Raw genomic sequence first — 72,089 nt, forward strand, 5'->3', positions numbered from 1 at the left:
GACTTTGGTGCTTGTATGAATTTTCATAATATTGCTTGTGCCCTGCTCTTACCCAAACATGAGCATCTCATTTGTTTCTTCCTTTGGTCCAGACTTGTGACTTGATTCAGTGTAGGGGTTTTCCACTGCAGAAATTGCCTCTACTAATGCAGAATGGCTACTCATCTATAACTCTTAGAATTAGAGAATTGTCCGAGGGACTGCGACATTATGTGACTTGCCTGTGGTTGGTTAATATATATCAGAGGGAAGACTTCCAAACCCTTGGTGAAGTTGTCATCAGTATGCCATGATACCTTTCTGTTATGTGGTAGTAGTGATGATGGCAGTAGTTGGAGGTAGCAGTAGCAGCAGCAGCAGCAGCAGCAGTAGTAGTGGTGGTGGTAGCAGTAGTTGTAGTAGAAGTAGCAGTACTAGTAGTAATTTAAGATTACTTTAAGATTCTCATCATAATTCTGGGAGGTAGATACTATTATTATCCCCATTTTAGAGATGAAGAAACTGAAGTAGATGGAGGTTAGGAGACTTGCCCAAGGTTACATAGCTAGTGTCTAAGGCAGGATTTAAACTCAGGTCTTCCTGATTCCAGGTCCTCTGTTCGGTCTACTGCACTACATGGCTGTCATTGCTTTGATCAAATATTCTCACTTTTGTTTGCTAGATGAATTAATAAATAGATGAATATTAGAATGGCCAACAGTGGCTCATAAAAATCCAGAACTTAACAGTCTGCACTGATTCTGTAGTTAAAAGATTTGGACTCAAATATTGCCTTGTGTGCTTAGTAACTGTGACTTTGTCCTGCGGTATGTTCATCTTTTTGTGGCACAGCAGATATGTGACTCCTTTAATACTTATATTAGCTGTATGACCTTGGATATATCACAGAACCTACCTGAGCCTTAGTTTCCTCATCTATAAAACAAAGGAATTGGGTGAGATAGCCTTAAAAGTTCTTTCTAGTGCTAGATCTTTTTCTCTTATGTCCTTGTTAGGCCTTTTTGGTGGTGCAGTCAGTGCACAGAGTGCTTGGGCTTGGAGTCGGGAAGACTTGAGTTCAAATCTGATCTTAGACGTTTACTAGCTTTGTACTTTGGGCAAATCACTTAATTTCCATTTGCCTCAGTTCCCTCACCTGCAAAATGGGGATAATAATACCACCTATCTCTCACAGTTGTTGTTAGGGTCACATGAGACAGTTGTAAAGCACTTAGCACAGTGCTGGATACATAGTAAGTCAACGTAAATGTAAATTAACTCTGAGAGGCAGGCATTATAGGTATTATTATCACAAATTTATAAAACTAAAAAAGAAAGTTATATGACATCTTTATTACATATTTAAAAGGAACAGCAAGTTGTATATAATAGATTTGCAATTTCATATATAATCATCTTTTTTTCTATTCTATTATGTTATGGAAATGCTTGTTTTAAGTTCAGAAAAGGAAGAGAATGGCAAGTAAAGAATAAAGCAGTTGCATGATGTTCCTTATAAAACCAGAGAGCCAAACAGACTCAAAATAAAATATTAGAACTTTAAAAAAATAAAAATGAGAAAACTAACACCCAGAGAGGTCAAGGGATTTGTTCATGGTTCCAAAGCTAAGAAGTGGTAGAGCTGGTAGCTCTGAATGTTTCTTGTTTTTTTTAAATCAAGATTCTAGAATGATAGATTTCCCTCTGGAAGAAGCCTCATTGAGTTTAACTCTCTCACTTTTTAGGTGAGGAAACTGAGGCACAGAGAGCTTACTTGACTTGCCTCTAGTCACAAGGCAGGAGTCGATTGAAGGTCTTGCTGACTCCATAACCAAAGCCTTATCCACTGCACCATACTGCCTCTCTCACTCCCTCCTGAGTCATTTCTCAGACATTCTAGGCATCCTGAGGGAAATATTTAACTCTTAGAGCCACTGAGGATGAGGCATTCCAACCTGGTTTGAGAAAGCTTTATTATTCTGTACTAACTGATTACTCCTGTATGGGTCACTGCTGGTAACTCAGGTGTGACTTCTACAAAGCTCTGTATTAGCGAAGCTTCTACTGGAACCTGTCATTCCAGTAATGACTTCTGCCCTCAAAAAAAAACACATGCCAAGGCATCATTAGGGGCAGGTCTACATAGTAATGCATGGATATTTGAGAAGGGTGGAAGGCTAGTAATGAGAATCTGTGTATTGGAACTAAGGTGAAAAGGTGAATGACTTTGAAAAGGCTTTTAAGGCAAAACCCTTAGTTGCAGGTAGAATTCCTGTAAGGATGGAGGATGTATGGGTGGGGGTGGGGATAACCTATCACAGGAAGAAATTAATACTTTCTTTTTGTCTTTGTAAACCCAAATCCAATTACTTCTGTTAACTGGAGAGACAAGTGGAGAAACAAAGGTAGTAATTATAGTGGTTGGACAAGCAGGGTAAGTCTGGCTGCCCAGAAATTTGGTTGGGCAAAAGATGGATTTCAGTTCCTTATTTCCTTCTTTGAATTTCCCATTTCTAGAGTTTTCTTATCTTGAATACCTCATAGTGCCTAGCAAGGATCTAGGCACATAGTTGGGGCTCAGCCACTTCCCACTGTGGTATCTTCTATCCACTTAAATGGATTACTTCCAAGAAACTCGGCCAAAACTGGAGTTTCACTGTTTATCTTCTCAGCTTTCTTCTCTCAAAATTTTCATTTAGTTATTGGGTCCCTCACTTCAACACAGGGGACAGCTAAGTGGTACAATGAATAGAGTGCTGGGCTTGGAGTCAGGAAGACTCATCCTCCTGAACTAAAATCCAGCCTCAGACACTTATTAGCTATATGAACCTGGGCAAGTCACTTAACCCTGTTTGCCTTATTTCCCTCATGTGTAAAATGAGCTGGAGAAGAAAATGACCAACCATTCCAGTAACTTTGCTAAGAAAAACCCAAAAGGGTCATGAAACGTTGGGACACCTTTGAAATGACACAACAACAACGTCAACCAAAGATGTATTTTTTTTCCTAGATTAAAGGAAGTGATGAAAAATTCTTGGTTGGGAAAGTTGCTTTCTCTTATAGTATTTTAATATCCCAAAGTTCCTGTTGATATATTTACTATGATATGAACCTAGATAAATTTTGGCCAGTAATGTCTTTTCCAAATGACATGATGTGTGCAGAGTTCTTATGTACACCTTAAAGAGCTGTGGAGATATCAGCTATTGTTGTTACTTTGGCTGTTATTACTGCTATTATTCTAGGTTCATGAGTTATATCTCTCTGGTGACCTGCCTCACTGACAAGCAATACTTCAAAAGTCAATTCTATATGCTGTGGGGGAGGTAGTGTGGGCTAAGGGGAAAGGGCAATGGAGTGGGGAGAGTTCTGGGCTTCAAATCTCTCCTCTGATACTTATTAATTGTGTGACTTGTGACTCTTTCCTCTCCTGACCCTGGGTCTGGACTTCAAAACCATGTTTCACCCATCCCCCCAGATTCTCAGTTTCCTTTTCTGTATTGTGCACCCCCATTAGAATATAAGCTCCCTGAAGACAGGGATTGTATTTCTTGTTTGTAACTCCAGTACTTAATAAATCTTTCCTTCCTTCCTTCCTTCCTTCCTTCCTTCCTTCCTTCCTTCCTTCCTTCCTTCCTACCTTCCTTCCTTCCTTCCTTCCTTCCTTCCTTCCTTCTTTCCTTCCTTCCTTCCTTCCTTCTTTCCTTCCTTCCTTCCTTCCTTCCTTCCTTCCTTCCTTCCTTCCTTCCTTCCTTCCTTCCTTGCTTCCTTCCTTCTTTCCTTCCTTACTTTCTTCCTTCCTTCCTTCCTTCCTTCCTTCCTTCCTTCCTTCCTTCCTTCCTTCCTTCCTTCCTTCCTTCCTTCCTTCTTTCTTCCATTTTGCAGGTGACAAAATTGAGACTCAGGAAAGGAACTGCGTTACCCAAGATAACACAGATAATAAATGCCTTAGGTGGGATTCAGACCTGGTTCTTCTTTGGTTCAAGTCCAACACTTTATTCATTTCTAATTTTTCTTCCAATTAAAAAGTGTGAGTGTGTTAGTCTACATGCATATGTGATTACCTGTATGATTAATCTTTGTATGTGCTGTAGAATTGATAGAAATTGCTTAGTTTTATGGTTATTAGCATATGGTGAATAAAAAGAGATTTCATTTTTAATGAGTATTACTTACCTATTACCCAAATGGGTTCCTGAACCAGAGTGAATTGTGTCATTGACACTTGTAAAAGGAATAGAAACTTCCTCAGGATGGTTAGGTCATCAAAGAATTAAGAAGATCAGAAATGCTGTCTTCTCCCATGTACATGACCTCCCTGAGTGTCTCTCTGGACTTCTTCATTCTACTTGAGCAAGACCATAAAAATGTCTCAATGAAGTACGTGATGAGTCAGACACAAAGGAATGAACCCAAGTATGTCATCCCAGGGAAGCAGAGAAACCAGTTTTGCTATGACCAACAACTAGCAAACAAAAATACTTCAGAAGACGTATAAACCCCCGAGACATATAAGTTGGGATCATAGATTTAGGGGTCATCTATTCCAGCTTTACAGACAAGAGACTTCAAGAGACTAAAGCCAAGGGAAAAAACAAGCTGAAGGGACTTGTTTAAGGTCATATAGATAGCAATGGAAAGAGGTAGGATTTGAACCCAGGTCCTCTAACTCCAAATCAAGAGTTTTCCCCTCTGTAACACACTATGTTTCATCTTTATGCAGTTAATGAGATTTTGGAGGGGAGGCAATCATGGTTAAGTGACTTGCTCAGGGTCATACAGTTAAGTGTCTGGGGCTAGATTTGAAGTGGCTTGCTATTTCCTTTTGAACTCATTTTACAGATGGGGAAACTGAGGTAAAAGGGTTAAATGATTTGTCCAGGATCACATAGCTTGTAAATGTTTGAGGCTGGATTTGAACTCAGGGGCTAGGAGTCAGGAAGACTCCAGGGCCAGTGCTCTATCTCCTATGCCACTTAGCTGTGCAGTTAATGAGAGCAAGAGACACATGTAGCTTACATAGAACATTAGGCTTGTGTTTAGGAATACTTGAGTCTGAGTCCTGCCACTGAAATTCATTGGCTATGTGACCATATGCAAGTCAGCTAGGCAATGTTTTAGAGTCATAGATGGATATAAATCATAACTATGGAAATCATATATGGATCCCACACATTATACAGCCACAAGAATTTGATTTATTTACATGAAATCACTGAACTACAGAATTGTAGAGTTTGAAGGTTCCTTATCCACCATCTAGCCTAAACTATGCCTGAGAAAGTATTCCTGCAGAAATTATGTTATTATTATTTCCATATGTCAAGTGATCACTCAACCTCTAATTGGTGATCTCCAATAAGAGAGTACCCATTGTCTCTTGAAAAAGCCTATTTCACTTATCGATACTTTCCATTATTAGGAAGTTTTTATTTGTATTATGTCTAGGTTTGTCTCTTTATGACTTCCATCTGCGGCTCCTGGTTCTGCCTTATGGGGCCAAAGAGAATATTTTAAATCCCTCTTCCACATAAAAGTCCTTTTGTATATCCTTGAAGATAAGTATTGTGGGCATCTAGGTGGGACAGTGAGTGGATAGGGTGCTGAGCATGAAACCAGGAAGCTCTGAGTTCAGATCTGACCCTCAGACACTTAAACTGTGTGATCCTGGTTCACTCACTTAACCCTGTTGATCTCAATCTCCTCATCTGTTAAACTAGCTGGAAAAGGAAATGACAAACCATTCCAGTATCTCTGCCAAGAAAACGCCAAATGTGGTCAAGAAGAGCCATCCAAGACTGAAAAATGATTGAGTAATGACAGCTACAGTTATCATGATTCTCTTTACCCAGACTCCCACCCAATTTTCTCTTATCCCGGCTAAAAATCTCCAATTCTCCTAAGCCAGGGATGGGAAACCTGGTCACATGTGGAAGTCTTTGAATCCAAACTTCACAGAACAAACCCTAAAAAAAAAAACATTAAAAATAAAAAAGTTTGTTGTCTAGGTCTTGAGGAGGGCCGTATGTGGCCTTGAGACCACAGGTTCCCCATCCCTGCCCTAAGTCATCCCCACATGGAATGAACTCCAGACTTTCTTCTACAAACTCTGAAATTCCTCTGTGTCCTTCCTAAACTGTCTCTTAACCTTATTAATCTCTATATTCTCTAAACTGTGGTAGCCAAAACTAAGTCTAACACTCAAATATAGTCTGACTGAAGCATATTACACAGTGATTATCACCTCCTTATTCCTAGATCTGGACATAGCAACTCTTTTAGTGTAACCTTGGTTACATAGAACATTTTGACTAGATAATCTAAGTCTTGGGACAGCTAGAGCAGGCCTGGATTATTTTAGTTTTTATTTTTTAGGTTTGCCTTTTTAAACCTGACAGCTTTCAAATCACTTAACCATTCAAAGAACTTAACACAAAACCCAGAAATGAAGAGCTATCCTTTATGTGGAGACAAATGACCCAGGAGATTCCCAATGGGGTTGACCCATTTCTTTAGGATGTATAATAGTACCCATCTAACCCTGAAATATAACCATCTTTGGTGAAACTGGAGCCATAGGTGAATGCATGCACAAACATTTAAGGAAAGCTAAGTCAACTCCTTTGGAATGAGGAACTTAAAAGACCTCTTGGTCAAAGGGGACTGTAATCTAAAGAGAAATATGAGTGACTGACTTTGGCAACCAACCATGCTTTCTGGAGAAGGGGAAAATACATTTCCAGCTGTGTGTAGGGGTGCACTGAAACTGACTGGCTCTGCCCATGCACTTTAGCAGGCAGAAGGGGGAATGTGCAGAAATGTCTGTCTGTCTGCCTCACACATTTACACTTAAAGAACAGTCCTGTCATCCACCTGGGCTGCCTCAAGGGAGCACAGTCATTGAAACAAAACTAGTTAAAGACCTTTCTTGGAATTCCATAATGTTTCCTCTCAAGTTGCTGGGACAAGATTTGTGTCCAGTTCCATTTTATTCAATAGCAGGAAGATAGAAATCTAAATGAAAAACATAATGAGATAATAATGGGCTAGCTTTAAGACACTGGCTGCTTGTGTTAATTGGAAGTGGCAGCATATAATAATCATTCACATTTCTATTACATTTTAAGGTTTGCAAAGACCTTTCCTTTCAACATTCCCATAACATAGTTCTAGTCTGTTAATCCTTCAGGCAGGGATGTTGCTACAGGGACTTTGTGGAGGGGAAATGTCACTATGAAGGCATCACCCAGAGTTGCCTAATTTTCTGAGAGCATTTGATCTCTGAAAGAACTTTCTTCCAAGAAGAAGCCACACAGTCAAGGCAGAGAAATCTTGGAGGCAAGACAGAAGAGAAGGAAAACTCTGAGCTGTGCTTCTCTTGCAAAAGGCCAGGAAACAGTGGGAATGGGTGCTAAAACTAAGACTTTGTGGTGTGGTAAAGGATGCATAAAAGCAAGGAGAGACCTGTGGGTGGGCTAGCACCAGTATATTGGAGCAAACAGCAGCAAGTCATTCATGAGAACTTCAAATGTAGTCTACAGTCCCTGCCTTTACCCAGATTTTCTAGAACTCTTCTAAGGAAAGGTCATATCTCCTCTTTATCAATCTGACCAATGTACATTGTATTTCTTTTCTTACCAGCTGGGAGAAAGATATTGGGAAAAGAAAACGACCAACTCCCAATCTACAGCCAAATATCCTACAAGTAGAAGTCTATTCCTTTTAAGTGTTTATTTACATTTTTGTGTGATCGTATTTTATTTTTTGGGGGTGTTATTTTACATCATCATTAAAATGGATGGCCATTTTGAATGATTTTAGCCTAGCTAGTAAGTGTACAGATTGCAAGTAGGGAAGACTATCCAAGAAGGATAGTCTTGTATAACCTTTCCTTGACTCGGACTGAGATGAAGGACAAGTCAGTTACAAAGAGGATTTCTTCAAGATTGGTCATTTCTGAGGTATCTCAAAGATATTTTTATATCAGGAGTGAGACTTAAAAGGAAATGAGCCAGTAGCAGTGAAAAGTAGAGGCTTGTGTATTTGTTCAGATAATCATACATCTTGCACATGACATAGTCAACCCCAGTCTTGATCAGTATTTTTGCCATTATACATATGAGGAAACTGAGGCTCAGAGATGTTAAGTGACTTCTCCAGGGCTAGTAAGTGATAGAGGTGGGATTATGAATTCAGGTTTCCACATGTCAAACCTAACATTCTTTGTATTATGCTGAACTACCTTTGTAGTATTTTTGTTTGTTTTGGGTCCAGACTTTTGACTTCATTAGTGTAGGGGAACTCCCGGTATGGGAACTCCCTTCACTGATGCTCTATGACACCCTACACAAACCTTTGAGATATTGTACCCAGGGTCACACTGGTAATGTGTCAAAGCAGTACTTGGAACTCATGTGTCTCTGACTACAAGAGTGAATTTCTACCATATCATGCTGCCTATCTTTCCATTACTTATATTCAGAAAATGATACCATTATTATTTGCTTTCTAATATGTTCATACTTTGTACACATAGCCATAGGGCTAACATTAGCAAATATAATAGCAGACTTGCTTTTTTCCTTCACAAATGTACAGAAAGAATACATACTAATTTATGTCTTTGCTTGAAAGGAAAGCACATTCTATACAAGTTAATATTAAGACAATTTTAATCTCTGCTTCTACAATGTTTGCTAAGTAACCTCTTTAAGCCCTGCAATTATCTTCATGTACTTAAATGTTTACTAAGAGAATAAGTCAGAAATCAGTGGTGAAGTCTCCACCCAGGGCTTAGCTTTTATTGTTTTTTTGGGGGGATGTTACAGCTTCTGTCTTTAACCAAGTCATAAAATGATGGCTATTATTCTTGACCTGTTTTCAGTACTTCAAATGTGACATTCCAAGGAGTGAGCCAAGATGGCAGAGTAGAAAAATACACATATGCTAGCTCCAAACCCACAATCCATAAAATATCTGTAAAGAAGAACTCCCAACAAATTCTGGAGCAGCAGAAGCCACAGAACAACAAAGTGGAGGAGATTTTTGTTCCAGAGAGTGCTGAAAACAGACACCAGAGGTCCGTCGCACACCAGACCCAGAGCAGAGACCAGCCCTGCCTTGGCCATGTGGCACCAAGAGGAGCACATCCGAGCAGGCTTCAGGGACAGAATCTTCAGCAGGCTGCGCAGGTCCCTCCACCCAGAGGCGCCAGGGGTGAGAGAGTCTTTTTGGCTCTCCGGAAGGGGAGCGGGGTGTCTCCATCTCTTGGGCACCCTCGGGAAGCAGCAGCAGAGGCAGCAGTGGACAGGGGCTCCCCAAGGAGGCAGGAGCCCAGATTCATTGTTGAAGGTCTCCACATAAACCCCCTGAGGGAACTGAGCCCTGTGTGGTGGCCTTGCCCTCACCTGAGCACCTGAACTTAATCTCCCACTGAATAGCAGCCCCACACCCGCCAAAAGTCCTGAGGCTGGAAAGCAGCATTGGAATTTCAGACCCCAAGTGTTGGCTGGGTGAATCTGGAGGTGAGGAGGGTGTGGAGAGGACATTCAGAAGTCAAGTCACTGGCTGGGAAAATGCCCAGAAAAGGGAAAAAAAATAAGACCACAGAAGGTTACTTTCTTGGTGAACAGATATCTCCTTCCATTCTTTCGGTTGAGGAAGAACAAGGCTTACCATCAGGGAAAGACAAAGAAGTCAAGGCTTCTGTATCCCAGACATCCAGAATAAATATTCAATGGGCTCAGGCCGTGGAAGAGCTCCAAAAAGATTTTGAAAATCAAGTTAGAGAGGTGGAGGAAAAACTGGGAAGAGAAATAAGAGAGATGCAAAAAAAGCATGAAAAGCAGGTCAACACTTGCTAAAGGAGATCCAAAAAATGCTGAAGAAAACAGCACCTTGAAAAATCGGCTAACTGAATTGGCAAAAGAGGGTCAAAAGCCAATGAGGAGAAGAATGCTTTCAAAAGCAGAATTAGCCAAATGGAAAAGGAGGTTCAAAAGGTCACTGAAGAAAACAGCTCTTTAAAAATTAGAATGGAACAGATGGAGGCTAATGACTTCATGAGAAACCAAGAAATCACAAAACAAAACCAAAAGAATGAAAAAATGGAAGATAATGTGAAATATCTCATTGGAAAAGCAACTGACCTGGAAAATAGACCCAGGAGAGATAATTTAAAAATTATGGGACTACCTGAAAGCCATGATTAAAAACCGAGCCTAGACATCATCTTTCAGGAAATTATCAAGGAAAACTGCCCTGACATTCTAGAACCAGAGGGCAAAATAAGTATTCAAGGAATCCACTGATCACCGCCTGAAAGAGATCCAAGAGAAACTCCTAGGAACATTGTGGCCATATTCCAGAGTTCCCTAGTCAAGGAGAAAATTTTGCAAGCAGATACAAAGAAACAATTCAAGTATTATGGAAATACAATCAGGATAACACAAGATCTAGCAGCTTCTACATTAAGGGATTAAAGGGCGTGGAATATGATATTCCAGAAATAAAAGGAACTGGGAGTAAAACCAAGAATCACCTACTCAGCAAAATTGAGTATAATACTTCAGGGGAAAAAATGGTCTTTCAATGAAACAGAGGACTTTCAAGCATTCTTGATGAAAAGACCAGAGCTGAAAAGAAAATTTGACTTTCAAACACAAGAAAGAAGAGAAGCATGGAAAGGTAAAGAGCAAAGAGAAGTCACAAGGGACTTACTAAAGTTGAACTGTTTACATTCCTACATGGAAAGACAATATTTGTAACTCTTCAAACTTTTCAGTATCTGGATAGTTGGTGGGATTACTCACACACACACACACACACACACACACACAGACAGACAAAGAGCACAGAGTGAATGGAATAGGATGGGATCATATCTTTAAAAAATGAAATTAAGTGGTGAGGGAGTAATATATTGGGAGAAGAAAGGGAGAAATGGAATGGGGCAAATTATCTCATAAAAGAGGCAAGTAAGAGACTTTTCAGTGGAGGGAAAATGGGGGGAGGTGAGAGAGAAAACATGAAGCTTACTCTCATCACATTCAACCAAAGGAAGGAATAAAATGCACACTCATTTTGCTATGAAAACCTATCTTACAATATAGGAAAGTGGGGGAGAAAGGGATAAGCAGGGTGGGGGTGATGGTGGAAGGGAGAGCAATGGGAGCAGGGAGCAATTTGAAGTCAGCACTCTTGGGGAGGGGCAAGATCAAAAGAGAGAATGGAATCAATGGGGGGCAGGATAGGATGGAGGGGTATATAGTTAGTCTTACACAGCATGACTCTTATGGAATTCATTTGCAAAACTACACAGATATGGCCTGTATTGAATTGCTTGCCTTCCCAGGGGGAACGGTAGGGGAGGAAGGGAAGAAGAGAAGTTGGAACTCAAAGTTTTAGGAACCACTGTTGAGTCCTGTTCTTGCTCCTGGGAAATATGAAATACAGGCAATGGGGTATAGAAAGTTATCTGGCCCTATGGTACAGAAGAGAAGATGGGGACAAGGGAAGGGACGGATGATGGAGCAGAGGGTAGATTGGTGATAGGGGCAGTTAGAATGCTTGGTGTTTTGGGGTTGGGGGAGGGGACAAATGGGGAGAAAATTTGGAACCCAAAATTTTGTGAAAATGAATGTTAAAAGTTAAATAAATAAATAATTTAAAATAAAAAAAATGTGCCATTCCACTTTTATTTCTGACATGTGACTTTTCCAGTTTTTGAGTGTCTTTCTCTACTAAACATTTTTCATTATTTGAATTGAAAACTTTTAAATCCCCCATTTTCTTGATATTTCATTTTTATATTTATTTTTTTTAAAGAGGGGTTTTAATTTTTTATGTGTCATGGCAATCTGCCAAAGTCTATGAACTCTTCTTAGAATAGTTTTTTATACATAAAAAATAGATTAGTGTTCTTCCTTCATTTCCAATGGAGACCACTGACATCCCTGAGTGATACCTTGACTTGCCTATGAATTGGATTTAAATGAGGCAGAGTTGTACAAAGTCCTCAGACTCATCCTCTCTTCTACAGTCTTTGGAGTCCAGTGGCAGGACAAAAGTCCAGATGACTAGTCATGGCCTGGGATGCAGTGGATGACCTTGGTGTCTTCTGTATATGACCAAGCTCTCAGTACTCCACAGCACCTCCTTCACCTGCTTTCAGGGATGTTGGAACAAATTGTTGTCCTGTGTCCATTCCACCAGGCAAAGTCTTCCTATGTTTGAGGTAGACATTCCCCGAACTCATTGATATGTTTGAAGCTTGATGGTTGCCCTCAATGTAGTTTACCCCATTTGCTGAGATGATTTTACTGGGATATAGCCTCTGCACAAAGGTGAGAGTAACAACATTCTTAAATGCATAAAATAAAATACACGGGATAATAAAAGAAAGCAATTACCTGGAATGAAATTACAAGTCATTAAAAAACAAACAAGTTTATAGACCCCAGATTATGAACCCCTTTTACAAATGTCCTTTTTATATTATATTTAATATATTATGTATGTATATGTTATTACATTTTACTAGGAGTCAACAAACCTAGATTCAAAACCTGGCTATGTTATTTACTGCCTGTATGACTGTGGACAAATCCTTTCAGCAATCTGGGCTTCAGTGGCCTCATCTGTAAAGTACAATTGAATTAAATGAACTTAATTGAGGTCTCTTCTAGCCCTAGCATTCAATTATTCTAAATTAGTTGACTGTTGTCAAGCAAGTATCATTCAGATATTCCAAGGAATTTGTCACCTCACTGGGTACTACCTCCAGTGACACAGAGCAGGTTACAGCTTCTTCTTTGCTTGACCATCCTATACGACTCTTGTCAGTGTCCTCCTATAAGTTTGCCACTGTGGGGAAAGGAGGACTCTACCCATCATGGAGCACTTTCCTTCTCTTCTCTTCATATCACAAAGGGTTGGCCTGTCCCATCAGTTATAGCTCACTCTCACAATATGACCAAGTCCATCTTCTTTTTTCACACATATACTTCTTTGGTATCATTCTTCACACCACTTTACAATCCTTTATTGCAGTGCCCATGCACAAGTCTCCATTGCCCTTTAGGACACACCCATTTCAAAGTTCTCCAGACTGCAGTGCTCTATAGCTCATATCCCTACACTATAAATGAGTATGTCAATATAATCTGTCCACTCAGGTGTATGGTCCATACACCATCAGTTTGTTTTAATTAGACCATTAAAATGTTGATAACCGTTCATCACCTAGCAGAAAGGGAGAGAGTCTAGATGTAAACTTGGAAAACTTGACCTCAACTTGACCTCTCCAGTTTGGTCATCTACTATAATCATTTATAGGGGAAGGATCCTATACCTAGCATATAATCTATATATTCAGTGTTCCAAACAACACTGGTCATCTAGATAACTCATCATTTTATAGATGAAGAAAATGAGATCCTGAGATTGACCTCCCTTGTGACTTAGCCTATCACACAGGTCATCAATGGCAGAGTGGTGTTCAGTTCCTCTCTCCAAATCTAGCACTTCTCTTCCTTCTTATATTTTTGTCAAGAATTTTGCATTGTGTTACACCTCTTTGTTGTCCTAAGTTTACCCCCTGTAAATTGTGAACTCCCTGAAGGCAGTAATTTGGTGCTTTCCCAGGAGAAGTACCTTGCACATTCCTCAGTGTGGTTACTTGTTGTGCCATTGCAATTGCTACTCCCCTTATTGAATTCAGAGGACCAAATGCTGCTTAATGCTCATGGGACTTGGCATGGTCACATGAGTAAGTATCAGAGGTGGAGTTTGAATTCAGATCTTCTGGACTTCATATTTAGTACTCTATCAATTCTCATGCATATACATATTAGAAGATTCTTAAAAAATATTGAATTGAATTTTATTGAATGCCATAGCACTGAGGAGGAAGAATCACTATGGTCACAGGGAACATATAAAAAGAAAAAAAACTTTCCTTCACTTGCTGTTTAAATACCTTTTTTCAACTCACCCTGTTACTCCTTTCTCTGCTCTTCCATCTTCTCCCTTTTCCCCTCCTCTCTTCCTCCTACCCCCTGCCATAGTTTTCTATGCTCCACACTCTCTATGATTGTGACATTGGCCTCTTTGCTGTTTCTTGATTAATTCAATCCATGACCCTACTCTGGCATTTTCATGAACTGTCCCTCATACACCAGGATGGAGAATGCTCTCCCTCCTCATCTAAAATTCTACCTTTTACAGGACCTCTATGATCATTTACAAATTATTTTGTATAAATTTCCAATATGTCCTCTGTATTTCCAAACAATCCTGTCACTTGTTTGTATATAGTTATTTGTGAGTTGTCTTTCCCATTAGAATGTGAGCTCCTCAAGAACAAGGACTCTTTTACCTTTCTTTGTATCCCTGGCACTTAGCACAGTGCCTGGAACATACTCAGTACTGTGTGGGACGGCTCAGATCCCTACATAAATCAATTATTCAGAGGCCTCTCAAAGTGATGACAGAAAAGAGATTTATTCGATTCTCGAGAAGTGGGGCTAACCTGTAGCAGTAGGAAAGCCGAAGAGAAAGAAAAGGGCAGTGATTTATATAGACCCTAACGCAAGTCCCTCCTCCCCCCACTCACCATTATCCTCATTAGAATCAAAATATGATCTTACGTTCTAGATACAAAATCTAACCAATCTTTTTTGAAATGAAGACATTGAGGAATTATGTGAGTTTTGTCCAATCACTGAGACCCTAATACACTACACAGTTTTATATCCTTATATGGAACTATTCTATTCTAAAAATATTGTAACCTTGAGCCTTTACGCCTTACCTCACCCCTGAGAGAAGAATTACAATCTGAGAAGTCTTCACTAAACCTATCCCACTCAGTGCTTAGTAAATGCTTATTGATTACAATGATCCAAGTCAGATCTGAAGAATTTATAACACTATCCACCTCCACAGAGAGAACTAAGGAACTCTCAGTGCAGATTGAAGAATATTTTTTTTCACTTTATTTTCCTTCCTTTTTTTTTTTTAGCATGGTTAATATGGAAATATGTTTTGCATGGTTTCAAATGCATAATTGATATCACATTTTTTTCCTTCTCCATGGGTAGGGGAGGATTGAGAAGAGGGAGAGGATTTGGAACTCAAAATTTAAAAAAATGTTAAAGATAAATAAATGATAAATAAAAAACAATAAATGTTTATTGATCGACTGATTGACCTTAGCTGTTTAAACCTATAGAGATTCTTTTAAAGGAAAATTCCCATTGATTCCTTCCTTAACAAGGTAGGGAGACTAACAATCTGACTGTAAGAACCCTGAAATCAAGTACACCTCTGAGTTTACAATTAGGTAAGGAATCGTCCAGCCTGCATTTTAAAGACATCTCAAACAAATATTTCCTTACAATCAATGCTGTGTACACCTGCAGATTAGCCAATTACTATCTAAATGGGTGTTCTGTCTATTTCAGTCACTTTAACCAATAGCTTTCTATAATGGAAACAGTAAGACTTATCAGAAGTGTGGAGCACATTTCTTAGGAGACAGGTGCCAACCTTCAGAGCCCTGTGCATGTTGTAAACACTCAAAGTGGAAACCACACCTAAATACACACTAACTGACTTTCTATGGGACTTTTAAGGTGTTTTGAATTTGGAGGTGAAATACACCCCAGGACTTTCACAGACTTCCCACCTTTGACAGATTTGTTAATTTCTCTTTACAGGCTTCTTACTTCCTCCAGTCAATTCCCAGTTCTGCTTGCTCTGGGAGTGACCTTACTTTACTTTCTCCTCCTCTCCTAACCTTTTTACCAAATCTAAATCTAATCGATCAACAATCAATTAGTGTTTCTGTGAAGTTCTCACAGAGAGCGTTCTCTGGTCATTGACTCCACTTTTAAAGCCTAAAGTTTTCTCCAACATGGAAAAATTTCGGTTTAGTCTCAGAACTCTCCAAAGAGAAGTAGGGCCATAGAGATCCATTATTGAAAAGCTTCCTGGAAGATGAGCCATGAGGTGAATTTTGTTATTGTAGTAGTAACTCAGGAAAACTTTCTAATAAAGAGGGATGAAAATATGCATAAGCAGAGGAAGTGTCTACTGGGCATGAAATCAGTTGGTCAGCGGTTTTTATTAAGTGCACTGTGCCAAACAAATAAACAAACCAAAAAGTCCCTATCTGTTAATAACTAGGGGAAATTATCTGTTAATAACAAGGAACATAGAAGAAATATACAGAATAAATTGGAGACAGTCAGCAAAGGGAAGGGTATCCAGAAGGAGCTTGAAGGAAGCCAGAGATGATTGGAGGCAGAAGAGTATCAGATGTAGGTAGCAAATGTGGGTAACAGTTTATAGAAATAATGAATGTCTTTTAGATTCTTGGGTGAAAAATTATGTACGTTGTTCCCCAGGTCATCTCAAACATGTCCTTTCCTGAGACTCCTCCTTCTACCTAGTTGCTAGCGCCTCTCCCACCAGGCATAACACACTTTTCTTGAGGGTCCAGACAGTTTCTTTTTTATCATTGTATCCTCAGCACTTAGCAAAATGTCCACAGTGTAGAGAAGGCACTTAGTAAATGGTTGTTGACTGGCTGATTCCCTATTACAAAAATCAGACATTCTTTCTGTTGTGGTAGAGTGGAACATGAGTTACCCTCTTGTTAGACACAAAGGGGAAGGTACCCCTGGGGTCAGCTAATCCAGCCCCTGTCATTTTGCAGATGAGGAAGCTGAGATGTAGGATGGTTAAGGGACTTGACCAAAGGCATACACATACATATAGTAAACTGAGTTCCTCTGACTCTAGAGCCAAGGTCCATTTTGACTGTACAACTCTGTCCCCTGTTACTGTTTTTAAGTCTCCTAATCCTGAACCAGATTATCCAAAAGACTTTAACAGCAAGAGAATTGCTAAACTGCAGCATGGAAGTACAATATCTGATGCCATTTAGTTATGAAGGACCAAGGCTCCACTGTCTTGCCTCTGAAATCTTTGCCCTACCTCTCCCTATTTCTCCTTTGGTTATGGTGCAGTGGGTAGGGTACCCAGTTATCTTCATCAGTTCAGAAAGTTAGGTTGGCACAATGGGTGGAGTGCTGGCATTGGAGTCAGGAAACCTGAGTTCAAATCAAACCTCAGACACTTAGTAGCTGTGTGACCTCTGGCAAATCATTACCCTCTATCCCCCTCAGGTTCCTTATCTGTAAAATGAGGATAAGAAGAGGACTTACCTCTCAAAGTGGTTGTGAGGCCCAAATGAAATAATGATTGTAAAAGTGCTTAGCTTTTACTAAGTGCTTCATATATAAAAAATATCATATAAATGTTAGCTCTTATTATTTCTATTAAATAATTCTTGATTAGTGCAGATATTAGCAAATTTTTAAAAAATGAATGATTTTAGTCCTCCACCTGTGAGTCAAACTTCCAGAAAGTAATCTCATAGGCACTTGGGAAATATAGTTCCTTGTTGCAGGAGGCAATTTAATGGGATTTGGGATTGGATTTAGATCTTGCTGCTGCATGGCTTTATTTGGTGGAAGTACTTGGCTCAACCTGAAAACACTTCACAATGACATATAATGTTACACTATACTGAGATTTCAGTGATATCTCTCCAAAGTCAAACATTTAACACCTCTGAGTTTTAGCTTCTGCATCTATGTAATGATGGGCTGCAGAGTTTTAAATCCTGTGGTCCTATTCCTTCTTCATTGTTAAGGGCTCAGATATCTGTACAAGGAGGACATAGGCTAGATAAACTTCCTGAATATAAGGAATGTGAGAGTGTAGGATGAACCAGAGTGAAACTGTGACATTGCCCCTGAAGATTTTAAAAAATAGGACAGTGGCCAGGATGTCTTGGATATATAAGTTGGTTTGGCTATCACCATGTCAAGAGGTCAGAAGATGGGTCAAACTCTTTTGATTTCAAGTGGATTTCACTGGACCACATACCTCAAGTGTGGCACAATTTCCTACAGTTCCTATTCTGTCTAGTCTTTCTGAACCTAAGGTTACCTTTACACCCAGAAAAAGTATTGAAGAAAAATCTTAGTGGAGAGAAGAGGCAGTTAGAATGCATTTAGAAATAACTGTGTTATGGGACATGCCTGGAGGTTGGCAACAAAGTCTCTCCCTTTTCTAACCCCTTTTACAAAGGGCAGGGGAGAGATGCAGGAGGGCTCATGCAGGCATGGTACTGGGAGGAAAAGATGCCATTTCCTAAAATGGTGTAGACCAAAGGTAAATGGTAGAAAGCTACCAAGCAGAGAAAGAAAAAAGAACACAACACTTACTTTTCCAAAAGAGTGTGTCAGAGACCCATGACAGAAAGCACCAAGCACGAAGTGCTGGGAAAAGAGTCAAGAAGGGAAGAAAAATAAGGGGGAGGAGAGCTGTGTGAATTCTTTGGGGAGGGCTATGATGACCTCTAAGGTCATTTCCAGCTCTACTTTCTATAACTCTTATGAAGGACCTTTTTCAACCACCAGTTCATGAAGTACATTCTGAAAACCCCTGAATTAGATGATCTTTTAAGGTTCTCTCTTACTTTATTATTAAAAAAAAAATCACAAATCATTAAATTTAATTAATAAAAAATATATACATCACAATTGACACAGAGCTTTATTGGAAACTAAGATCCAAAATGAAAAGAATCTGGAGGTGATAATAAGAGGGAAACTATTTAAATTTTTATTAGTTTGGCAAGGAGAATTAGAAAGTAGTCATGTTATGGAGAAAAACATGAGTTCTGATGTATGATACACTAATAACTCTGAATGTGACATGTACAACACTTTCATAAGTGGTTTAGGCCTGCCAGCATTTTCATGAGAAAAATATTTACAACTGGCAAGACTTTTTACATGCTTTATTCAGGTCTGAATCTCATTGACTTTCGAATCGATGACTCTTCCATTCACAGTTTCCTGCATTATGGCCTTGATCTTTGGAGCTGCAGAGACAGAAAGTAAAACAATCAGATAATACACGATGAGCGTGTTCCTTCCTCAGTGTTTCCACACCAAGAATGACTTTCTCTGAAGCTTGCATGCTTTGTAACTTCTGAGATAAGAGGGAGCAAAAATACTTAGTAAAGCTGGGTCCATGTAAACTTGTTGGTGGAGACAACCCCCAATCAAGACTTCTCTTCTCTTTCTTAGTTTCTAGGGTTCAAGTGTATTTTATTGTTTCTTATCATTGCTATCGTTTTATTTAGTTTTAGTTTTTAGCATTCATTTCTTAAAGATTTTGAGTTCTAAATTATCTCCACCTAAAACCACGTTCAATCTGATATAAGCTATACATTATACTTTAATATTAACTATATTTGCACACTAGTCATGTTGTAAAGAAGAATTATAATCAATGAGATGAACCATGAAAAAGAAGAAACAAACAAACCAAAAAAAGAGAGAAAACAGTATGTTCCAGTCTACATTCTGGGTAATTTTTCTGGATGTAGACAGCATTTTTCATCATGAGTCTTTTGGAGTTGTCTTAGATCCTCAGCAAATGTATTTTAAGAGAGAGAGGCACTGTGTGGATGACACCTTAGTTCTTGTGCTGTGAACTCACATTTGATTGTAATGGGGATGGGGAACAGCTACAATTAACTGGATACAGTCAAATCGAGATGCACACTTAGATTTAAGAAAAATTCTGCTAGAGCATCCTCAAATTTCAATTTGTAAGATTAATTCAAGTTAGCTTTTGGATTGGCACCAAACCCCCATCACTGGTTATGAGCAAACATCCCAAAGAACCTTTTCCTGTATGTGTTTGGGAAGGAATGGGATGGTTTTTCATAGCATGTATTCTCTGTGCTTATGGAGTCCCATGTTAAGCTCTGGGCACCATATTTTAAGGGAAAACTGAAACTCCTGGATGTATTCCTAGGATGGCAAAGATGAGGAGGCATCTAGAAACAATGCCATTTTAGGAACTTAAAAAGTCTTCAGAAAAAAGATTTAAGTATGGTAAGACAGAACATGAAAGCTGCTCCTCAATTCTGAAACATCAAATGAAGTGTCCATATTTTACAATTCTTTTCATTACGCATTTATTCAATATAAGCAATGGTCCGGATTTCTTAAAGTGTGATCTGCAGACCTCTCAGGGTCCTCAGATCCTTTCATAAGTGTGGATATATTATTACTTTTAAATGAATTAATACTTCAAAATATATTTTAGTTTCTAATACTGTAAGTATCAAAAGATATAACCCACATAAATAAGTCCCTTATCCTGAATAGACCTTGGCCTAAAAGGGCCAAAGTCTCCCAGTGCATCCTGGGTCATCTCCAGTCATCCTGATGAATATTTGGTCACTGGATTCAGATGACTCTGGAGGAGAAGTGAGGCTGGTGACCTGCGTAGCACTCCCTCAGTCAAAACAAAGGCAAGTGCAAGTCATGTCATCATTTCTCGGATGGCATGGTCTCCTTTGGCAACAAAGGACAAACACAACAACATTCAATATATTAGAAGATACTATCTTAGATGTTAGAGGATACACAAATAAAGATGATGTATACTTTGCTCTTAGGCAAAACACATGGAAACAAATAAATGTAATAGAAGAGAACATATTAAATGGCAGTAAAGAGGGATCTTGACAAAGTATTGGTAGATATTCAGTAAGTGAATGAATGAAGAGTCTGGACAAGGTAAAATTATTCTTTGTTATTTGGGATATAGACTCCATAGGCAGAAGGACTTTCTAGTGGAGCTGATGTAGGATGGAGTGGGTTACTTTTCAAAAGAGTGGGATACCCTGAAAATGCTCAACAGAGATTGAATGACTATTCATGAAGGGATGTCACAGAAGTGAGAGGGGATTAGTTCTTTGGGTGGGAGGTCGGACTATATGATCTCAAAGGTTCCTTCTAACTCTGAGTCAATGCTTCTGTGATCTCTGAGAATAGAATTACTGTTAGCAGATGATATGAGTAATTTTCTTTTCATTTATTAGGATTCTGAAAAGCAGAGTCCTAGTGTATGACAAGGATATTGGCAAAGGGATCCTAACTCATGAAATAAGGATATAGAAGGCAATCTGTTCCTTCTCCTCAGTTCCTTGACATCTTGCTATTAGTCAATAAAGCTAGGGCAGACTCTTGGTCATTCTTTATCAGACCTAGGAGCACATCCAAAGACATGAACTTATGACATGTGCACAATAGGACAGTTACTTAGAGAAATAGTTTGAAACAATAAAATTCTTTACCTTTCAACTCTGATTTGTAATCTTCTGTTTTTCTGTAAAAGATAAAAGGACTTAGAGGAAAACTACCCCATCATGAATAATAAAATTGACATCATTTCAGTTGAATTGGGAGAATAGTAGTATTTGCTATTGCATGTGTTATTATACTCATTTTATGGGTGGAGAAACTGAGACTCCAAAAATTCAAGAGACTTGCCCAAAGGCCAATAGTTAGAAAGTATCAGGGTATGCAGGTCTCTCTGATTCCAGAGTCACTGCCTTCACCACTAAGCGATGCTACCTCTCATGAGCTTCCATGCTTGGATATAGACTGCTGCCATTGGAGAGTCAGCATGATGCCTAGGATGTAGAGGCTCTACATTTTGTGCGTTCAAATCACAGCTATCAGAAGGTGCAAGGGTTTGGTTCAGTGAGATTTTCCCTGACCCCCTTCTTTATCCTGAAAGTAGACTGAGGAGTCATGGAATGTTGACTGTGGACATTTCTGATCAGGGTCTGGTGAGGTCAGAAATACAGTTTTGAAAAGAGAAAATGTTTAAAAATAATCAAAGTCTGAATTTGAAATGAAAAACCTGGAGTCATCAGGAAGCTAGGTTCTAAATCTTACTATGACCTTTTCCAGTTGTAAGGTCTTGGGCAAACAACTTTACATCATCAGATCTCAGTTTACTCATCTGTAAAATGGAGGTAATAATTCTTATACTACCTGCCTTACACAGAAGTTGTTAGGAATGCATTTTCTAAAACTTTCAAGTGCGACGTAAGCGTGAATTAATACTATAATCATCAGTAATCATAATTTCTGGGATCCTATCCCTGTGGAGTTCCAGGCGAGACTCCCTAAGGAATGAGTCACTGCTGTCTGGGTGGAAGTGCTCCATGGTTGGACTGTCCCCCTATGCCCCCACTTCTACTTCATCCTCCCAGCCACTGCCTCTCCCTGCTTCTGCCCAGGTGAATGATTTGCCTCTGAGATGTCTTCCAACCATACAGCTATGATGCTGACTCTAATTCCCTAATTAAGCCTCCACAGACAAAGGCTCAAATGAAATGCTTAACCACATACTGTTTTCACATGATTTAGATCCATAGTTTTAAAGCTGAAAGGGATTTCATTGACCATTTAGCTCATTTTAAAGAAGAAGAAACTGAGTCCCAGGGAATGTAAGTAATTCGCCCAAGGGATCAGGTAGAAGACAGCAAAGGCAGGATTTGAACACAGCTCTTCTAACTCCAGAGTCAGCGTTCTCTCCATTATACCATGTGGGTTCTTTGTCAATGCCTTTGACTTACCCTTTGTCCCCGCCCTCCATGAGGTGGCGGTAGGTGGCAATCTCGCTCTCCAGGTGGTTTTTGATGCCCAGCAGGATCTTGTATTCATTGCTCTGGCGCTCCAGGTCGTGGCGAAGTTGCATCAGCTCCTCCTCATAATGGGAGATGATCTGCTGCATGTCCTGAAGCTGGCAGGAGTAGCGGGACCTGGTGTCTGCCAACAAGCCCTCCAGCGCACATTTCTGAAATGGAAATGAATGCGCCAGGTGGTCACAGCTGTGCTTACATTACACAGAATCTTGGTCCTGGCATTCAGTGCTTCCTGTTTGTGGTACTCATTGGCCAGCGACCATGTACCATCTGCCCTCTGGGTTGATGGGTCACTTTTTCATGCATATATGGATGTGTGTGCCTTGTTCAGGGTCACAGTAAAGTATCTGTGTGCTCTAGGAGACATCAGACGAGAGTGACATGCTGGAGCCAACTCACACTGGCTAGCAAATGGCAATTGTTCAATTTTCATCCCTTGGAGATTAGTAAAGGCTATAAAGGTGGACTTTATATAGTATTTTACTGGCTATCTAGACTTTAGAAAATGATGGAGAAAATGTTAATGCATATTCAACTTAAACGTGCATGTTTTGGAGGCAACCGTTAAAACATTTACCTGCAGGCTCCCTCCTGCTCATACAGGGAGGCAACATTCCTCGCTGTCACTTATGCAGACTGGGTATCACTAACTTCCCAGTGACACAGCAAAGAGGACGAGCTGGGATTAACATTCTGTGTCTTTATAAAAGGGGACATGCCCTGTTGCGTTCTCTTTCATATTTTGCGTGATATGGCTGGCTCTCTACCTTGCCCACCCTTGGTCTCTCAGATCTGGGATCTCCAGCTTTGCCTCCAAGGTAAACTTGAGGGCAAAGACCATGACTTTATGTCTGTTAAAATTCTTTCTTTTCTTTATCCTCCATCTTTAATGTCATCTCTTCCAGGAAGTCTCTTCGGATCACCTCTTTAGATGGAAATCTCCCTCCTCAAATTTATTTCTTTTTTACTCATTTAAATATTGATGTCATTTGTTTTTTCTTCCACCAAAGTCATTTCCTTATATGTACCTCTCTCCTTTCAGCTGAACCCTTTTCCTAATGAGTCTTCTCAAATTTCTCATTACACTTTGCTTATCTCATTCTTCCTTGTATCACAGTTATTTGGTTTCCTATCTTTTCCCCTCTGGAGGTACAAATTTATGTTATTCAGTCTCAACAGGAACCACAGTAATCAAGGCAATTCTTTAACTCCTCTCTAATTGATTCTCTATCCTACTTAGTGCAACGGTTTTTTGGCAGTCTTTCTTTTCTCTACTCAAAACTCCCGCTATAACTCTTTCCCTTTCTCTCCCAAATCCATCCTCTCCATTGAAAGGCTTTGCTTCATGTTTTACTGACAAAATCAGAGTCATTTACCTCAATCTCTCTCATCTCATTTGCTCCTCCTCTCACATCTCCTTGATATCATCCCTCACCATTTCCTTCTTTTCCCAGTCTAAGACTGGAGCATTTTAGTTACTTAATAAATACTTAGTCATTTCTTGATAGATAGCTTGCAAACTCTTTGAGAGTAAGACACTGTTTAAATTCCCATCATCCATAGTAAGACCTTGCGCATCGTAGGTGCTTAATAGTGGTTGAACTATATTCCTTTTTACCATCACCCTTTATGTTCCCAGATATAGTGCTCTGTGAATAGAAGGAACTTAATAAATTTTTTATTGTTTTTATCATGAACAATAGACATCGATCAACTCCATGTTCAATATCCTAATGGAAGAGAGTTAACTTGGAAACAGTTATGTCCAAACACTTCCTTGTGCTGAAACATCATTCGCAATTCCCACTATTCTTTTGTGTGAGTGTATATGTTTGTATGAGTGTGTATATATCCCTACTAAGTTACTAGCACAGTGCATCAATTATTTAATTTTAGCTGAAGTATGCTTCACAAACAGTAATTATCACTCCCATGAGCCTGAGGCTAGTTCAGACCTGAAGTGTAGCACCCAGCTTTTATTGTTATCTAGTTGCATCCAACTCTTCTTGACATTCTATAAAGTTTTCTTGGCAAAAATACTGGAGTAGTTTCCCATTTCCTTCTCCAACTCATTTGATAGATGAGGAAACTAAGACAAACAGGGTTAAGTGAGTTATCCAGGGTCACACATCCAGCAAGTGTCTGAGACCATGTTTGAATTCAGGAAGATGTCTTCCTGATTCTAGGCTCAGTGGTTTATCCACTATGCCACCTAACTGTCCCAGCTTCTAGCTTAGGTGTTAGAATGCTGTTCATTCCTGTCCTCTGGACAATTCTAGAAGAATAAAAGTGCCTTGCAGGCAAGGACTGCTTTGTGTTTGCCTCTCTGTCCCCAGTGCCTTATAAGTGGTAGGAATTTACTAAATGTTGAGTCGAATGGAACTGGATTGCATTGGTTGTTTCAGTTCACAACACACCCATATCTTCCATATTGTTAACCTGGAGAAGCTGGTGCTCAACTATGCTGAAGGATAATCAGAAGCCATAGGGGAGAGCTGAGAGAGGGCTTTCCATAGGAAATAGCCTCATTGTTTTCCTGAGCAGAGACTCACTTTATTCTTCTCGGTTTGAAGGTCAATGTCTAGGGCCTGAAAGGTACGTCTCAGTTCATGGATATTGTCCTTGCTGCTCTGCACAAAGGAGGTTCTTTTTTCCAGCTCTTGGGACACTGATTCTGACTGTAGGGGCAAAAGAAAAGGACAGAGTATATTAGCATCAGCAAATGACCCAGGGAAACAGCTTCCCCTCAGCATCTTGGACTTTTTTTTTTTTACCTGCTCTTTGTACCATGTGTCCAAGTCTCGATGTTTCTTCTTAATTATCAGTTCATATTCTTGCCTCATGTCCTCTAGGATCTTAATCAGATCTTCTCCTGGGGTTGAGTTTACCCTCACATTAACCTTGATGTCATCTGTCATGTGCTGTTTGCTTATTTCCTGTGTATTTTGGAAGTGGAGAGAAGGATGCATAATTACAATCAGGTTCCTGGGCCTTTTCACTTCTCTTTTGTAATAGAACCATAACTAGGGTGGAGTAACTGAGGCTTTTCCAGGGTGTGACATTTAGAAAGTAGAAAAATTTAACAGAGTACTCTTTCAACCACTTAGATCCCATGATAGTAAGTAATCAAATGAGATAAAGCATATTAGGTGGTTTGTAAACTTTGTAGTCTATATAAAAACTAGGTAGAAATACTAATACCTCCTCTAATTTAACTGTGAATGTCTTCATTATTTCTTGTATACATTTTTCATTGGGAATTAAAAAAGTTATTTCAAAGGCAGGCTTTGTAATGTTTGTCCACCCAGGTCATCTAGCCCAACTCAAGTGTTTTACAAATAAGGAAACCGTGGCCCAAGGTGGTTAAACATTTGTGCTACTTGCCCAGAGGTGTCAACATTGCGAGTTACTGCTCTCCTTAAGTGCTTTGCTTTAAGGTGGAGCAAGCCATGGTGGTCTTTAGGGGTTATTCTCAGTCTGACCGGGATTAGACTCTCAGATATTACTTGCCTATCATGTGCAAAAATAAACAAAAAACCTCAAAATAAATAAACCCTTCGTGCCTTCTTCCTTATTATTTTATATAACAAATGACATTAGGCTGTCAGTCAAAAGACCTGTGTGGCAACCACTTTAATTCTAATTGCAAAGTGCTCCAGGAAGAATTCTACTCCTCAAGTTCTTCTTTATAACCGGGAGTCTCATTTATACCTAACAAATTGCATTTACTTGTGCAGTGATTATGAAACTGAGAAACTGAACGTTTTTAGGTTACCAGCTAAGGGATTTGGGAATTGGTTCAATAACCTAGAGCAGAAAGGTGTGACAGCTTTTAAAATCCTCACTGTAAATGCTGATTGATAGAAGGTAACCAACACCCACTAGCTCCTCCTGCAGCCAAAGGAAGGGTTTATTTAACAGCCATTGTCTCTGAACAGATTTGTCAGAGTCAGTATGCTCCAGGTTTGTTGAATTCCATTGAGAGAAAACTTCTTTGTCATGTCCTTGGGCACCATGAATTAATTCAGGTGAATAAGGATACTTTTCTTTGGATAATTTTTCCCCCTTAAGTCTATTTGGTGCTATTGGGAATGAACATTCATGGCCCATCCAATAACTTAATAGATTATGAGCAGTGGTGGATTAATTTAAAAATATTATCCACTAGTATATTTACATAATGGTTTAATTAGGGAAGTTCAGCATTCATTAGATGTTTGTTCTCACAATAGTATATTTCTAAGACAAACTGTCTCCTAATCTTCACCAGTCAGAAATTCCTATTGTTAATGCTGTATTTTCATCAGTGGTCTGGAAACTTGTAGGTATGGGAATTCTCTCGATCAACATAGATCGTAACCCATCCATAACTTACACAATAATGATCGTAATTATGATAGATAGAGTAGTGGCTATTGGTAGAGAGAGAGAGCCAGCCTTAGACTCAGGGAGACCTGGGTTCAGATCCTGCTTCTAATACATCCTGACTATATGACTGACCCTGGGTTAATCAATTTTATAGCAGGCAACTCCATAAGATTTTAAATAGCAGAGTAGGTACCTATCTGGATTAGTTGGAATTTCCTTAACAAGAAATCAAAATATATACATATCTCTCTATCTATCTGTCTATCTATCTATCTATCATCTATCTATCTATCTATCTATCTATCTATCTATCTATCTATCTATCTATCTATATGGTTTTAAGGTTTGCAAAGCACTTTAAATATATTGTCTCATTTGATCCTTACAATTAACCTATGAGGCAGGTGCTATTCTCCATCCCACTTTACAGATGAGAAAACTGAGGTTCAGTTTTGCGTCTTATAGAGATGCCATTTATACATCTTATAGAGAACCCAGGTCTTCCTGGCTCTGAGCCCAGCTCTCCATCCAACTGGCCACATTACCTAGGATAAAGATGCTTTATGGGGTTCTTAAAGTGAAGAGTTTTGGACAAACATATTTCCTCCTACAATCCAGGAAAGATTTTTTCACATCCTTTAGTTTAATGTATTATTAAGAGGCTTGATTGGCATTCTGTTATTGGCACTTCCTTCTTCTTAGCCATGAATTTGACCCAAGACTCGAGGGTTTTTAAAGAATTTCTGGATGAAGAGAGCTTGAGACCACTGGTTTCCTCCACCTACCTCTTCATGGTGTTTCTTCATGAGAATCAACTCCTTCCTCATGCCTTCCACTTCTAGCTCCAGGTCCGTGATGAAAATTGTCATGTCATCCAAGATCTTCCGAAGTGCCTCCACTTCCGTTTCCAGGTCTTTCTTGAAGGACAGTTCATTTTCATACCTTTGGGTTAAAATGAAGGGGAATAGACCTTTATTGATTCAAGGCTAGAGAATCTGTCAAAACTCATCCTGGGACATATATGACTTTTTTTCTTTTAAATGAATCATTTTTGAATAGGGAAGTCAGTAGAACAGGCCTGTACAGCATCATGGGCTGCTTATAATCGCCTACCCCTGTCTTTCCCCCTTCTCCCCTCCTTCCCATCCTTGTGGCCAGCCAAAGGATTTTGGGAGGCCAGGAAAAATGCAAATCCCTCAGCAAACCTGACTATGTGAAGTTCCCTTGGGGCAGGCCTGCACAACAGAGGGCCATTTAACTCACCAAAGGCTTTCAGGCTGCCCCCCAAAAATGTACAGAATGTAAAACAAGCTTGCACAACATCTGACCTGTGGGTCACAAGTGGCTCACAAGTTGTTCAGCCCGGCAGCAGAACCAGGAAAACAATATACACTAAAGTGATATCAATGGGAAGAAATAGAATAAAACCAGATTGGACTCTGAAAGTATAATGAATCAGTTTGGCCCTAGAGAAGGGTTTAGAAAATATATTGCCTCTATATTGGCAGACATGGTTGTTAGGTTTTGTTGAAACATTTGTTTCTTTCCTTTTTAATCTTAGTTATAAGGGATAGTTAATTGAGTAAGGAAGGAAAGAGATAAATCCAGAAATAAAGGTGATATAAAAACAAGGGAAAGACAAAGAAAAGAACCTAAGCATTTATATAGTGCTTACAATGTGCCAAGCACTGTATTAAATATATTTTGCAAATATTATCTCATTTGATCTTCATAAAAAGCCTGCAAGGTAGGAGCTATTATTATTCCCATTTTACCATTGAAGAAACTTAGGCAAACAGAAGATGAGATTCATTGATTCAATCACTGTAAATCTGACCAAGGAAACCATTTCAGTAGATTTGCCATGGACTAGAATCATAGCTGATAGGAACCAAATTCAGAGGCCATCAACCTAATTTCTTTATGGCCAGAGAGAGTACAAGATCATAGATTCAATAGACTGTAGAGATTACTTAGTCCAATGGCCCTCATTTTATGGGAACCTAGTAGTGCAGTGGGTAGAGCTCCAGGCCTGGAGTCAGGAAGATCTCAGTTCAAATCTGGCCTCTGATGCTTACTTGCTCTGTGACTCTGAGTAAGTTACTTGATGGTTTGTCTCTGTTTCCTCATCTGTGAAATGAGGATAATAATACTATCTGCCTCCTAGAGTTGTTGTGGTGATCCAAGGAGATAAGAAATGTAAATTGCATGGTACATAGTAGGCACTATGCAAATTTTATTTACTATTATTTATACATAGGTCTATTGAAGTAATATAGGTAGCACTGAGCACTCCCAAGACTCAAACCTAAGTCCAACACTATTTTCACAACCCCAAGCTGTTTTCTTAGGCTAACATGGACTAGATGATATTTTCCTGGAATTATCCTTTGAAAAAATGGAAAATGGTGACAAGAAGGAACTTACTTGAGGCTGAAGTCATCCATTGCCATCCTGGCATTGTCAATATGGAGGAGAATCTTAGCATTTGCCAGTTTTCCCTCCATAATCTGTAAAACACACGGGAGTCAGTCCAATTGATTGTCAGTTGTCCAAGGGCCCTATCAGTAGGGAGAGGAACTTCCTCAGCTGAGGGGCTCTGTTGTTTTCTCTCTGAGTGGATCTTTCTTTTGGGGCAATTGAGTAAGACATCACGGAGCGTAAACTTAGAGCTGAAAGAGACCTCAGAGATCAACTATTCCACCCACCTCATGTTGCAATAAGAGACATCAAGAAAATTATCCAATATAGTAAGTATCACTATAGTAAGTAAGAATTGGAATCCAGGTCACAGGATCATCAATATAAATCTAGAAAAGATCTCAGAGTCCAATTCATCCAACCTACTTATTTTTAGAGATAAAGAAATTGAAGTACAGGGATTTTAAGTGACTGGTCTAAGATCATACAGTTGACCTTACAAGCATTAGTGGTGGGCTTTGCAACCAGGTCCTCTAACTCCAGAGTCTATACTCATTCTACTGTCTCATGTTAATCAACAAATTGAAGGCCTACTATGTGCAAGGCATAAGAGGCACAAGAATAACTTGATAATAACATGAAGTTCAGGGACTGAAGAATGGTCAGTTTTGCATCTGTGTGTGTGTGTGTGTGTGTGTGTTCAGCAGACAAGGTCCATAGGGATGCAGCAAGAAAGTTTTGTTTTATCTCTTACCAAATGACATGGCGCCCTGGTGTAGACAGGGAATTGACCTTATTATAGTAAGAAGACCTGAATTCAAAGCCCATCACTAATGCTTATAAGGTCACCTGAATGACCTGAGATCAGTCACTTAAGATCCCTGGACCTCAGTTTCCTTATCTCTAAAATAAGTAGGTTGGATTAGATAGCCTCTGAGGTTATCTGTAGCCTCTAACAGAATAAGGCTCCAAGGTCTGGTCTTTATGGGCCCTTTCAGTTTCTATTAATCAATCTTACTATGGGAGAGTTATTAAACCTGGTGGTTATTGCATTTTAAGCAAAAGTAACCACTTACTAATAAATAATAATAGCTAGCATTTATATAGCCCCTACTATGTGTCAGGTGCTATGCTAACTAAGCACTTTACAAATATTATCTCATTTGATCCTCACAACAATCCTATAAGGTGGATGCTATTATTATCTCTATTTTATAGTTGAGGAAACTGAGGCAAACAGGATGAAGTGACTTGCTCTGGGTCATACAACTAGTGAGTGTCTGGGGCCAGATTTGAACTCAGGTTTTTCTGATTCCAGGGCAAGCTCATTATTCCCTGCACCACCTTGCTGCCTCTGATTAATTTTATATTTATGTATACTAATTATATATGTACGTGTGTATATATGTACATACATATATGTCATATATGTATGTACATATTTATATAAACATATTATATATCATAATGCAATATATTATACTATATTATATATTATAATTTTATATATATATGTATATATATATATAAAAGCAGCCAACACATGATAATTTTTTTTATTCTCTAGTGGTTGCAGTTGCTCACACATAAACACACACACACACAATGCACACATACATTCAGTAGCATTGCTTGGGCATTCACCTCCAGTTAGATGCTTCTTTCTGAATCTATAGAAGTAATCAGTGATGATGAGAATGATAAATCACTGCTAATGCTTTACCAAGGACAGCTAGGAAGTGCAGCTGATACAGCACCAGGCCTGGAGTCAGAAGACTCATCTTCCTGAGTTCAAATCTGACCTCAGACATCTACTAGCTGGGTGACCCTGGGCAAGTCACTTAAGCCTATTTGCCTCAGTTTCCTCATTTATAAAATAATCTGGAGAAGTATCCAGTATCTCTGCCAAGAAAACTCCAAGTGGGGTCTCAAAGAAATGGCCTCTGATGCTTTCTAGCTGTATGACCCTAAGCAAATCTCTTAATCCTGTTTGCTTCAGTTTCCTCATCTATAAGAAAATAGCAAAGCACTCTAGATTCTCTGCCAAGAAAACCCAAAAGAGGGTCATGGAGAATCTGAAATGACTGAACAATAGCAATTGCTTTACTTCCTATATGACCTTAGACCAGTCACGTTAGTTCTCTGGGTCTCAATTTCCTTCGTTAATTTCCATATCCTTTAAGGTTTGCAAAGACTTTTACAGACAATAGCTCATTCTCATTTCACAACCACACTGGTGTGGGCAGTGCATCAACAACAGGGCCACTGTTGACCCTGAATCAAGCTGCACACCCAGGGCAAGCATGTGGGAATATGTGGATAGACCTCAGGGTGAGGTCTTGAACATCTGAAATAAAGTTCCATGTAGTGTCTCTCAGGGGAGACCAAAGGGAACTAATTTTCCCCTGGCAGGAGAAAGGCTACAAAGGAGAGACACTGTGAAGCTCTGATATATTTGGGGAGGTAGTGAGAAACAGACTTCAAATTGTTATTGTTTCTACCTTCTGAGGCAGCAAAAACATTTTCTACACCCTCCATATTTTAGTTTCCTAGGGCAAAACCCTGATCATGCTAGCTAGGGTTCTAGGGGCTGGTAATTCCTGGTATCCTCCTTTTACAGAGGAGGAAACTGAAGCTTTGAGGGGAAAGCATAAGGTAGCACAGCACAGTGAAAAGACAAATCACCTTGCAGTCAGTGGACTAGGATTTGAATCCTGGCTCTGGGAGTACTACCTATATGATCTAGGTCAAATCACTGAATCTCTCCATGAGTCTTGGTTTCCTTTACCTGTAAAATCAGGGTGTTGGACTAGATCAGGGGTGGTGAATCTGCGGAGTCAAGGCCACTTGTGACTCTCTAGGTCCTCAAGTGTGGCCCTTTGATGAGTCCAAGTTTTACAGAACAAATCCTTTTATTAAGGAGATTTGTTCTGTGAAGTTTGAATTCAGTCAAAGGGCTACACTTGAGGACTTAGAGGGTCACATGGGATCTCCAGGCTGTGGATTGCCCCCACCCCTGGACTAGATGAACCCTAAGGTCCCTTCCAACCCCAAAATGATGATTCTATCCCCTGTTGTTGGTCTCACAACTAGTACATGTCACTGGGTTTGACATCAAGGATCAAATACAGAACACTTTTTCATTCTAAGTCCGTCATGACCTAGCCCTTTGCTACATTTCCAGCCTTCCCACACCTTATGCTCCCTGAGACACATTCTTCTAGCCAATGACGCTGGCCTCCTGGCTGTTCCAGGAACAAGACACTCCAGTCTCTTGGGCATTTTCTCCAGCTGTCTTGCATGCCTGGAACATTCGCCCTCCTTCCCTCCATCTACTGACCTCTGGCTTCCTTTAAGTACAAACTAAAACCCCACCATCTAAAGGAAGCCTTCCCCATCCCTCCGTAATTCTAGTGCCTCCTCTCTGTTATTTCCTATTTATCCTGCATATAGCTCGCTTTGCATGTATTTTTTTGTATGTAATCTCTCCCATTAGACTGTGATCTCCTTTAGGGAAGACACTACCTTTTGTCTTTTTTTGTATCCCCAGATAGCACAATGCCTGGCACATAGTAGGCAATTAAAAATGTTTGTTTTGGCAGCTAGGTGATACAGTGGATAGATCACCAGCCCTGGAGTTAAGAGGACCTGAGCTCAACTCAGGTCTTAGGCACTTGCTAGTGAACTGGGCAAGTCACTTAATCCCATCGTCTAAGTAAATAAACAAAATATTAATCGATTGGTTGATTGAAATACATTGCTTTATTTGCTGAGCCAAGTGTAATTTTCCACATCCATATATGTAACCTAATATCAACGCAAACCTTTTCCTCCCAACTGTTTTGTTCTTCCTTCATTTTGGAAGAGGACCATGACATCCCACAACTAATTAATCAATCAATCAACAAGTACTTATTAAATGATGAGGAGATATAAATAAGACGATCTGTGAGAACAGCTTTAAATATTTACTTTTATGGCATTTTGAAGCAGCTTAGATTGGTAAATAGTTTATAACAGCTAGGTGGTAAAGTGGATAGAGTGCTGGGCCTGGGGTCAGGAAGACTCATCTTCCTGAGTTCAAATCTGGCTTCAGATACTTATTAGTTGTGTGATCCTCGGCAAGTCACTTAACCCTGTTGGCCTCAATATCCTTATCTTTAAAATGAGTTCTAGAGTTACAAGACTCATCATCCTGAGTTCAAATCTGGCCTCAGATGCTTACTAGCTATGTGACCCTGGCAAGTCACTTAATCTTGCTTGCCTCAGTTTCCTCTTTTGTAAAATGAACTGGAGAAGGAAATGGCAAATCACTCAAGTATCTTTGCCATGACCCCAAGTGGGGTCATGAAGTGTCAGAAATGACAGAAAATGACTGAAGAACAACAATTCCCTGCATGCCATTGTGACTGTTGACCTGGGTCAGTATACATCTGGCTGAAGACACCTGAACTACAGTAATAGCATACTAATTTATTTCCCTGTCTCCTATTTCTCCTCTTCTTGATACATTTTCTACATAGCTGCCAAATTGATATTCCTGGAACACAGGTCTGGCCACGAGGCAGTTAGATGGCACAGTGGATAGAGCACTAGGCTAGAAGCAGGAACATCAGAGTTCAAATCCAGCTTTTGACATTTACTAGTTGTGTGGTCAGGGGCAAGTCATGTGGAGACTGTTTTTTCATCTGTGGAATGGTGATAATAATAGCGCCAACCTCTCAGGATTGTTGTGAGGAAAAAATGACCCACTATTTGCAATGTGCTTCGCAGACCTTTGTTGTTGAGTCCTTTCAGTTGTGTCCAGTTCTGTGTAACCCTATTTCTGAGTTTTCTTTGGCAAAGATGCTGGAGTGATTTGTCATTTCCAGCTCATTTTACTAATGAGGAACAAGTGGGGTGACTTGCCCAGGGCCACGCAACTGGCTGAGGCTGGATTTGAATTCAGACCTTCCTGACTCCAGGGTCAGAGCTCTATCCACTGAACCACCTAGCTGCCCAAGGTTACAGAGCTGGTAAACGTCAGAAGGAGGATTTATCCCAGGAAGAGGTAATTTAATATAATCCCTCCATTTCAAGATGAGGAAACTGAGGCCTAGAGAAGTTAAAGTAACTTTTTCTGGTAAAACGTAGATTAGCTGTCTAGCATTTTCCATCAAAACCCAACATCTCTAACTAATAATGTCTTTTCCCCCTCATGCTGAACACTGCATTTCATCTTGTACAACTATGTCTTATTATTTATCTGAGATAATTTTTAGGATTTAACATAGGTATTTTTTACTTCTTATTATAAAAGTAGAAAATAAACATTTATTGAACATCTATTATGTACCAATACTATGCTAAGTATATTACAAATATCTTCTTATTTGATCCTAATAACAACTCTGGCAGGTAAGTGCCTTATTTATCTCCATTTTATAGGTGAAGAAACTGAGGCAGGCAGAAGTTAAAGGGCTTGCCCTGAGGCATATAGCTAATAAATGTGTAAGGCTAGATTTGAACTCAGATCTTCCTGACTCTAGGCCTGGCACTCTTCCATTTTACCACCTGGTCGCCCCTACATACATACTGTATGTCCTTATAAATACTTGCTGATTGATTGACTGAGAATGAAATCACTGTGATCCTGACAGAACTTTCTAACTATATGATGAAAGGAAAGGAAAACACATTTATTAAGTACTTACTATTTGCCAGATGCTGCACTAGGAACTTTTCATATATAATCTCATTTAATCCACTATAGTAATAGGGTAGTGGGTGCTATAATAACCCCCATTTACAGATGGAGAAACTGAGGCTGAGATAGGCTAAGTGAAAATTTGTCCAGGATCACACAGCTAATAAATAGGTAGGATTTGAATTCAGGGCTTCTTTGGAATTTTGTAAGCCACTGTCCATTTTCTTCATCGTTCTATTGGCCCAGTTCCATTTTCAACGAGCCCTCTCAGTCTTTTTTTGTTTGTCTGCATTCCTGCAACCTCTGCCAGTAATAGATAAATAAGACCTCTTTATAATAGTACCATATATTAAAGTGCCTTCCCTCCTTTCATCTCATTGGCTCCTCACAACATCTCTGTGAGACTGTCAGTGCTCAACGGTGCTACTCATTTCACATGGGGGACAACTCAGGCCGAAGAAGTGTTTTGCTCATGATCACAGGTTTAGTAAGTGAGAGAAGGAAGCCCTGGATCTACTGTAATGCTTTTCTTCTACCACTTGCAATTGAGATCTCCCAATTATATTGATTTGATAATGATCCGATTAGCATCAATTTCCGATTTCTTTCCTCAAAAGCCATGTCCTTAATGCATGGAATCATAACCATAGTTCTAGAAGGGACCTTAGAAGTCAAAAACCTTCCCATTTTACAGATTAGGAAACTAAGGTCTAGAGAGGTGAAGTGAGTTGCCCGAGGTCAAGCAGGTTGCAAGCATTTAGATCAGAGTTTGGAATTGCCAATATCCCACTTTCTCCAAGTTTCCCTCTTCTCAAACCAAAACACCATCATTAACCATAAACATAGTGAAGGTTTGTTGACTCACCTTGTTTTTTTCCTAACACCAACCATGCACTCTATAGTTAAGATAATTACAGAGTCAGTTATTAGGTGGATTATTCAGTAATTAGGGTTCATTATGAGGACAGATTTATATTATCATAATATGCAACTTGGGAATATGGGGTGTTATAACACCAATACAAAATAGACTCTCTAAAGCCTGTGATCCTTCTTCTAGTTTGGTTAAACCATGGTGGGTACAGTGATGAGAGTGCTCAATTCAGAGCCACAGGGTCTGGGTTCAAATTCAGCCTTGCTACATTCTATCTTGTGTGACCTTGGGCAGTTCTCATTGAAACTGTCTGAGTCTCAGTGAACTCATCTGCAAAAATGCAGAGGCCAGACTAGATGAAAACTAAGGTCCTTTTCTGTCTCTGAGCCCATGACCTATTGAGGATATTTTATGTTTGTTAAAATTACAAAGTAAAACAATAAACCAACAACTTATTAAATATTTCTATTCTTTTCCCAATACTGTGCTTGTCTTTAAGTTACGATCAACTGGAAAAAAAACTCAGGAAAGTACATGACTAAACTTTTCAGTTCTGGGATAGGAATTTGTCAATAGTTCACTTCATGATATACCCTGGAACTATCTTGTTCTCAGAAAAATAATAATAACATTTCTATTGTATTCTATTAAGTAGTCTTAAGGTAGTTCTAAATTATTAAAGCTTAAAACTATACCACAATTTCTAGGATAACCTGTATCATCTTATTTGAACTTCCCAAGAACATTGGGAAGTCTTATTATTTCCATTTTGCAAATGAGGAAACTGAGGCACATAGCAATTAGGTGCCTTAATCTGAACTGGTGTCTTCCTGATTTCAAGTCTAGCAATCTAACCATTGTGTTGGGCCAAGCCTCCCTTCAAACAATTATCCAAAATGGGATATCAAGGGATGTCCCTGGTGATATTCTTCAAAGGAGTGATGGTTTTTCTGTATAGTCCCAAAGATGACACAGCCTAGCCTGACTTGGAAAGAAGGTGGAACCATATTAGGGAAAGAGGTCTTGAGTGGGACAATTTCTCTTATTCTTTTGCAGTAACATTTTGAGGAAGGGTTGGAGGTACCCTCTTGGTCCTGGGAGAGGCAATGTGGTACATTTGGATCTAGCATCAGAAGACTTGGTTTTAAATCCTGGCTCTGCTTTTACCTATATGACCTTGAGAACCTCTTGAGGTTGTATTTTTTGACTTTTTTTTAGTATCCCCTGTGTTTAGCACAGTGCCTGCTGGCTCATAGTAGGTGCTTAACAAATGGTAGTTCACTGACTGACTGACTGACTGAGTCTCTGTAGTCCTTGGTTACCTTCTTTGTAAGTTGAGAGGGTTTCACTGGAAGATGTACAAAGTCTATTTTCACCATGTTACGACACCCTTGCCTAGAGTCAGGAATAGTTTGCTTATTATGTATGATTTTTATAGATTGAACCTCCCTTATTTGTCAGAGAAGTTATTTAAAAAGATTAGTTTATACAAAAAGTGATGGGTCAACCCAAAACCTTATGTCCAATTAGATTCTTAGCACCTGCAAGTCTTGGGGTAGTTCATTTAACCTCACTGGATCTCAGTCCTCTCATTTGTACAATGACAGGAGTTGGGGGTAAATGATCAGTAAGGTCTCTTCTAATTCTAGATCGATGATCTTAAGAAAATACTTGGGGTCAGCTAAGTGGTGCAGTGGATCCAGTGCCAGTCCTGGAGTCAGTTGGATCTGAGTTCAAATATGACTTTAAACACTTACTAGATGTGTGACTGTGGGTAAGTCACTTAACCCCAATTGCTTTCAAAAGAGAGAAAGAGAGGCAGAAAGGAAGAAGATACTTGGAAACATTTACAGTGGACTGATTTAGGGCTTTTATTTTCCTAGGATCATATATCTAAAGCTCAAAGGGCCATCTAATCCAACCCCTTCATTTCACTTAGGAGGAAACAGACACATTCAGAGAAGTTGAATGACTTGCCCAAGGACACACAAATGGTAGCCAAGCTGAGGTTTAAACCCATGTACTTTCTCCGTTTCCTGATTTGTATTGGTTTGACATTCCAATAATTATCCAGGATAATTGCCTGCCAGAAAAGAGGGAACTACAGTGCAGTCAACTTAGTGCAGGCACCACTTACCTGTTCTTGCAGGTGGCTGATATTTTCCTCATAATGAGAGTAATCCTGTTTCTTGTCCAGGTCCCTCTTCTTATGCCACTCCAAAATTTGACTTTCAAGTTTTGTATTGGCTGCCTCCAGAGAGCGAACCTTCTCTAGGTAAGAGGCCAGGCGGTCATTCAGATTTTGCATCATCTGCTTCCCATTCCCACGAATAAGGATGCTGCCTCCTTGGTTTCTACCAAAACCAGCTCCATAGCCCCTAGCTTCAGGGGATGAGCAGAATGATGTAGTGGAGGAGATGGAGACCCGTACACCTCCTGCACCTCCATGGACACTGGGTGCCCTAGGGAAGATCCTAGGCTTGGCCCAGCCATGGCCTGAGCCCTTGAAGGCACACGAAGGAGACTGGAAGGGATTTTGGCTGGAGCTCATGCTCCCATCCGTCAGGAATGCAGCACTGGGCTCTTCCTTCCCACTGGCACCTGCTTAACTGAACTGCCTCTAGCTGCCTGGGCCCTCATTCTTTTATGCCCTTCCTTCTCTGTGGGAGTTCCCTTCCCTCCCCGGGCCACGGGAGAAATAAGATCTTGTCTTGTGCAATCTGTGTTTCCTCTTGGTCAATTCTGGAGCCTTTAAGGGTTGTTGTCATTGCCATTTGAAACAACAACATACATTTTTTTTTTTCCTGTCCTTCTTTCTGGACCATGAGGTGTGGCCCAAGGTCCTAGGTGTATATTAGATTCAAGTAGGTTGTTAATCTTTGAGTAGAAGCTTTATATGTTTCCCTTTGAGATCAAAAGAATCTGACAAAAGAACAGATTAAAATCCAGAAAAGTTGACCGGGTGTGGTGCTGGGAGTTTCCTTGTAAAAGTCACAGAATTAAAACAAAAACAAAAACAAAAACAATCCACCTACATTTTAAAACAGGGAACAACACATTTCTAAACCATTAAGCTCAACCAGTTCAGAACCGGCTCTAAGACTTTTAAGGATATCCTTTTATGTCAAGGAAATGGTAACACTGGTCAACCATTCACAGTCCTGAACCTTGTTGGCATGAAGTAAAGAACATTAATGAAAGTCATTTCAAAGGGACAGCTTTTAACATGCAAACCCTAAATTAGAATTAATTAATTAATAATTGTATCCCTCATTTCCAGGGTGCCTTTCATCCCAGCATACCTCAAAACTAAACAAACTCCTAGCTGAGTGCTGTATATAGCCTCTGGGAGGAATGCGGCAGTTGCTTAACAATCTCTTGACAACTTGGCTAAACAGTTGAATTGAGAAAGTGGGAAGATGTTGCACGGTCTGAAGCCAACAGACAATTTGAGGAATCTGAGGAAATACTTGGGGAATGTCTGCTGCATTTTCTTTGAAAAAATAAATTTTATTAATATCTTTTGTTTTCATAACACCTATATTGCTTATTTCATTTTCATTCTATCATATATCATTATTATTTGTTATATCATCTATATTTAGAATATATTATATATTTTAATGTAGAAGTAAATCAATATTTTATATCATAATTATATGAAGAAAATATTGTATATATCAAATTATAGATACATTTCCTATATTTATATGTATATTTTATATCATCTAATGTATTTCTTGCTCCTTCCTTTTCTCAGTCATGCCTTCTAATAAAAAATAGGAAAAATTTAAAAATTAATTTAGCAATAGTATAGAAAAAGTCTGACATTATAAGCATGATTCTCTACCCAAAATCTCAAGAGTTTAGCATAGAACCTAGCACAGGACAGGTGCTGATTAAATGCCAGTTGACTGATTGCCTCTGCACAGAAGGAAAGGTGGGAGAAGCACCTTCTCATATCTCATCTTTAGAAACAAGCCGAGTCATTTTAATTTCCTAGAAATTAGTTTCTCTTGTTTTGTTGTTATTTTGTCTTTTCATTGACATTGCTGTTACCATTGTTTTCCAAATTCTGCTTATTTTAATTTGGATCAGTTTGTATAATTCTTCCTAAGCTTTTCTATTGTCATCATATTCTTACATCATATTATACTAATGTACTACAATTCCTTTAGCCATTCTCCAATCACTAGGCATTTATTTCATTCCTAGTTCTTTGACACAAATTTCTTAATATCATTTGTTGTATTTAGATGTCACAGTGTATAGAGTGCTGGGCTTGGAATCAGGAAGACATCTTCACGAGTTCAAATATGGTCTCAGATAATTCCTAGCTATGTGACCCTGGGTAAGTCACTTAATCCTATTTGCCTCAGTTTCTCATTTACAAAATCATCTGAAGAAGGAAATGGCAAACCACTCTAGTACCCTTGCCAAGAAAACCTCAAATGTAGTCATGACTGAAATGACATGACAATGACAATTTTTCTTCTGCTTAATTTCAGTCACATCTGACTCTTTGTGACTTCATTTAGGGTTCTCTTGGAAAAGATATTAGAGGGGTTTGCTATTTCCTCCTCCAGCCCACCTGACAGATAAGGAAATTCAGGCAAACAGGGTTAAGTGACTTGCCCAGGGTCACTTAGCTAGTGGTTTGCCATTTCCTTCTCCAGCTCATTTCACAGATGAGGAAGCTGAGGCAAACAGGGTTAAGTGACTTGCCCAGGATCATATAATGAGTAAAATGACTGAGGCTACATTTGAATTCGGGGAAATGAACCTTCCTGACTTCAGGCCTGGAACCCTATCCACTGGACCACCCAGTTTCAGGTTAATTAAATTAAATCTAACTCTACAAATGTGTATCAAATATGTACTATATAAAAAACACTATATTAGGTGCTGGAAATACAAAGGCAAAAATGAACAGAGGCTGTCCTCAAAGACTTTCCATTCTACTGGGGGATATAATATGTACACAAAGAACTTTAGAATAAGGAACAGTGAGGAGGGGCAGGCTATTATAGGGACAGGTGGAGGTTAGTGAAGACGTTCTCAAAAAAGTGGTGCCTGAGCATATTTTTGAAGGAAGATGAAGATTCTGAGAGGTGGAGATGAGGAAGGGATGTGTTCCAGAAATGGGGAATAGCTAGCCAGGTTTGTATGTAATATGGCATAGAACTGCAAGGGTAACTGGGATCCACAGCATGGAGGGCCTTAAATACTAAGTTAAGGAGTTTGTATTTGATTCATAGGCAATGAGGAGATATTGAAGATTTTTAAGCATGGGGATGACATGAATAAAATGGGATAGAACCACTTCCAGGCTGTTGACACTTGAATTTGAGGGAGTCAAATAAGGAAAGCACACACACACACACACACACACACACACACACACACACACACACACACACACACACACACACACCCATGCATACGCACAAAGAATTTAAACATGCAGATCAAACTTTTGCTAATTGTATAATCATAGATTTAGTAATTTTCTTTACCCTCCAAGTATACATATGGGGAAACTAAGGCGCAGGGATTATACCCTCAAGTGACTTACCCAAGGTCACAAAGGTAGTGCCAGTAGCAAGATTTAAACCCAGGTTCTATGACTCTACAGCCAGAGTTCTTTTCCCTCTACTATTTTATTCTTCGTAATTCTTTCTCCATCTGTCTCAAGGATTTTATGATTTGCCCTGATGTCAGATTTCCCTTCATGGTCCCCTCTATTGTCAGTGCCTTCCATCTGAGATCCATCTACTCTGTATATATCTTATGGGTGGAGCAGCGAGGTGGTGCAGTGGATGGAGAACCAGTGCTGGAGTCAGGAGGACCTGAGTTCAAATCTCACCTCAGACACTTGACACTCACTAGCTGTGAGATGGTGGGCAAGTCACTTAACCCCAACTGCCTCATCCTGGGTTATCTCCAGTCATCCTGAAGAATATCTGGTCACTGGATTCAGGTGGCTCTGGAGGAGAAGTGAGGCTGGTGACCTGCACAGCCCTCCCTCATTCAAAACAAAGTCAAGTGAAAGTCATGTCATTATTTCTCTGATGGCATGGTTTTCTTTGGGAAAGAAGGACGAGTCCACATCTTATGGGTACATATTTGTTTGTTTGTGGTCTCCCTTATGAGAATTTTAATCCCCCCCCCCCCCCCCCCAGAGCAGGAACTTTGCTTTTGCTTTTTAGAGTTTAGCACAGTTGCCTGGTATATAGTATGCACATAAGTGCTGCTGCTGAATTTGAACTATGGCAAGGAGAGAGTAAAACAAGCTAGTAGCTCATCCAGAAGCAGATCAGCTACATGCAAAAATATAGTATTTGCCAGATAGACGTCAAAGGTCTGAAAATGCAACCTTCCAGTGGGTTTTCACTTGCTTGGAAGTTGTTTGAAGAGTATCCTCTCTGATTTAGAGAACTCTTCTTCTGAACAGTCTGAAAGATACAACAAATATTAAAGGGAGCCACAAAGGAAAGAAAAGTAAACAGATATCTTCCTCTTTCTTATATCTGAAACCAAGAATATGAGAAAGGAGAGAGATGATGGAGAGAAAAGTAAATAAATGAAACTCCAAGACTTCATCTAACATGTGGGGGCAAGAACTGTTTTTGTTGCTTTGAACATTTCTTGGGAGACTGTTATGATGGAAAATGACAGTCAGGACAATTTTTGCTACAGTACATAGAGCTAACCTTAAAAGGAAATGAACAGGGATCCATGGCATTGGTAAACCACATCCCAAGTTGTACTCATGTGCCCTAGACCCTTTAATCAAAGTCCGTCATGGAAGGGATTAATTCCCTGCCCCTTTAGGGTTAGTTTGAATGGCAATGTTTTAGAAACACAACTATTAGGCAAATTACCTTGAGACAGTTCTAGTTGGCAGGCTTAATGTTATTCTGTCATGTTCTGTAATAAATCAAATGCTGGAAAATGATAAAAAAAATTGTTTTGCCCAAGAATGTACCTTCTTCTGCCAGGTTTTGAAGAAGTAGGAGTGTAGTTTTCTTGCAACCCTAAACCTGTGTAGTTCTGTCAAAAGATATGTCAGAAGTTTCAGACTCTGAAACCCTTCATTTTCAAGGGAAGTTAAATCGTCCATGAAGTCGTCTGAAACCTGTCTTATTTCAAGGACTCCTAAAATTGAAAGGAAGTTCAATATGTCATCTAGGGTAGCTTCTTGATGTCTGCCAGATCAGGAATGATTTCTGCATCCTATTTTCAAAGGTCTCCAGGAATGGCAAACTTCCAGCATTTACCCATCCTTTTAGTTAAGAAGTCCTTGATTGTTATAGACTCATGAATTGAATACTTTGTGGGGAATGCATAAATAATATTCTTTGGATGGCTTAACAAGGAAAAGAATTATAGTTTGAAGTATAATTTTGAATATCTAGGACAATGTAGGCTACTTAACAATATGGACTGTTTGTGTGTGTGTGTGTGTATGTGTGTGTATCATAAATCTTCCATATAGTGGTTCTTTAATAAATGTTTGTTACATTGAAAATGACCTGGAGCCTACATTCCTTCTTCCACCCATTTCAGTGTCATCATTAAAAGAGGTCAGTATCTGGTGGATCTTATGGGAGAGGTGATGAACGAGTGAGCTGGGATTGTGTGGGTGTATCAGGAATCAGAAGGATACCTTGTCAACAATCATTAATTGGTACCAGTGCTTGTCTGCATTTTTAAAAAGCAATCATTCTATCACTGAATGTTTCCTTAGACAGTATTGCTGTGGATGACAGAAGAACCAGAGCAATACTCCAATAGAATTTTACAGCAAATGACATTTCAGGACAGATGATTAATGGAGCATTAGATGTTATTGCTCTGTTATTATGCTGTGATTCTTGGGATTACAATGAAAAAAATAAGACACTTACAGAAACAGCCTAGCTTCTGCAGTGTCAATGGGTTAGAGATTCTGTAAGATATTATGATCATTTTTTGTAGTTTAGTTAATTAGTCATGACCCCATTTGGGGTTTTCTTGGCAATGATGCTTGCCAAGTAGTTTGCCACTTCCTTCTCCAGCTTATTTTACAGATGAGGAAACTGAGGCAAAGAGGTTAAAGGACTTGCCAAGGATCACACAGCTAGAAAGTTTCTGAGACCGGGTTTGAACTCAGGTTTCCCTGAATGCATGACTGGCACTTTATCCACTGTTCCACCTAGCTCCATAGAGAACCAAGAAGTACAGGAAAGATTCCTTCCTCTGTTTTCATTTCTTTTAGAAAGAAGTCAATAGATTGAGGGTCCAGATTAATGTGGGTTAAGAAGGTATTTGTTATATAGTTTTCCAAAGTAGGAGGAGAAAATAGTATGAATCTTCTTCAGATGATGTAGCAAAATGACATCCAATCAGAATCTGGATTTGTGTTGGCCTGATTGCTGAGATCTAAATCATGAGGTTCTAGAAATGCTTGCATGAGAGAGATTTGTAAGGTTAGAGGTGTTTATAGAAAGAGTCATTAAATCAAGTGGAAATCAGTAGCCCTGTGGGCCATTTTTACTAACTAGTTTTGTTTAGTCTGACAGTTTCCAGGCCTTAGCTTCTTGTATTCTGAAGTCAGTTATGAATCCCCTCATCTCAGCTCTCTACCACCTCAGAGTAAGGTCCTGCTTTCAGACTATTCCTCCTTCCTGGGTAGAGGGGGCCAGCCATCCTCACCAATTGTCAGCTAATTACCACCCATAACAGATGTCCTAATCTTACTGAAGTAGCAAGGTACCCTGAGGGAGCAATGAGGGGAGGATACTGAAGGGAGCATGCACCAGGCAAGTAGAAGGACGACCACCACTTTGACCACCATTTCTCATCAAACCCTGATGGAGACAGCCCAGGACCCTGAACCCAAGAGCCTTGGGAATAACAATGCTTTCAACCTGGATGCCACAGATGTCATCCTGGGAAACAATCCCTGTGGAAACCAAGCATGGCAGCTACTTCTATAAGGACTATCTAAGGCCACAGCTACTGCAGACCCAGAAAAGAAATCCTTACCACCAAAATTCTTGCATTTTCAGATGACTCAGTATCAGAAACAGACATATTTTGTCAGTAGAAATAACAGTAAAGAAGAGTCATTACCATCTACTCTATCACTGTACCCTAAGGATCATGGGACATTTTCATTTGACTTGCTGCTGAAACCATTCATACCTGTTGTCTCTTTCACTGAAATTTGATCTCCTTGAGAGTAGGAACTGTTTTAATTTTCCATTTGTATTCCCAGTACTTAGCATGGTGCTTTTACACATAGTAAGTGCTTAATAAATGATTCATTCATTCATTTGTGCCACTAATATCTAATGTGCGACAAGTAGGTCATTACCTCAGTGCTGAATTGGTTTATCATTCTTTGTTGTTCTATTATAGGGACATCATCAAGTAATCTATATCAGACCTTTGTAAACTTTTTCCTCTGTGATCCCTTTTCACATTTCTGCAATGTTTACTGGTATTGCATGGTCCAAGGGTATGCACAGTGCAAAGCGCACATGCTTTGTGTTCAGTACCAAAGCTGCAGTGAAGTTGCTGGATGGGTAAGTAACATGGGTAAGGACTGCCAGAAACACCTAGGATTCATTATGTGTTTGATTTTTGATTTTTAATTAATTTTTGTTCATGCATTCAGAAACTTTTTATTATTGACAAATTTTTCAAGATCTCATATGGAGTCATGACTCACGGTTTAAGAAGAATAGGTTAGGTACTCAAGGCACAGTAGTCAACGAACATAGCAATCTACTGCTTGATGAACCCAAGGATCCCAGCTTCTGGGACAAGAACTCACTGTTTGACAAAAACTGTTGGGAAAACTGGATAACAGTGTGGTGGAAACTGGGTATAGATCAATGCCTAACACTGTACACAAGAATAAAGTTCAAATGTATACATGATCTAGGTATAAAGATTGATACTATAAACAAATTAGGGGAGCAAGAAATAGTATATTTGTTAGATTTATGGAGAAGGGAGAAATTTATGACCAAACAAGAGATAGAGAACATTATGAAATGCAAAATGGATAATTTTGATTACATCAAATTGAAAAGATTTTACACAAACAAACCCAATGCAATCTAGTTTAGGAGGGAAGCAGAAAACTGGGGTACAACCTTTGCAACTAATATCTGTGATGAAGGTCTCATTTCTAAAACATATAGAGAACAGAGTCAAATTTACAAGAATTCAAGTCATCCCCCAATTGATAAATGGTCAAAGGATATGAACAGGCAGTTTTCAGAGGAAAAAAATTTAAGCTATCTATAGTCATGTGGAAAAATGCTCTAAATCACTGTTTATTAGAGAGATACAAATCAAAGTAACTCTGAGGTACCACATCACACCTATCAGACTGGTTAACATGACAAAACAGGAAGATGATAAGTGTTGGAGAAGATGTGAGAGAGTCAGAACACTAATTCATTGTTGGTGGAACTGTGAGCTGATCCAACCATTCTGGAAAGCAATTTGGAACTATGCCCAAAGGGCTACAAAAATGTACATACCCTTTGACCCAACAATATACCTTCTAAGACTGCATCCCAAAGAAATAAAAAAATGGGAAAGAGTCCCATATGTACAAAAGTATTTATAGCAGCCCTCTTTGTGGCAGCCAAGAACTGGAAATCAAAGGGATGCCTATCAATTGGGGAATGGCTCAACAAGTTGTGGTATATGAATGTAATGGAATACTATTGTGCTATAAGAAATGATGAACAGGAAGACTTCAGAGAGGCCTGGAAGGACTTATATGAAATGACACTGAGTGAAAGGGGCAGAACCAGGAAAAAATTGTACACAATAATAGCCACAGTGTGCAAGGAATTTTTCTGATAGGCTTAGCTCTTCACAGCAATGCAAGGACCTAAAACATTCCCAAAGGACTCTTGAGGCAAAATGCCATCCACATCCAGAGAAAGAACTATGGAATTAGAAAGCAGAATGAAGCAGAATATTGCCTCTTGTGTTATGTGTTGGTTTGGTTTGGTTTTTCTCATGGTTTCTCCCTTTCATTTAATTCTTCTATGCAACATGACTAATGTAAAAATGTGTTTAATAAGAATGTATTGTAGAATCCATATAAGATTGCATGCCATCTTAGGGAGGGATGGTAGAGGGAGGGGGATAAAATCTAAGACTTATGGAAGTGATTGTGGAAAACTGAAAACAAATAAATTAATAATAGTAATAAAAAGAAATTGAAAAGGAAAAAGAAGTGCTGGTCTATATCACTTGGGGCAGTAATGACTGTTCAATCTCCAAGGGCCCCTATCCTGCGCAGGGTACTTTCATGCTGATTTCATTTTAGGTCTCTCTCTGACACATGCAATGACACCTATGTCAGTGATGAGACATGGGTTCCTTCTTCACTGTGTCACTGGTGACCAGATGGAGACCCAGACCACACTTTGAGAACCGTTGGTTCAGATTATCCCTGAGGTCTTCATCCATTCTGAAATTCTGTGATTCTGTGAACAGAAAATAATGCATAATGAAGTGCTTTTCAGATAAAGACCAAAGGAATTTAGAGATGAAAAGGACCTTTGTAACTTAGGACAGAGAGAGAGACTTTTTAAGCTCAGCTTTGGAGAAAGTGTAAGGATCAGATTGACAAATTTTTGTATTATGATTTAGCAATGAGTCTATATGTAAAAGAATCATCTAACATCCCAAATAGGAATCTATTTGGGTATGGATACTAAGAAACCTACTTCCATTATAAGTATGTGATTTATATTTTCTGAGACATCCTTGTGCAGGATGAAGGTAGAGAGGGGCTAAGACAAAAGATATGAAAAGGTCTTATCTTTGGGAAAAGGTACAGTCAAAAGTTTTAAGAAAGCTGGTGTCCAAGAAATAGGGATTTAAAGTAGAAATGCAGCACTCAGGGAGTGATTATCTATTACATAAGTAGTCAATGGAGATATTAAAAACTCTCACCATTTGCAGGATTTTGTGGGCAAATTTATCCACATGGAGCGTCATAAGTATAAAATTGCAAGAGACTTTAGTTATAGAGTCTGATTTGGTTGATTGAGGAAACTGAGGCACAGAGAAGCTAAAGGTCACATAGCTAGGAGATAACAGAGGTGGAATTTGAATCCAAGTTTTCTTTACGAAATCCAGTGTCCCATACACTACATGATGTTGCCTCATACTTCAAGTCACATACAGCCAAAATATCTTCAAGAGTATGCTAGCTTTGCCAGAACAAAAGACAATGGGGTAATTGTGGGGAAAACTTTTCTTTATATGGCTCTTAAAAACTAAGAGAGATTAGTAGAAAATTTCAAGACAGGCACAAATTTTGTAAGTTGATTAGAGCATTTGGGATTCTGAGAGAGGAAGTAGAAAGGAGGAAGGGGAAAAATAACAAAATAAAGTAATCAGATTTTTAACAAGAAATAATTGATGGGAGGTCAGGTCATAGATTTGCTATGAACTCACTGTGGGTAGTTAATACTATAGGAATACAAAGTATTCAAGGAAGAATTGGGAATGTTCAGCTTGACAAAGAGAAGATTAGGGAAGCATAATAACTGCCTTCAATGATAATACTAGCTCAATTTATATAGCACTTTGAGATTTGCAAAGTGCTTTACAAATATCTCATTTGATCCTCACCATCCTGAGATATAGATGCTATTATTATTTCCATTTTACAGATGAGGAAACTGAGTCCACAGAGGTGAAGTGATCTGGCAAGTTATAAAGCTAGTATATGTCTGAGACTTGATTTGAACTTAGCTCTCCTGATTCCAGGTCCAGTAGTCTATCCTCCCAGTCACTTTGCTGCCTCTAGTATTGAAAGGAAATACAAAGCACATTGCTTTTAAATATTTAAAGGAAGATGAATTAGTCTGGCTCTGTTTGTTCCCAAAAGAAAGAATTTAGAGTGAGGAATGGAAACTTCAGAGGAGTAAATTTAGATTTAATCATAGTAAGGTCGTTAGGAAAAACTTCTCAAGAATTATAATTGTTCAAAAGTGGGGTGGGGAGGAGGCAGAGTCAAGATGGCAGAGTAAAGTCAGGGACTCATCTGAACTCTTCTTCAAACCCCTATAAATACCTTTAAATATTGACTGAATAAATTCTAGAGTGGCAGAACCCACAAAATGATGGAGTGAAACAATTTTCCAGCCCAAGACAACTTGAAAGGTCAGCAGGAAAGGTCTGTTGAATGACGGTGGGAAAGGAACATAGTCTAGCCCAGCTGCACCAGCAGACTTGGCCCCAGCAAGCTAGGAGTGTTTTTCAGTTTGGGCAACTGAATCAGGGGCAGCAGTGGCAGTTTCCAGACTTCTCTACTCACAGATTCCAAAGATAACTTAGAAGGTGGGCAGGAAAGGTCTGTCACATAGGGATGAGAGTTGAGCAGGGATTAGTGCAGGCTGTGCCAGTCCTGGCCCCCTAAACTAGGAGTAGGTCTTTGGAGCTACTGAATCAGCAGTGGAAGCAACTGTTTCTAGAACTCTCAGTCCATAGATGGTAAGGCGGTCAAGCAATTGGTCAGAAGGAGATTAAATGCCCATACTCAGATCTGGGTCACATACCTAGATGTCAGTCACAGGATGAGGAGGAGGACTAGCACACCAGAGTTTGCTGTCACAGTGTAGTAGAAACCCTCCTCCCCTGTTCCAAGTCAGAAAAGATTGCTTGTTGTCTCTCACACATCAGAGCACAGCCCAGGAGAGAAGTAAGCACCTCTTCTTAGATCATATCCTAGAAGAATCTCTGAAAACAACTGCACAAAATCCCTGAAGTTTGGGATAGTGCACCTTCCACCTTAGAAGTTGAGCCCTACTTTAACAGAGTTAAAACTCAGGTAATAGGATGGGAAAATGAACAAACAACAGAAAAAATTCAAACCACTGAAAGTTACTGTGGTGCCAAGGAAGAAAAAAACACACATTCAGAAGAAGATAACAAAGTCAAATATCTTACATCTAAAGCCTCCAAGAAAAGTAAGAATTGGTATCAGGGCAGGGAAGAACTCAAAAAGGATTTTGAAAATCAAGTAAGAGAGGTAGAGGAAAAATTGGAAGAGAAATGAGAGTGATGCAAGAAAATCATGAAAAAATGAATCAATGGTTTGGCAAAGGAGATGTAGAAAATACTGAAGAAAACAATACTTTAAAAAAACAGACTAGGCCATATGGTAAAAGAGGTACAAAAGGTCAATGAGGAGAAGAATGCCTTAAAAAGCACCATTGGTCAAATGGAAAAGAGAGGCACAAAAATTCACTGAAGAAAAAAAGCTCCTTAAAAAGTAGAACTGGCCAAATGGAAAAGGAGCTTCAAAAGCTCACTGAAGAAAATAATTCCTTAAAAATTAGAATGGAGCAAATGGTAGCTAATGACTTTATGAGAAAACAAGACAAAGTGAAAACAGGACAAAAAATGAAAAAATAGAAGACAACGTGAACTATTTCATTGGAAACACAACTGACCTGGAAAATAGATGCTGAAGAGATAATTAAAAAATTATAGGACTATCTGAAAGTCATGACTGAAAAAAACAGCTTAGACATCATCTTTCAAGAAATTATCAAGGAAAACTGCCCTGATAGTCTAGAACCACAGGGTAAGATAGAGATCAAAAGAATCTACCAATCCCCCAGTGAAAGAAATCCCAAAATGAAAACTCCCAGAAACTCTCAATAGTCAAATTCCAGAGCTCCCAGGTCAAGGAGAAAAATATTGCAAGCATCCAGAAGGAACAATTCAATTATGGTGGAGCTACAGGCAGGATAACACAAGATTTAGTAGCTTCTACATTAAAGGATCAGAGCACTTAAAAATGATATTCTAGAGGGCAAAGGAACTAAAATTACATCCAAGAATCAACTACCCAGCAAAACTGAGTATAATCCTTCAGGAGAAAAAATGAATAGTCAGTGAAATAGAGAACTTTCAAGCATTCTGAATGAAAAGAGCAGAGCTGAATAGAAAATTTGACTAAACATTTTTGACAACATTTTGGCAAGAAAAACCTTTTGTAGTGGAGGGGCAGAAGGTGGAGGTGAGAGGGAAGTAATTGAACCTTACTTTCATCAGCATTGGCTTAAAGAGGGAATACCATATACACTCAGTTGGATATAAAAATCTGTCTTACCCTGCAGGAGAGTAGGAGGGGAAGGGGATAAGAGAAGTGTGGAGAATGTTAGAAGAGAGGACAGACTGGGAAAAGAGGAGTCAGAAGCAAAACATTTTTGAGGATGGACAGGGTGAAAGGAGAGAGAGAATAGAATAAATGGGATGAGGAAGGAAATAGGATGGAGAGAAATGCAGTTAGCAATAGTAACTGTAAAAAAAAATTGAAGCAAAACTTCTCTGATAAAGGCCTCATTTCTTAAGCATATAGAGAACTGAATCAAATTTACAAAAATAAAAGTCATTCCTCAGTTGATAAATGATCAAAAGATATAAACAGTTTTCAGATGAAGTAATCAAAACTATTTATAGTCATCTGAAAAAGTGTTCTAACTCACTGTTGATTGGAGAAATGCAAATTAAAATAATACTGAGGTTAAAACAATACCTCATACCTATTAGATTGGCAAATAGGACAGAAAAGGAAAATGACAAATGATGGAGGAGATATGCAGAAAATGGGACATTAATGTACTCTTGGTGGAGTTGTGAACTGATTTTACTATTCTGTAGAACAATTTGGAACAATTTATACAATTTATACCCCAAAGAGGTATAAAACCACTCATACCCTTTGACTTAGCAATACCACTACTAGGTTTGTATCCCCAAATAAAATCTGTATCCCAAGATTAAAAAAAAAACAAAAAGAAAAAGGACTTATATATATAAAAATATTTATAGCAGCTCTTTTCTCATGACAAAGAATTGGAAATTGAGGAAATGCCCATCAATTGGGGAATGGCTAAATAAATTGTGCTATTTGATTGTGACAGAATACTATTGTGCTATAAGAAATGATGAGTAGGATGCTCTTGGAAAAACCTGGAGAGATGTGCATGAGCTGGTGCAAAGTGAAATATACTGTGTACAAAGTAACAGCAATATTGTAAGATGATCAGTTGTGAATGACTTAGGTATCCTCAGCAATACAGTGATCCAAGACAACTTTGATGGAAAAATGCTATCCATCTGCAGAGAAAGACCTGATGGTGTCTGAATACAGTTTAAAGCATACTTTCTTGCTTTCTTTAGTTCCTTGGTTTTCTTTTTGTCTATGTTTTCTTTCACAACATGACTATTATGGAAATGTTTTGCATGATTACACATGTGTAATCTATATTGAATTTCTTGCTTTCTCAATGGGGTGGAGTGGGAAGGGAAAAAGAGAAAGACTTTAGAGCTCAAAGTTTTAACAATGGATGTTAAAAATTGTTTCTACATACAACTGGGCAAAATAAAGCACTAAAAAAATTTGTGAAAAAATTGAAAAAGTATAATTAGGAAATGTTTAACAAAATAAAAAAATTAAACATTAAAAAAAAGTGGGATGGGATTCCCTGGGAAAGTTGTGGGATCCCTCTCACTGTAATTTCTGTAATAGTGACTAACTATACTCTTCTAAGTAATGTTGTAGAAAGGAGTTTTGATCAGATCTAGTTTATATTAGAGTAGAGGTTTTCAGATTTTGTGGTCCCCAGACCCTTTATGCTCTTAAAAATTATTGAAGACCTCTCTCCCAAAAGTTTTTATGTGGCTTTTATCTATTGATTACCATACTAGAAATTAAAACATTTTAGTATTATTATGAATATAGTCTTGACTCCAGAGGCTCCCTGAAAGAGTCTTAGGGATCCTGAGGAGTGTCCAGACCACATTTTGAGAACAACTGGATTGTATGATCTCTGAGATCTCTGTCCACTCTAAAATCCTGTGATTCTGTGAGTTTAACATAATTCATGATGAAGTGTGTTTCAGGTAAGTGCTATAGGAATTCAGAGATGAGAGGGCAGCGAGGTGGTGCAGTGGATAGAGCACCAGTACAGGAGTATAGTGAGTTCAAATCTCACCTCAGACACTTGACACTCACTAGCTGTGTGACCTTGGGCAAGTCACTTAAACCCAATTGCTTCATCCTGGGTCATCTCCAGTCATCCTGATGAACATCTGGTCACTGGATTCAGATGGCTCTGGAGGAGAAGTGAGGCTGGTGACCTGCACAGCCCTCACTCACTCAAAACAAAGTCAAGTGCAAGTCATGTCATCATTTCTCTGATGGCGTGGTCTCCTTCAGCAACGAAGGATGAATGCACATACAGAGATGAGAAAGACGATTGTAGCTAAGGGTAATGAAGGAGACTTCTTAGGCTGAACTTGGGAGAAAGTGTAAGGTTTGAATTGACAGAGAGGAGTAGAAAAGTTATGTGGAAACAAGCTCCCCAAAATGATTATGATAATGAGATAAGTTAAGGGCAAAAGTAGATGTGATAAAATATAAATGTTTACTCCAAAGAAGGGAAAGTAATGAGGGAGTTCCAAGAACAAAGGTTTGACTGAACATAACACACTCATGTTTGTTTGAGCTACATGGAATGTTGAGGCAGGGGAACGGTAACCTCCTACAAGAAGGGTGAGAAAGGGATCTCCATGCTATGTTGTGGATTGGTGATGAAGTGGGGATGAATTTGTTCAAAGCTGTGTAGGAGTGACAACATAAGGGAACTTTTCAATGAAAACTCTGGACTGAGAAAGAAGTTAGTGTCAGTATCACAAGGTGATATAGAGCAGTGAGGATGGAAAAACACCCTGCTGGAGCATCATAAGAGTGAGTTGAAGGGAGAAGAGTTAGACCAGAAGCAGGAGGTGTTGAAGAGAAAGGAAAACATGATTTATTGAAGAGAGGTGGGTGACTCAACTTAGAGACCCTGAATATACTTCATCAGGAGAAAGCCATTGTCAGAGATGTCCTATGTCCTATGTCCTATGTCATTGCCAGAACAACAGGTTTAGTCTCCAGACAAAGGGAAGGAGATTTGTAGTCCTGTGATACAAAGTATAAGGAAATTTTGACTCTGGAGAAGAGATGTCTCCTTTTTTAATCCCTGGGTGGTAGCAGAAGAAAGTTATAAGGCAATCAGTGATTTTGTAAGGAGGTTGGGTGAGGACTCTTGGGAACCTGAGGAAGGAACTTTTTGGTTAAAGGGCATCTCAGGGGAGAGGGGTGAATGTTACCTTGATTTGTCATTGGTCAGGTAGATTAATGTGATGGAAGATTCAAATACCAGGGTGAGAAATTTGAATTTGAGCTGAGGCAACAATGGGTGGCTGAAGGCTCCTCAGTCTACCTACATCAGTCCAACCTTACACTCCAACTTCAAATGAATATTTACCAAATAATTTCATAAAACAATGTTCCTCCTCTGATCTAAAACTTCCTGTGGCTCCCCTTTATCTACATGTTACAGTCTAGCATTGAAAATTCTTGTAATTTGGTCCTGCTGTGCCTGTTCAACTTTATTTTTTCTTAATCCTCAGCATGTTCACTAGAATTATACATCATTCTCCTTCTTCTTATCTTACTGGTGACTCCAGTGTTTCCAGGGTTATTATTCAAGGAGTAGTCAAGCTCTGGTAGGAGTTGGAGAGGTTGTGATCTGCTTCAGTGGAGGGGCTGCTTACACTGATGAAATCACAGATCTGGAAGTATGAAGTCATATTCCTCAGCACACACTAACTAGCTTCTTCATCCAGCTTGGTACCCTCATTATTCTCTAAGCAGGCACTTATCACTTATCACTGACTTTAAGGCTCCAGTGATACTGTTGTCACCTGCTTAGAATGACCTTCCTTCTCTCTTCCATTGATCTAGCCATCACTTATCCTTGAAGGCCTATCTTTAGTTCTTCCTCCTTATGAGGCTTTTGCAGACTCTTTTCTACTCCCTCTTCTCCAAAATCCTTTAGTGTTTATTGTCTGTGTCATTCATTATACAACCTTAAACATGGTTAAGATTCCTTCTCTCTGGACTTCTGCTCCATTTCCAGATAGTGGTATCCCTTTCCCCAACAATTCAGTAGATGCTATGAAGATATAATCTCTTTTTTTTTTCAATTGTTTTAAAGTTGTATTCTACTCTTCTTGGCAAAGATACTGGAATGGTTTATCATTTCCTTTACTAGTTTATTTTAGAGATGAGGAAATTGAGGCAAATAGGGTTAAGTGACTTGTCCAGTGTTACACAGCTAGTAAGTATGTAAGTGTTTGAGTGTCTGAGGTTGGATTTGAACTCAGGAAGATGAGTCTTTCTGACATCAGGCAGCATTCTCTGTCCACTGTGCCATCTGGCTGTCTCTGATCTCAAAATCATTTCAGTTCATTTCAGCTTAATTCAATTCAATAAACATTTATTAAGACCTTGGAGTCCTCCTGTGGGTAGAATAAATATTTACTAGGACCAACTCCCACCATATATGAACTGGACAAAAAGTTGTTGAAAGTCTTCTTGAGACTTGAATGGCTTAAGGGACTAACACTTAGTCTGTTGATATGCTTTTTTGGTCACCTAAGTACAAAAAAAATCACATGGAATTCCAGTAGCTCCCTGAGAATTGAACAGTGAAACACCATGGGCAACACATTGTCAGAGAAGCTTTGTTCAACTGCATCTGCAGCTGAATATCCCTTCCCTGCTCTGAATGTTTCCCCTTTCCTTACTTAAACCTTTTTGTTGACTTGTTAGCTATGGTCCATGTGGGCAGCTAGGTGGTGAAGTGGAAAGAGCACCAAGTCTGGAGTCAGGAAGATTCATCTTCCTGAGTTCAAATCCAGCCTCAGACACTTTCTAGTTGTGCGACCCTGGGTAAATCATTTAACTCTGTTTGCCTCAATTTCCTGTTCTGTAAAATGAGCTAGAGAAGGAAATAGCAAACCACTACAGGATCTTTGCCAAAAAAAATCCCAAATGGGGTCATGAAGAATTGGATGTAACTGAAAAATGACTAAACAACAACACTAACCTGAACTACTCTGGTGTCCCAAAGGACACATATGTCCACTTATTATGCAGAAATCACATACCATCTTGTATTTTAATGTTGTTGTGTTTAATTTCTCTAGCTTTATTGTAAACTTTTTGATTATATAAATCACTCCCTTCATCTCAGTTATCTTATATTAATTTATTTGAAAAACAGTATGGTCTTATGGATAGAAAGCAGACTTCAAAGTTGAGAAGATATGAGTACAAGATTCACCTCTAGGTGGTATAATGGACCTGCAATCAAGAAGACCTGAGTTTGAATTTAACCTAAGACACTTATCAGCTATGTGACCCTGGATAAGTCATTTATTCTTTGTGGCTCTCATGAGCCCTTCTAGCTCTGAGTCTATGACTATCACATATGGGCTGTATGGCCTTCAACATGCCAACTTCCCTATGCTTTAGGTACCTCTTTATGACTCTAAATTGGAGAGAAAGTGCTGAATTGGCCTGTGCTCACTGGGGGAATTTCCCAAAGCATGATTCCCCGATACCAATGAAGTCATACATTTAGGGCCTATTCCTATCCTTACTGATCTGTGCTTATGTTGTATCTCTCAGTTGCTTGTTGGTTTTTTGAAGTCAGGAATTATTATTCAGCATGTCTTCATGTTCCCATGTTTCATCAGTTCATATGTTTTCTTATACTTTTCTAAATTCTTCCTACCCATTGTTTCATAAGACACAGTTATTAATATTGTATTACATTCATGAAGTAAAGTTTGCTTAGCTTGTTCTCTCAGGGGAATACCAGAGTCTGCTGAAGAAAAAAAATTGTTGAGGGGGAGGGAAGAAAAAAATGAAATTTACATGATAGCTTTATTATATATTTAAAAGGAATAGCAAATTGTACACAATAGACTTTCAGTTTCATGTGCAATCATGTTTTTTTTATTTGCTATGTTGTAGAAATGCTTGTTTCATTCCATAAATTAAAATAAAATAAATAAAATTTGAAAAATTGTTAAATTTTCAGTGTGTGCATTCAGAAATATCTGTTGCTACAAATCTGGGCTTGATGCATGGTTTTGTTGATTATCTAGACCAGAGGTTCCCAAACTTATTTGGCCTACTGCCCCCTTTCTCATTGCCCACACTGGAAATTTCTTTCTTTAACCCTTTAATAGTACTTTTTGAAATTTGTATCATTTCAAAAAATATATAAAATATTTTTTAAAAAATGATGCATCTTAAATTCAATAATTTCTTGTAAATTTGCTTTTTTCTTGCATTGAAATTTTGATGATGCAATATTGTATCATGCAACCATATAGCATCATATGGTAAACAAGCCATTATGTGTTCATATTCCTGCCAATGCATGCTGGACTTCCGGACAATGTGCAACATGCTCACCTGCCAACACTTGCTTGTTAAGACCTGTCGGTGGACTTGACCGCTGGTTGGTTGTAACTTGAATTTTGTGTGATTATTTGGAAAATAATGTAATCATTATGACTTTAACTCTGTTACACAACAGATGAAATTTGCATGAACGGTTTTTCAAAATTTTCTTTTCTTCTTTCTTTATGCTTCCATTGACCCTTTATTTTTATTCAGTGCTCCCTAATTGCACTGAGGCTACTACTATCCCCCTAGATCATTCCTGTACCTCCTGGGGACCCCATCACCTGCTTTGGAAACCTATACTCTAGACTAAAGACAGTATGAATAATGTGTATTAAATTTGCAAATGTATGTGCAAACAATTTTGTTCCTCTTACTAAACATTTACTATACATTCCTGTATAGCTCTAAAAACAATGCTTGAGCTCAGTAGGAATGTAGTAGAAGGCTTGGAGAATGACGTTATCACTAGACTTGAGGCTATTACTGCTATTGACTACTGGCATTAACATAGCATTTTAAAGTTTACAAAGTGCTTCACATTCATGGTCCATTTCCCAGTATAATTTCATATTGTTTTTCAGAATCATTTTTACTGCTTAACCAAACAAAATCTCAAACAATATAACTAAAAGAATTAAAAGAATGTCTATGAAATCAATAGGATTATAGATCTCAAACTAGAAAGGACCATCTTAACCATATCTCCTCATTTCTCAGAAGAAGTAAATGAAGTCCAGAAAGGATAAATTGACTTGCTCAAAGTCACATAAGCCATAAAAGCATAGAAGCTGGGATTTGAACCCAGGTCTGACACTAGAGTCAATGTTCTTTTTAACATACCATGTTAGCCAGCTCATTGGTAAATAGTAAGCACTGTATGATTTCAAAAATGTCTCCAGAACATTGGCCTAATTAAAACAACGTGGCACCCCATTGGGAAAGAAAACTGTCCTGGGAACCAGCAATTCTAGGTTCCAGTCTCAGCTCTGTTACCAGGCTACTGAGCAGCATTATTGCCAATACCATCTTCCCGTCCTTTTCCGATATTATTTATAATATGTCTGCCCTTCTTTTTCTTTCTAAAGTTGTCAATAAGCCATCAATGTTGTAGCTCACATTCCCCGCAGAAAAGGAATTGACTCTTTCGACCTTAATTTCCAAATTACTTGGCAGACGTATAGCATTTAATTCCTTCCAATTAAGAAAGAGGAGTTTCTTAATGGTTCAGGTGAGCCCTTCCCTCTATTCACAACTGGGCCCCACCAAAGCTTCTGATTTTCTTCACATGTCAGGGTGAGCAAGGCTTCATTAAAGAGAGCGAAGTTTTTAAAGTTTATTTTAAAAAATTATCCTCATAACTGTATAAATGCATGTGTGCACATATGTTTCAGACTCAGCTTGGTGCAGAAGGAAGAGCATTAGTAAATTTGGAGTCATTAGGTTCAAATCTTGGTTGTCTTAGATACTACCTGAATGACCTCAGGCTAGTGCAGGGCTGGGGCATCTACAGCCTCAAGGCCACATATGACCCTCTAGGTCCTCAAGTGCAGCTCTTTGACTGAATCCAAACTTCCCACTTGAGGTTCCCGTCTCTGGGCTACTCAATTAATTTCACCGGACCTCAGTTTCCTCCTTGCTAAAATGAGAAATTGGGATATATGCTGTTTATATGTCCTTTCTCTCTCTACAGATAGGCTCCTATGGACTGGAACTTGTTTTAAACCCTATAAATTCCATTTGGAATCTTTTTTTTCCTCTTTGTATCTCTTCTCCTTGTTCTCCCTATGGCCCCACCCCTGTGAAAATTATAAGGTAAATGTTTGTGTTGGAGAAAAAGAAGCTACTGTAACTCCCCTGAAGACCTAAGCCATAATCCACAGGGGAGTGAATTCAGGTAACATCTTCTCTTGTTTACTTAAGGACAAGCCCAGTTCTCTACTGTATGATCCTGGAAAAGGTAACCCAGCCCATGGGTGGATGGAGAGGGGGCAGTGACTGATAAAAAGGTCCTAGCAAGGCCCCTATTGTGTTTTACTTCCCACTCTTCCAATTCTGAATTAAAACTTGGACAGTTAAGTGGTGCAGGGATAGAGCACCAGTGCAGGAGTCAGGAGGACCTGAGTTCAAATCTCACCTCAGACACTTGACATTCACTAGCTGTGTCACCTTGAGCAAGTCACTTAACCCCAGCTGCCTCATCCTGGGTCATCTCCAGTCATCCTGATGAATATCTGGTCACTGGATTCAGATGGTTCTGGAGAAGTGAGGCTGGTGATCTGCACAGCCCTCCCTCACTCAAAACAAAGTTAAGTGCAAGTCATGTCATCATTTCTCTGATGGCTTGGTCTTCTTCGGCAATGAAGGATAAACACACACAAAACTTGGACAATCCCTGTGTCATGTGGCAAAGCAGGGAGGGATATTATAATAAAAGGGTTTCATTTGTTAGTACTTTCTCCCCTGGGAAATCCCGTGGTATTTACTTTTTTTTATACTTTATATTTTCTGTAGTAACAATAGCTAAGTATTTATGTAGTACCTTAAAGACTGTAAAGTGCACTACATATTTTGTCTTATTTGATCCTCAGGGACAACTCTGTGAGATAAATGTTATTACTGCCTTCCATTTTATAAGGGAAGAAATTGAGACTGAGAGAGATGAAGCAGCTTACTTAGGTTAATGAGTATGAGCACTCAGGGCTTCTTGAGCTCAAGTCTAGTGCTCTATCTACTGTGTCACCCAGTTGTCTTAATGTGATATTCCAAAAGGCAAAAGAGAAAGGATTATAATTAAGAATAACACACTTGAAAACCAAGCATAACTCTTTGAGGAAAAATATACCTTATAGAATAAAAACTTTTCAAATATTCCTGATGAAAAGACCAGAGCTGGATAAAATATTTGGATGTATGTTCATGTTCTTCCCTCCCCACAATGCTCCAAAGAAGTCAAATTCCTTCTGGGTAGGTTTTCATTTTTGTACTTGCAGATCTCGGCACAGTGCCAGAAAAACTTAGTAAGTGAATTTGTCGAATAAATAAATCAGTGAACGAATGAACTAAAAGAGATTGCTGAAGTGTTTTCAGCATACATAGGTATGACATCATTGCAAATAGTGAAAGCACTGACCTTTGATGCCTTAAGATCTTAGGTGTAAATCACTGGAAGAATGGATCAACTAATCCTTTGAACCTGAAAGCACATTCTTATGCCAATATGTGTTCCACATGGTATATCCATTGCATTTTTCTTGCCAGATTTCTATTTGTGCTGACAAGGAGACTCTCAGAAAGCAAAAGAGGTTTCATCCAGATAACCCTCTTTTGAATGCAGTGCCAAGGAAAATTGGCACCAGGGAAGCTTTGAAAATAGCCGTAAGTTCTTTCACCTTGGTTTAGCATGACACCAATTTTGTTCAATAGTCTTTGCTTTTTATGGCTGAGTAAGAAATGTGACCAGGGAAAGAGTTACCTATGCATGTATGACCTCATCCTAATTAATAGGTTTAGGAATCAAATCCTTTATAAAAAGATTTTTAAAATTATTAATTCAATAATCCCTGAATTTATATAAGGTGTGGTACTATATACGTCTCTAAATCTATGATCTTTAATATTCATTGGGTTTGACTTTCTTTTATCGTATAAGGACATGTTTCAGATATTTTCAGCAGTATCATTTTGCAGACTTTTCTTCTCATGTCAATCTGTGGAGATTTGGTCCTGTCAGACTGATCTCTACCACGGGATTTTTTCATATTGGAGTAGACCATGTCTCATGAAGAGTGTGGGAAAACTTTCGATGGTTTAAAAAAACACTTCCTTTCCCCACTTGGTGTCTGAAATTTCACTGTTGAACATGTATTCTAGCTTCTAAATCAAGGAGAAAATACTACAGGCAAAACGAAAAGAAAAACAATTTAAATATAAAGAGTTGAAACAATGAATAATTTTAATGAAGTAGCAGGATACAAAATAAACCTAAATAAATAATCACTTATATCACCAACAAAACTCTTTAAGAAGAGATAGTAGTAAGAGACAACCCATTTAAAATAACTGCAGACTATATAAAATACCTTGGAGTATACCTGCCAAGACAAATCCAGGAATGATATTAGCATAATTACAAATCATTTTTTTTTGTACAAATACAGTCAGATTTAAATAGTTGGAGAATTATTAATTGTTCATGGTTGGGCAGAGCTAATATAATAAAAATGACAATTCTACCTAAACTAATCTACTTATCCAGTGCCATCCTAATTAAACTTCCAAAAAACTATTTTATTGAACTAGAAAAATAATAATTAAATTAATTTGGAAGAACAATAGGTCAAGAATATGAAAGAAACTAATGAAAAATGTAAAGAAGGAGATTTAGCAGTAGCAGATCTTAAACTATATTATAAGACAGTAATTATAAAAACTGATAATGGCTAAAAAATAGACAGGTTGATCAGTGGAACAGGCTAGACCTACAATATGCAATAACAAATGATACAGTAACGTGCTTGACAAAAGTAAAGATTTTAGCTTTGTGGATAAGTACACTATTTGGTAAAATTACTGGGAAAGCAGTCTGACAGAAATTGGGTAAAAATCAATATCTCACACCATTTAGCAAGATAAGGTCAAAATGGATACATGACCTAGATTATAGGGGTCATAAGAAAATTAGAAGAACATGGAACACATTGTTTGTCAGAATTATGGATAGGAGACAACTTTATGATTAGACAAGAGATAGAGACCATTGCAAGATGTAAAACAGATAATTTTGATTACATTACATTAAAAAGAGTTTGTACAAGTAAAACCAATGTAGCCAAGATTACAAGGAAAGCAGAAAACTGGGCAAAAAAAAAAATTGTAGACAGTTTCTCAGATAAAGATCTCATATCATAAATATATGGAGAACTTTGTAAAATTTTTAAGAATATAAATCATTCCCCAATTGATAAATGATCAAAGAATATGAGCAGTTTTTCAATGAAGAAATCAAAACTATATAAAAAAATGCTTTGAATCATTATTCGTTAGAGAAGCACTCATTAAGACCCCTATGAGATATCATCTCATATCTATCAGATTGACTAAAATGATACAAGGGGATAATGACAAATGGAGGAGATGTGGAAAAATTGGGGCATTAATGCACTCGAATGCATTGGCAGAATTGTAAACTGTCCACCCATTTCGGAGAGGATTCAGGAATTATGCTCAAAGAGTTATAAAACTATATACCCTTTTACCCAAAATGCCAATACCAATACTCAACATGGTCAGGGAAAATAACAAAAGAACCTACATGTCCTAAAATGTTTCTAACAGCTCTCTTTATGGTGACAAAGAATTAGAAATTGAGCAGATGTCCACCAACTGGGTAATAATTGAACAAGTTGCAGTATATGATTGTGATGGAATACTATGCACTGTAAGAAATGATGAGTAGGTTGATTTTGGTAAAATATAGAAAGATGTATGAAATATTGAAAAGTAAAATGAGCAGAACCAAGAGAATATATATATACAGTAATAGAAAGAGTGTTTGAAGAATGGCTGTGAACAACTAACTCATTCTTAGTACTATAAATACTTACAAAGGATGCATTGGAGGAAGATACTATCTACCTCTAGAGAAAGAACTGATAAATAAAAATATGCCTAGAATGTTTTTATTTTTATAAATCTACATCAAATGGTGGCCTTCTCTAATATCGGGTAGGGAGAGAGGGAGGGAGACATCGTAGAACTTAAAATGCAACAAAAATAAATAAAGAAGATTTATTCTTTTGTCTTAAGCGATACTCCCTCCCTCAACTTATAAAAAGAGGTGAGACAGAAAGAAAAATTCTCTATATATAGCAAAACATTTGCAGGGGTTCTTATTCTTTGAGGAAGGAAAAATAAAAACTGGGAAAAAACTGAGAAAACTGGGAAAAATAAAACTAAAAAAACCCCACTGAAATGTTCCAGTCAATCAAGCAATGACTGACTAAATCATTGTATTTAAATGCAATAGAAAATTGTTATACCATAAGCAACAATGGCTATTACTTTTCATAAAATGTAAAAAGTCATAGAGGAGTCAATCTTTTCCAAGAAAGATTTTAAAAGGATACTAGATGCACAATGATTTAGTTGATCAAAAAGAAAGTCCATTTAATCTAGAATTGTGCAAGAAGGTGTCCTAAATTAGGAACAGAAGGGGAAAGGAGTTCCCATATTTGGGATGCCTAAGAAGAGGAGCATACAATATGGAGGAAGCAAGAACTGGGCATCTCATGAATCTTATTCTCATCTCAACTGAACTAAGGAAGGCTGAACTTACATACACACACACACACACACATACACACATAACACAAAATATTTGTTGTAGTAACACATTAAATTTAATAGAAAATAAATAGGTACAGAGAAATGGCTGAAAAATGTTTAAGAAGGAAGAGATAATCAAGGAGGCAACAGTCACAAGGAAAATGAACTTAAGCTTTTAAGGGTAGATCATAAAGGGAGAAGACAATTTAAACCATAGAAAGTGTCAGAACTAGTGAATAGGTCCTGGGCTTGAGCAGAAGAAGAGCAGAGAAACAGGAATTGATTGTTTCAATGATAGATTGTCACTACATTTCTTTCTTTCACCATCATCTTCTTTGTAAAGAGAAGGAAAGGTGACAAAACAAGGAATAAAGTTTAAAAAAAAAGATAAGATGAAGGGAAATAGATATTTAATAATCACAACCATGAATGTGAATAAGATGGATTCATTCAGAGAATGGAAGAGGGAAAAGCAATGGGTTAGAAAGTGTTTTTAAGCAATATCCTCTCCTGGTACTGTTTAACCCAGTGACATTGACTTGCTCTTCCTCATACAGAATATTCCGTTTCTCAATTGGGAATTCCATTGGCTCTTCTCCCACATTTGAAATGTTCTCCTTCCTCATCTCTGCTACCTGGATTCTCTGGCATGCTTTAAGTCTCAGTAAAATTCCACCTTCTAGAAGCCTATTTTGATCTCCTTTACTGCTAGTGACATCTTTTAAAATGACCTCTAATATACTACATGCATACATGTACATGCTATAGAGACATGAAGTTTAAGGTTCACAAAGAGTTAGTATGAGGGGCTGGAGTAGAATTAATTATGACTCAGGAGAATTCAAAGAAACACAGGAGGCAGTCATGATTTCGGACAAAGCAGCAGTAAAAATAGACATTGCTAAAGGAGACAATAAGAAAAATTATAATATACTCAATATAGATATATGACATATCTATATAGATAATGACATAACACAGATAATGACATAATATCAATTATATGTATCTGTGTATGTGTGTGTGTGTGTGTGTGTGTGTGTTTGTCCTTTATTGTCAAAGATGACCATGCCATCAGAGAAATAATGACATGACTTGCACTTGACTTTGTTTTGAGTGAGGGAGGGCTGTGCAGGTCACCAGCCTCACTTCTCCTCCAGAGCCATCTGAATCCAGTGACCAGATATTCATCAGGATGACTGGAGATGACCCAGGATGAGGCAGTTGGGGTTAAGTGACTAGCTCAAGGTCACACAGCTAGTGAATGTCAAGTGTCTGAGGTGAGATATACATGTATATATACAGCAAAACTATTTTTCAACAGGGAGGAATAGATTAAGAAAACTAAGAGGACTTCAATGTGCCTCTTTCAGACTCAGGGAACTTAACAAAAATAAGAAAAAAAAAAGTACCTGAATATAGCTTTAGAAATCTTAGATATGATAAAATTCTGGCCATTATTAAGTGTGACTAGAAAGGAATATACATGTTTCCTAGTTGTCCATGATACCTTTATAAAAAATTATTTATGTGAAAAAACCCCTGATAAAGCAATGTGCTAAGGCACAAATATTAAACACATCTTTTATTGATATTTATTATTTTATATACATTTGTTTATTATATTTATATATTTATTACATTATTTGTTGTTATATGCAGTAAAATCATAATTAATAAAATACATTTAAGGGAAGGATTAAAAATTAAATGGATACTAATTTAATTTTAAACAATATGTAATCCTAAGAACAAATACAAACATTAGTCATAAAAATGACAACAATAAGACAATATATAGAAATATTAGAAATTTTAAATTTGTGCAGGAAAAATTTATATCTTGGATAAACACACTACGTAAGCAAAAATATCATAAAAATGCAACTACATTTAAAATTCTGAAAATAAAGAGACAAAATTGAAAACTGCAAAACTGAATTATGAGACTGGAAATTAGTTACTTCAAAAAAGCAAATAAAATAGTCAAACCAGTAACTAACTTAATTTTTTTTTTTTAAAAAAAAAGAGGTGGACTAAGTGCTGGAAAAAAGGACTCACTAGTTGACAAAAAAAGTTTTGAGAATACTTTAAAGTAGTCTGGGAGAAGTCAATTATATACCAGCATCATACACTATAGCCCCAAAAGTCCAAATGGATAGATCACCCAGATATAAAGGTGATATAAACAAATTAGAGAAAAAGGGAAGGATTTGCCTTTCATGGGAATAGATAGGGGAAGAATTCTCCACAAACAAGGGACAGAGATGTTTACAAAGGAAAAATGGGCAATTTTGATTACATAAATGGAAACACTTTTGCAATTTCAACACAATTAGAATTAAAGGAAATAATGAACTAGGAGATACTCTTTATAGTATATTTTTGTGATAAAGTCCCCATATCCAATTTATGCAGAGAAGTAATATAAATACACACACACACACACACATTCTCCAATAGATGAAGATGTAGGGGCAGCTAGGTGGTGCAGTGGATAGAGTGCTGGACCTGGAGTCAGGAAGACTCATCTTTCCGAGTTCAAATCTGTCCTTAGGTACTTATCAGCTATGTGACCCTGGGCAAGTCACTGAACCCTATTTGCCTTAGTTTTCTCAACTGTAAAATGAGCTGGAGAAGGAAATAACAAACCATTCCAATAAAACTTCAAATTTGTAAAGAATCAAACGTGACTGAAAATGAGTGAACAACACCAAAAAAGATATTGTCAGGAGTATCCATGGAAGAAATGCAAGCTACCAATAACTCCATGGAAATGCTACAAATCACTAATAATAAGAGAAATGCAAATCAAAGCATGTCTGAGGTTCCTCCTTAACCCTACTGGTTTGACAAAAATGAAAGAAAAAGAAAATGACAATTGTTGGAGGAGTTATGGGAGGACATGTTTGATGCAGCTGTGAATTATTCTGCAAAACAATCTGAAAATTTACTCCCCACATCACTAAATACAGTGACACTATTATTAGGCATATACCTGATAGAGATCAAAGAAAGAGCAAAAGGTTCCATATGAATAAAAATAATATTTATAGCAGCATTTGTGTTTAACAATGAACTGGAAACATGGCAAGTATTCACTATGGAATGGGTGAATGAATTATAGTATATGAATGTAATGGAATATTATTTGACTGAACAAAGTGACAAAAGGGGCAAATTCAGGCAAGCTTAGGAAGACACGTATGAGCTAGTGCAGTGACAAGGAGAGTAGAGCCAGAAGCACCATTTATACAATGACTACCATATAAAGTAAATATGTAAGTAAAACATCTGTGAAAGGCTTGAGGACTTTTCAATGATGCCAGGAAGACTAATGATGAATCATACTTTCTACTTCTTGTAAGAAAGGTGATGGTCTAGTGGCACAGGACAAGGCATACATTTTCAAAAATGTGTGACCAGTGGGTGGATGTGCACTGCTTGACTACACTTATTCCTATAGGGAATCTTTTGTGGGGAGGGGATTAAGAGTTATGGAAGGATTGAAGGGATATTTGTAGTGATACTAAAAACAGAAAAAAAAGTATTGTTGAAACATTTTGAAAATATACAGCAGAGGGAAGAAGCAAATTCAGGAGATGATACAGACAAGCAAGGAAATTTTGGGACTACTGTGTTACATTGAGTACATTCCTTAAAAAAGTACAAGTGGCATGTAATACAAATTGATGCTTCCATATACCATGTGTTGATTCTACCTTTCTACTCTTTGTATATGGAAATATTCATATTTGTCAAATTAGCAAAAAAAAAAATGGAAAATCTAAAAGAAAAGAAACAATGAAAATGAGGATTTTTAGAAAACTTATATAAAGTCACGCAGAGTGAAGTGAACAGAACTAGGAGAGCAATAGAATGAATATCATACTATGAAAGTCATGGAACACTGGTGAATTAATTGTAATGAACAATCCAGGTAACAGAGAACTGATCAGGCAATAATACATCCCTATCCTCTAAGGACAGTGATAGAAGACTATGGATTTTAAATGCACTGTTGGATTCAGTGGTTGTGTCAACTGGCTTCATTTAAAAGTTCTTTGGAAGACTTTTGAACTCTGATCAATAAAATGAACACACCTATGACACCAGAAGAATGATGATGAGTCATGCTTCCTATCTCTTGGCAAAGTGATGGTCTAGAGTTCTCAAAGTGTGATCTGAAGACCTCTCAGGGTCCTCAGACCTTTGCATAAATGTGGATGTATTATTATTTTTAAATGAATTAATAAATACTTAAAAATATTTTTTAATTTCTAATAGTGTAAGTTTCAAAAGATATAACCCACATTAAAAAAGCCCCTTTTCCTGAATAGACCTTGACCAAAAGGGGCCAAGGTCTCCCATTGCATCCTGGGCCATCTCCAGTCATCCTGATGAATATCTGGTCACTGATTCAGATGGCTCAGGAGAAGAAAGTGAGGTTGGTAATCTTGCAGAGCCCTCCCTCACTCAAATCAAAGTCAAGTGCAAGTCATGTCATCATGACATGTGAGTTGGAGTGAAGGAACTTGCTGGTTGGTTATTGTCCTTCATTTTCCAAACCAGCAGAAGTAGTTCAAAGCTGGGGTTTATAAAGTTTCCAACACTGATAAGACAAAAGATCAAGAGATAAGAGAATAATGTGGTCAAATTTGACCCTCTAAGGGGTTAAGATTAGGAAGGGAGGAGAATACAACCAGTTGCAGGAATGCCTGGGAAAGTACTGAAAACTAAAAAGATTAGTGATCACAATGGGGATGAAGAACAGGTTTAGGTACAATAAAGCTTAGGGAGAGAGTGAATGATAAAAAGATTGCCAGCATTAATAGAATTTCATGGTTCTTGAATGAAACAGTTGGAACTATTGTGAATACCAGCAAGACTAGTTCCATCCTGTGAGTAGCTTAGGTGGATCATGGAAGTGGGTCATGGGAATTGAGTGAGGGAAGAAATAAGAATTACATTTTTTTGAGGTAGTGTCAACATTTATGTTGAAGTCCCTTAGTATGATAGCAGGAATTGGAATGGAGGAGACCAAGCATAAGCGACAAAAGAATTTCAATGAAGTGCTAAACTTTGTTAGAGTGAACCTTAAAGGAGGGGAGGTTGCTGAGTGATGGCAGTAAATGGATAGCCTGAAACTAGGAATGGGAAGCAAGGAATATTCTTAACTCCCCCACTGGGACCAATAAGAGGGTATGAAAAAAAAAGGTGTAATTAGTATTAGAAAGGGTGGCTAGGGTTGCAATGTCATTTTGAGGAGAGCCGGGTTCCAGTGAATGCTAGGAGATGAAAGGAGTAGGAGAGAAAGAGGTATAAAATGAAAGGAAAGGAAATGAAAAGAAATTTGTTGATTAAGGAGAAGTATTTTCATGGAGTACAATGGAGTGGAACACTGTGGAGAAGGTTGAGGTTAAGATGTATGGCAATGAGGGAACACAGACTACAAGAGCTAAGTAAGGGAGTTTGTTCTTGGCAATTAGGAGTTTCAGTATCACTGGAATGGGGAAAGTAAGAGCAGATGGGAGTATGCCAGACATTGGGGTATGAGTCCAGAAAGAGTATCAGTGGATGGGAGGAGCTCCACTGATGAAAACAGGTGATAAGTAGTTCAATGTCTCTGCCTGTTCTGGGAGCATAAGGAAGCCTGATTTCTTGGCAGGTGACATTGTTGTGTCTTGTGTCCCAGACATAGTTGGGACTGGCAGTGAGTGTAAACTGAAGTGATGTAAGCCGAACCAATACAGTCATATACACAGAGACTACAACAGTGGAAATAGAACAACAATTACCAGATAATTGAAACTGAATGCTGGGAAATGACAATGACCAAGTTTGGCCTCAGTGAAGAGGTAGAAGAAGGTATCACTCTTCCTCTTTACCAAAGTTGATGTGAAACATTGCATGTAATGGCAGACTTCTTCAATGTTGTTTAGTTTTCTTGAACTTAGAACAACTCTAAAAAAATCCAAATATTATTTCTTTACAAAGGTCATTCGTTTTTGTATGTGGTTTTTGCATATTTGTTTTATTCTTTTTGTTTTAAAATTTTTTACTATTATTTTATTTTCCCCTCAATTACATGTAAAAATAATTTTTAACATTCATTTTCTTAAATTGTGAGTTTCAAGTTCCATTCCTCTCTTCCTCCTCTCCTGTTCCCTGACAGGTAAGCAATTCTGGTTTAGGTTATACAAGGGCAATCATGTAAAACATTTCCATATTAGTCTTTTTGTTCAAGAAAACTCAAAAGGGAAGAAAGAAAAAGAAAGGAAGGAAGGAAGAGAATAATAGTAATAGACAATTTGTTTATATTGTCATGCATGTATTTTCCTTAGTTTACTTTTCTTTTTAGATCCTTGGTTTTCTCACCTGCCTTTTCCATGTAGGTTCATGGTGTCCTCTCTCCCTAGAACCTCTCCCTAGAGGTGTATCTTCTGTGTGGGTCAACACTTCCAGCTTTGACTCCTCCACCACTATGCTTCATATTATCCCTCCATCCTCTACACTACTTCCTGAAAAGTTAGATAGGGGTACTCAAATGACCTGGGGCTGATCCAAGAAATATATTAGTAGTTCAGCATGACCCCAGTGCAGGTATCACCCCAAACATATTGTTGGTCATTATGAGAACCCAGTTGTACCACAGCTAGGACTTCAGAAGGAATGGAGTTTGAGTGTAAGAATCTTCCTGTTCTTTATTTCACATCATTTAATTTGACTCCATATCCTTGGACTGCATGGGAATCAGAGGGGTGGAGAATCTGTTGCCTCAAGGCTACATGTCTAGGTCCTCAGTCCATAGCAGATTCCCCATCTCTGCTCCAGGATATTGCCTCTGGCTTCACAAGAAGGGATACTGGATTCTGAGACAAGACTTGGATTCACATCCCAGTGATGTCACTCATTAACTAGGTGAACTTAGATAGCCCATTTTACTTGTGTGGGACCCAATTTCCTCATTTGAAAAATGAGAAGGGTTTGAATTAGCTGGCACCTAAAATACCTTCTAGCTGGAAATCTATGCTTCTTCATAACTGTATCAATTCTTCCTTTTCTTCTCCACTCTCTTTATTTCTCTTCATGTTTCTTTCTTTTCCCTTTATTTCCCTCCTTTTGTCCCTTTCCTTTACTTCTCTGTTCCTCTTCTAGAAGTCTAGAGGAGAAAGGGGTGAAGGGAGGGCTGTTCAGGATTATTTGCAGAGACAGAGAGTTCCTTGTTTCCCAACATAAAACGTAGAAGCTAACAACTGGCTTGTAAATGTTTAGCAACCAACTCAATGAAAAATAATGTACATAGGACATACTTTTAAGTTTAATCTGCAGTATTTAGACTTTCTACAACACTGTCTTCAGTCTGGATAATCAATCAAACAACAAGCCTAGCCTTGATCTACCTGGTAAGAAGTGGCTGTAGTACACCCTTTCCTAGCAAGTGCTTTCATTTTTGCTAATTATGCCAAGGATTTTGGTAGTAAAGGCAGGTCCATACATGAATAAGATTTGTGCAGGTTATGAGGGCATAGGTGATTGGCAATCTACATCAGAGGGGGGGAGTACTTATATTATAATCATGTTCATCCAGATATCATAGAAGACTATAGAGGATATTTTCATCCCCAAATTACTAGGCAATAAACATATAACCTTAAATGGTATCTAGGATTACAAAATGGAAGGGGTCACAGAGGTTACTTTTAATTTATCAAATGAGGAATCCCCACTAAAATATTTCTGATAAAGTATTGGTGGTTCAGTAATAGAGTTTATGCCATCTGTGTAGATGGGGCAGACCCACGATGGGAGAGTAGAAATACAGATCTGCTGTAGCTCTCCCCCTATAGGCCTTAAAATAACTGTAAAAAATGACTCTAAACAAATTCTAGAGCAGCAGAAGCCACAAAATGACAGAGTGAAAGACATTTCCAGCCCAAGACAGCCTGGAAAGCCAGCAGGAAAGGTCTATCACACCAGACTCAGAGCAGAGCATGGCCCAACCTTGGCAGCAGGATGAGGCTTGGACAGTACTAGAGGAGGCTTCAGGGCACAGAATCACAGATAGCAGCTGATATTCCCAGATTTCTCAACCCACAAACACCAAAGGCAGCTTCAAAGGTCAGTGAGAAAGCTCTTTCATCTGGATGAGAAGGCAGTAGGTTGGTCTCAGTCCTAACCCCAGGGTGGTGGCAGCCACTGGGGAAGCAGTGTCCATTTTTGGAGCCCTTTGCCTAAAGGCCCTGGGGGAATTGAGTGGCCGATTTGGGTGTCAGTCCTGAGTGGCATTGTTAGGGTGAGAAGGAGCACTGGTGTGGTAGAGCTGGTGGAGGCTCTGGAGAGGGAATCTTACTTGCAGATCCTGGGCAAAAAAGCTTGTGGTTCCTCCTAGACCAGAGTACAAGCCAGGAGAGGAGTAAACTCCTCTCCCATGATTGTGCCACCTTGGAGGAACTGAGAACTTACAGGTCCATAGAGTATA

General features: G+C 38.5%; 1 protein-coding gene across 2 annotated transcripts; it reads right to left on the reverse strand.

Annotated features, from left to right (window-relative positions):
* Nucleotides 1–18,590: 18,590 nt before the first annotated feature.
* Nucleotides 18,591–38,549, reverse strand: KRT23 (keratin 23). Of its 2 annotated transcripts, XM_072646386.1 has the most exons (8): nt 38,063–38,549; nt 29,372–29,454; nt 27,730–27,886; nt 25,351–25,512; nt 25,129–25,254; nt 22,508–22,728; nt 21,215–21,246; nt 18,591–18,940 (listed from the first exon to the last, which is right to left on the reverse strand). In XM_072646386.1, exons 1-8 carry the CDS (start codon nt 38,474–38,476, stop codon nt 18,861–18,863), a joined length of 1,275 nt encoding a protein of 424 aa, XP_072502487.1. In that variant the 5' UTR covers nt 38,477–38,549; the 3' UTR covers nt 18,591–18,860. The 2 variants fall into 2 exon arrangements, with proteins under 2 accessions (XP_072502487.1, XP_072502488.1); XM_072646387.1 differs by lacking the exon at nt 21,215–21,246 and having other exon boundaries at nt 18,842–18,940.
* Nucleotides 38,550–72,089: the final 33,540 nt, after the last annotated feature.

The sequence above is a fragment of the Notamacropus eugenii genome, chromosome 2 (genome assembly GCF_028372415.1).
Source record: "Notamacropus eugenii isolate mMacEug1 chromosome 2, mMacEug1.pri_v2, whole genome shotgun sequence".
Taxonomy (NCBI): Eukaryota; Metazoa; Chordata; class Mammalia; order Diprotodontia; family Macropodidae; genus Notamacropus; species Notamacropus eugenii.

What these genes read in the sequence shown, in the direction of transcription:
- KRT23 (XM_072646386.1), bottom strand. Translation starts at nt 38,476, where the DNA reads ATGAGCTCCAGCCAAAATCCCTTCCAGTCTCCTTCGTGTGCCTTCAAG. An exon ending in ATGGATGACTTCAGCCTCAA is followed by an intron (nt 27,887 to 29,371) that starts GTAAGTTCCTTC and finishes TTTAACCCAAAG; the next exon opens with GTATGAAAATGAACTGTCCT. An exon ending in ATGGAGGGCGGGGACAAAGG is followed by an intron (nt 21,247 to 22,507) that starts GTAAGTCAAAGG and finishes TATCTTTTACAG; the next exon opens with AAAAACAGAAGATTACAAAT.